Below are 72,089 nucleotides of genomic sequence, written 5' to 3'. Positions count from 1 at the left end.
GTACTTCTGTGGGAGACAGATTTATCTATTACCATAGACTTTTCTGTGTGATACAGATTTATTTATTAAAGTCTTCGACTTTGGGTCGTAACAACTCTTAGTTGTGGGTGAGATCAGCTAAGGGAATCAAGTGCGCAGTATCCTGCTGGGATCAGACACGTCAGGAGCGCAACTGTACCTTGTATTAGTGTGAGATTGGTTGGGGTTCAACTACAGTCCAGACTGAAGTTAGTTTGTAGTAGGCTAGTGTTTGTAGCGGCTTAATATAGTGTGTGTTCAATCTGGACTAGGTCCCAGGGTTTTTCTGCTTTTGCGGTTTCCTCGTTAACAAAACTTCTAGTATCTATGTTATTTCTTTTCCGCATTATATTTTTTTATATAATTGAAATATCACAGGTTGTGCGTTGAATCGATCAATTGGGAAATCCAAGCTTTGGTTGTTGACTGAAATTGATTAATCCTTGAACATTGATCTTTGGTACCGTTCAAGTGATTTCTCTTAGATTTAATTAGATTCGCAGATTTCTATTTGCTTGAGTAAGTATTGAATCGAGAAAGTGAGATATAACTCTTTGATATACTTTTATTAAGATTGAGTCTGACTGTCTAGTTGATTCTCTTAAAAGTATATTGGAGTTAGTCCATACAGATTGCTAATCGAAATATTGGGTGTGGTAGTTAGACCCCCGCTTTTTTCGGATTATTAAGGGGGATTGGTTTCCATGTGATATTGAGTATTGACTAAGAAGGAGTGATACATATCACCATAGTATTGTTGTCGAAGTTGTGATAAAATTGAACTTTGATGTTGTGTAATATTACTATGACACTGTGTAAAAATGATTGAGAATTCTTGTTTTCTCATTGTTATGGCTACGGAATTTCAACAACGATGAAGCTAAACTTATAACCTTTGGAATCATTGGAGTACTTGGAAGTGACGAATATTTCGAGTATGTTGAAGAACCAAGAAGATCAGGCATGTGCAAGATAAGCTACAAAAGTTTATTTATCTATTTTTGTATTCCATATGTATTGATAGTTTTGTCACTAAAATTGACAAAGGGGAGATTGTTAGAGCACTGCTCAGTCGAACTCATAAGCGTTGTTATTCAAGCTTGTTTGTCAAGTTTAGTTGCCAAAACTATAAGTCTTGATTTCTAGTCTACTTATAGTTAAGTCTCTGACTAGGATAATAAGTGTAGTTGAGCTTTAGACTCCATGGCGTTCATCATGCTAAAACGAAGAACTACTCAAGGAACTGGTGGATCCTCATCGAGAAAAAGGTATGTGGAGACTTGAACTTATATATCACTTAAAAGTCTATCTATTCTATCTCTTATCTTGAGACAAAAGTCTTATCACTATATAAACTTCGATTATACACATTTGCTATTTCGAGCCGAGTTTATCTCACTTATCTATTTCTCGAAATATGTGTTGGTAACCTTTCGCTTTGGCCAAGTTCATCCTTACTCGTGACGAAAGTTATGTTGATTGTTTAAATCTCTTGAAAATCGCTTTGATTAAAAATAGTGTGTGAATAACCTCTATATAACATCCTCTAAGAAATTTCCAATGATTGAAATGAGAGTTTAGAATATATAACCTTGAATGGATATAAATATTTTTGTGGGAGACAGATTTATCTATTACCGTAGACTTTTCTGTGTGATACAAATTTGTTTATTAAAGTCTTCAACTTTGGGTCATAGCAATCAAGTACGTAGTATCCTTCTGGGATCATAGACGTAAGGAGCGCAACTGTACCTTGGATCAGTGTGAGATTGATTGGGGTTCAACTACAGTCCATACCTAAGTTAGTTTTTAGTAGGCTAGTGTATGTAGCGGCTTAATATAGTGTGTGTTCAATCTGCACTAGGTCCCGGGGTTTTTCTGCTTTTGCGGTTTCCTCGTTAACAAAACTTCTAGTGTCTGTGTTATTTCTTTTCCGCATTATATTTTTTTATATAATTGAAAATATCACAGGTTGTGCGTTGAATCGATCAATTAGGAAATCCAAGCTTTGGTTGTTGATTGAAATTGATTGATTCTTGAACATTGATCTTTGGTACCGTTCAAGTGATTTCTCTTGTATTCAATTAGACTCGCATATTTCTATTTGCTTGAGTAAGTATTGAATCGAGAAAGTGAGATATAACTCTTTGATATAATTTTATCAATATTGAGTATGACTGTCTAGTTGATTCTCTTAAAAGTATATTCGAGTTAGTCCATCCAGATTGTTAATCGAAATATTGGGTGTGGTAGTTAGACTCCCGCTTTTTTCGGATTATTAAGGGGGATTGGTTTCCATGTGAGATGCAGTATTGACTAAGAAGGAGAGATACATATCACCATAGTATTGTTGTCGAAGTTGTGATACAATTGAACTTTGATGTTGTGTAATAATACTATGACACTGTGTAACAATGATTGAGAATTCTTGTTTTCTCATTGTTATGGCTACGGAATTTCAAAAACAATGACGCTAAACTTACAACCTTTGGAATCATTGGAGTACTTGGAAGTGACGAATATTTCGAGTATGTTGAAGAACCAAGAAGATCAGGCATGTGGAAGAGAAGCTACAAAAGTTTATTTATCTATTTTTCTATTCCACATGTATTGATAGTTTTGTCACTAAAATTGACAAAGGGGGAGATTGTTAGAGCACTGCTCGGTCGAACTCATAAGCGTTGCTATATCAAGCTTGTTTGTCAAGTTTAGTTGCCAAAACTATAAGTCTTGATTTCTAGTCTACTTATAGTTAAGTCTCTGACTAGGATAATAAGTGTAGTTGAGATTTAGACTCCACGGCGTTCATCATGCTAAAACGAAGAACTACTCAAGGAACTGGTGGATCCTCATCGAGAAAAAGGTATGTGAGACTTGAACTTATATATCACTTAAAAGTCTATCTACTCCATCTCATATCTTGAGACAAAAGTCGTATCGCTATATAGACTTCGATTATACACATTTGCTATTTCGAGCCGAGTTTATCTCACTTATCTATTTCTCGAAATATGTGTTGGTAACCTTTCGCTTTGGCCAAGTTCATCCTTACTCGTGACGAAAGGTATGTTGATTGTTTTAATCTCTTGAAAATCGCTTTGATGAAAAATAGTGTGTGAATAACCTCTATATAACATCCTCTAAGAAATTTCCAATGATTGGAATGAGAGTTTAGAATATATAACCTTGAATGGATATAAATATTTTTGTGGGAGAAAGATTTATCTATTACTGTAGACTTTTCTGTGTGATACAGATTTGTTTATTAAAGTCTTCAACTTTGGATAGTAGCAATCAAGTACGTAGTATCTGATGTATTTTCAAAGTTGTTGTAGTAAAAAGTTTCGTTGAGACTTGTGAAGGAAGATTATTTTAGACTTAATTTTAAATAAAAATATATAGGAAACTTAAATAAAAGTGATATGAAAAATATGGAGAAGACTGGGGCTATGGATTCCACTAATTACCAATATCAAAGTGATTTTATATTTTCTAATTATAATTATGCAAATCCTTCATTCAAATTGATTCTAAATATTGCAAAAGTTGATTTTTTTTAGAAATAACAATTGTAAATCGAAAGTATGGGACATCAAAACCCTAGGCTAGCATGCTCCATCAATTGAAATAACAATTATTTAACAAAAACCATTTTTTTCCTATTTATTTATCAAGGCAAATAATCATATAATAATTGCATAAATTAAATAAAATAGAGATTACCACATTTTATTGGCGAAATAGCTTCCTCCGTCGCCCCAGAGGATGGGTTTACCTCATTATTGTATAAACTTGCTCAAAGTATTGATTCATGCTCAAAATTTGTTTACAAAGATGAAATGGAGAGAAAATAATGAAAAATCGGGTATTTGAAACGTTTATAATTGTTGCAAAACACTGTTACAAAGAACGATAAAAGAGAACTGATGTTGTTGTCTCTCTGCGACCCTCACGTGTCTGTCGTTGTCACTATTGATAAACGACTGTCTTCGTCAGTCTGTTCTTCGTGTTCTTCATTTCTGCAGCAGCAGAAATGGTATTCTCTGCAACTCGATTTTTCGGCTCTGTGAGGCTCTCTAACTCTCCCCAAACTCTCCAGACCCCTCTATGAGTCCCCAACACCCTATATATACCCAACAGAACCTCCAAATATCGCATTAAATTCTCAAATATTCTCTCATTACTCGGGTGATACAAATTATTTTCGGGGAGATTTTCTTTCCTGTTTTGTTGTTTCCACGCGCCTAGAGATTATTACACACTCTATCTCATTCATATCATGTTCCATAACAGGATAGACTCTCTCCAACACGTGAGAAACTCTCTGCAATTCAATTAAACCCGTGAAAACTTCATGAAGCTCTGTTTTTCTCCACGCGACGATTCTGCCAAATTTTGTCCAAAATAAAACCCATACCAACGTTATATAGTCATATCGCGTCCACCCATGAAGTTTCAGCGATTCAGTCTACCTCTAACCCATCCAAAATCTGATCGAAAAAATCTGCCAGGGGTGAGATTCTTCTTCCCGCCAAAAATGAAATTTGAAATGAAGAAGAAGGGTTGCCCCCTATCCGGTCTTGGGGTGCCTTCAGCAAATGGGTGCTATAGACAAATTTGGGTGCTGAGGATGAATTTGGGCTACCCATAACCTTGGGTGTCCCTTAGCCAAATCTGGGGTCCGTATAGCAAATGTCCTCCGGGTGCTTTCCGACAACTTTTCGAGCCAATTTTTTCCAAAAATGTTTATTGGCCAAAAATACCTACAAATAAATAAAACACCATAATAAGTACAAAAATGAGCCCCGACAATATATAGAATCAAGACAATTCGGACACAAAAATGTGTCTATCAAATACCCTCAAACCTATTATTTGCTAGTCCTCGAGCAAAAATAAAATAGAAATAAAATCCTAACTCACTGTCGCAGGCATCGTCGATTGCATTTAGCATATGAAATACTTCTTTAAACCCCTAGGTGTCCCTTGTGGCGGAGTGTTGTCTCCAGAGGGCTTACCAGAGGTATACCCACAAAACCTTTGTACTCCAGACCCTAGATACCTACACAGAACCTTGGAAGGCACTAAAGAATCTCCTTGGTTGGCATACTTATTGACTACAGGAGGAAGTACCCTGATGCGAAATTCCAATTGTTGTACACGAGTTTGCACTCAAGCATACCAAAATTCATATGATGTGACAGAGCTCTACTCAGATAGTCGCACTATGGACATCAATATCCGGAGTCAAAACTAATCACATGGATAGATCAAGAAGATGGATATAGAAAAACATAGATGATTTTGATGTTTACTAGGTGAACGGTGTTTCTCATATCTGTCTGAAGGCCTCCGCCAAAATGAACCTATCCTAATGGACTGAGATACCGGTCTGACTAATATCAGCACACTGGCATATACAAGGGTACTAGTGGTCGATAATCCTAACTCTAGGTCAACACAACTGGCATATACAAGGGTTCCAGTGGTTGACTTTATTGAATTTATTCTAGTTGGTCTAATGGTCTGGTCTTTTTTTTTTCTTTTCTTTTTTTCTCTTTTTTTTTATCTCAATCACTCTAATTCACCCTAGCATTGGTAACAACTTGAATCGTGAGCCCCCCTAATCACTTAGAGAAACATAGTTTAAAAACAAAACAAAATAAAAACAAAAGTGAAAATGACTCAACGAGATATGGTGAAACTATCATGTTATTTCTAACACCTGAGATCTGTGCTTTTATGAATAGACTCTTTAGATGTTGCCATCTAGTCAGATTGGTTCCTCAACTCCTATAACCAAAATGATTCCATCCACTTCGATTGGTTAGTGCCATCCTTAATAGGCATAAATTTCTAGGCTCTGGAGTTTATTTATTGCAAATAAAAGCTAACAAAAAGTTTCTTCCCTACCCCCAAACTTAAATCTAACATTGTCCTCAATGTTTCTAATGAAAGAGCAATACCAAACAGTAAAGTAACATGAGGAATTAGTAAAGAGAGAAGTCGGAAAGATAGTACCTGGGTGGAGAGAGAAATCAAAAACTAATATACAACAACATACAATCGCCTCGATGGTCAATCAAGGGTAAACATGGTCCTCCAGAGGGACCTCCTCAATATCATCTGTAGGAAAAGGCTCTAAAAAGGGTTTCAATCTCTGACCGTTAACCTTTGAAGAACTACTACCATCCGGTGTCTCGATCTCAACAGCTCCATGAGGAAAAACAGTGCGAACAATAAAAGGACCCGTCCACAGAGAAAGTAACTTCCCAGGGAAAAGATGCAAGCGGGTATCATACAGAAGAACTTTTTGACCTGGAGAAAATGACTTTCTTAAGATATTTCTATCATGCACAAGTTTCATTTTGTTCTTATACTCCTTAGCACTATCGTATGCATCTCTACGAATCTCTTCCAACTCATTGAGCTGGAGTTTCCTATGGGCTCCTGCCTTGTCAAGTGAAAAATTTAGCTGCTTAACAGCCCAATAAGCTCTATGTTCTAACTCAACAGGTAAGTGACATGCCTTGCCATACACAAGTCGATAAGGTGACATTCCAATGGGGGTCTTAAACGCAGTTCGGTAAGCCCATAAGGCATCAGTAAGCCTAGACGACCAGTCTTTCCGATTAGGATTAACTGTTTTCTCTAATATACGTTTTATCTCCCTATTGGAAACTTCTACCTGACCACTAGTCTGTGGATGATACGGGGTAGCTACCTTATGTGTAATACCATATTTCTTCATCAAAAGCCTAAAAGGTCCATTACAAAAGTGCGACCCTCCATCACTAATTATAGCTCGCGGTGTACCAAAACGTGTAAGTATATTATTTTTCAAGAACTCAATCACAACCCTATGGTCATTGGTTTTACACGCAGCCGCCTCAATCCACTTAGAGACATAGTCTACAGCGACAAGGATGTATAAGTTACCAAAAGAATTAGGAAACGGACCCATAAAGTCAATACCCCACACATCAAAGACCTCCACAACTAAAATAGGGTTCAAGGGCATCATGTTCCTATGGAAAATGGTTCCTAATTTCTGGCAACGTTCACAAGTCACACAGTAACTGTGGGAGTCTTTAAACAACGAAGGCCAATAGAATCCACACTGTAATATCTTAGCAGCAGTTTTCCTAGCACTAAAGTGACTCCCACAAGCATGATCATGACAAAAGGAAATAATACTGGACTGGTCACTTTCAGGTATACATCTCCTAATTATATGGTCTGGACAATACTTAAACAAATAAGGATCATCCCAGAAGAAGTGCTTAACCTCAGCTAAAAACCTAGAACGATCTTGTTTACCCCAATGTTGGGGCATTCGACCAGTAACAAGATAGTTCACTATATTCGCGTACCAAGGTAATTGGGTAACAAAGAACAATTGTTCATCAGGAAAGCTATCCCTTATAGGAAGGGAATCATCAGGGGAACTAACAACTAGCCTAGAAAAGTGGTCTGCTACAACATTTTCGGCACCCTTTTTGTCTCTAATGTCTGGAGAAAACTCTTGCAACAAAAGGATCCAACTAATCAATCTAGGTTTTGTATCCTTCTTAGACAAAAGATATTTCAAAGCAGCATGATCAGTATATATGATGATCTTAGAACCTAAGAGATAGGGTCTAAACTTGTCTAAGGCAAACACAATGGCTAACAGTTCCTTCTCAGTAGTGGTATAGTTCAACTGGGCATCATTCAGAGTTTTGCTAGCATAGTAAATCACATGAAGTAATTTGTTTTCTCGCTGACCTAGCACACACCAATAGCATAATCTGAAGCATCACACATGATCTCAAAGGGTAGGTTCCAGTTGGGTGCCTGGACTATGGGGGCGGTAGTGAGTAAATTCTTAAGCTTCTCAAAAGCCTCTAAACAAGCATCATCAAAGACAAACTTAACATCTTTTGCAAGCAAATTGCAAAGAGGTCTAGAAATTAAGCTAAAATCCTTAATGAATCGACGATAAAAACCTGCATGCCCTAAGAATGACCTAATATCTCTTACGGTTTTTGGGACCTGTAAAGTCTTAATAAGGTCAACTTTGGCTTTATCTACCTCTATACCCTTAGAAGATACGATATGCCCTAAAACAATTCCTGAACGAACCATGAAGTGACATTTCTCCCAATTAAGCACTAAATTCTTTTCCTTACACCTAGTCAACACTAGTGACAAATGATGCAAGCACTCATCGAAAGACGAACCAAACACTGAAAAATCATCCATAAAGACCTCTAAGAACCGTTCTACCATGTCAGAAAATATGCTCATCATGCAACGCTGAAAAGTCGCAGGGGCATTACAAAGCCCGAAAGGCATGCGTCTATACGCAAAGGTACCAAAGGGACAGGTAAAAGTGGTTTTCTCCTGGTCTTCTGGGGAAATAACGATCTGATTATATCCAGAATAGCCATCTAAAAAGCAGTAGTGACTATGTCCAGCTAATCTCTCTAGCATCTGGTCGATGAAGGGAAGGGGAAAGTGGTCCTTCCTAGTGACCTTGTTCAATTTCCTATAGTCAATACAAACACGCCAACCCGTGGTCACTCGGGTCGGGATTAACTCATTGTTATCATTCTGGACTACAGTAATACCGGATTTCTTGGGAACAACCTGAACGGGGCTGACCCACTTACTGTCTGAAATGGGGTAGATAATGTCATCTAACAACTTAAGGACCTCGTTTCGAACTACCTCTTTCATATTAGGGTTTAGTCGACGTTGCATCTCCCTAGAAGGTTTGGTATCACTCTCTAAATAGATCTGATGCATACAAACAGTGGGACTTATACCCTTAATGTCAGCTATGGTCCACCCTAAAGCTTCCTTGTTGTTTTGAAGGACGGTTACTAGCCTACTTTCCTGGTCACTATCCAAGACGGAAGAAATAATCACAGGTAAAGTCTCAGACGGGCCTAAAAACCTATATTTCAGGGAATCTGGCAATGGTTTTAGGTCCAACTTAGGAGGCTCTTCTAACGAAGGAACTAGGGTAGACTTAAATGGTAGTGGTTCGACTTTAGGTTTCCATCCATTACTAGTATCTAACAAAGGGGTTGAATCTAACAAAGCATTCACCTCATTAATCACATTATCATCATCAAAATCAATCCCAAAGTGAGCTAGGCATTTCTCTAATGGATCTTCTAACAAAGTGTTTGGTAATGACTCCTCGACTAATGTTCCTATCATGTTCACCTCTTCTATGTTCGAGTCATCTAGTTCGAGGGTAGCTTACTAATATTAAAAATGTTCAGCTCAATAGTCATATTACCAAAAGACAATTTCATAATACCATTTCGACAGTTAATGATCGCATTGGATGTAGCTAAAAACGGGCGACCTAAAATTACCGGTATCTGGTTCTCTGGGTCAGGGACAGGTTGGGTATCTAGGATAACAAAATCCACTGGATAAATAAACTTGTCAACCTCTATGAGAACATCCTCGATCACACCACGAGGAATTTTAACGGACCTATCAACTAACTGAAGTGTCATCTGGGTAGGTTTCATCTCACCAAGTCCTAGCTTAAGGTACACATGATATGGTAGTAAGTTCACACTAGCTCCTAAGTCAAGCAACGCTTTCTCAACACGGTATTTACCTATTGTGCAAGAAATGGTAGGGGACCCTGGGTCTTTATACTTAGGAGTAGTGGTATTCTGAATAATAGAACTCACCTGACTAGCTAGAAAGGCTTTCTTCTGGACATTAAGCTTTCGCTTTCGCGTACACATATCCTTGAGAAACTTGGCATAAGAGGGAATCTGCTTAATTGCATCTAGTAGTGGAAGGTTGATAGTTACCTGCTTAAAAACCTCCAATATATCATTAAAATTGGACTCCCTCTTAGTTGGAACTAGCAGCTGTGGGAATGGGGCTCTAGGGACAAAGTCGGGCTCAATATGACCCTCATTGGTCTCTTTAGAGACTCTATCAGTCTCCTCAGTTTCTGGTTCAGAAGGGTGAACTACAACATGTTCACTATCAGGCATGGAAACCTTGTTGTCTATCTCTCTACCACTCCTAAGGGTTTTAATAGCATTCACATGATCAGATGGTCTTTCACCTATTTCATTAATTCCTAGGGTTGGGTTGAGTCTGACTAGGAAACTTACCTCTTTCTCTTAAAGACTCATTTATCTGACTAACCTGGGTTTTCAACTCGGAAATAGCCTGAGAGTTAGCCTGACCTATTCTCTTATTTTCTTCTAAACCTTGAGCAACAGATTGCTGAAACTGCACAGTGTTACGAGTTAACAAAGCAAGAGACTCTTCTAAACTCATAATCTTCTTATCCGAAGGGTTCTGAAACTGTGCCGGAGCTGAAGGATTCTTAGTATAGCCAAAACCTGGGGGAACCTGAGCATTACTAGACTGACCTTGATTCTGGCCCTTGGACCAAGAAAGGTTTGGATGGTTTCTCCAGCCAGGGTTATAGGTTTCTGAATATGGGTCAAACTTCTGTCGGTTATCAAACCTAGTGTTGTTATAAAGAGCATTGGCTTGCTCTTCAACAGCATGGCCTTCCCAAAAAGGCTCATTTCTTCCACTACTACCACTAGAATGACCTAATTCTAAGGCTTCTAACCTTTTGGCTATAGCTGCTATTTTGGCATCTGACTCATGAGATCCTTCTACCCTATTAACATTTCCTCTACTTAGAAGAATTGTTTTCTGGGTTTCCCTACTATTTTCCCATTGTTGGGTCTTATCGGCGATTTCATTCAAAATTGTCATCGCTTCATCAACAGTTTTATTCAAACCCACCTGTGCATAAGGACTCAACCATGGTTGTTGTTGAATAATCTAAACCCTCATAGAGGATCTGAACTAACCTAACCTTCTCCAAACCATGATGAGAACATTGAGATATCAAGTCATTGAACCTTTCTAAGTACCTATATAAAGATTCTCCCTCTTGTTGGGCAAAAGTACATATTTGTGTCCTAATAGACGATGTTTTATGCCTTGGGAAAAACTTATGTATAAAGGCAGAAGTAAGTTGGTCATAGGTTTCGATTGACTCAAAGTCCAAACTATACAACCAAGATTTGGCTTTATCTTTTAAGGAAAAGGGGAATAACCTAAGTTTCAACGCATCATCACTTAGGTTTTTAATTTTCAGAGTACTACAAACTTCCTCAAATTCCCTAACATGAAAATAGGGGTTCCCATTCTCCTTCCCTAAAAACATTGGGAGCATCTGTAAAGTCCCAGGTTTCAGTTCATAACTTACCTCGGTTTCAGCTAACTTGATACAAGACGGACGAGAGGTCCTAGTTGGGTTTAACAAAGCTTTCAAAGTTGCCATTTATGGCACTACCAAAGGACTAGGAGTACTAGGGGTACTTTCCTCACGAAGAGACAGATTCTCAAAAATGAAGTTTCCAAAAACGGGGCTCTCAAAAGAAGAGTCTTCGAGCTCCCTGCCTTCACAAGAAGAACTACTAGGTTTGTCACTAATCAAACGACCTAGAGTGTTTCTTTTCCAAGCCCGTTTAAAAACTTCGGGCATACACTAGAAAAACAAAATCAAAAATAAAAGTCCTAAAACGGAAGGGATGTTCTATGCAAACACAAATAAGGCTGACTCCACCACAGAAAACCTACTGATTTCTAGCAAACAAAAAGCATGATGGCTCCACTTAGATTGTTTCTAGACCAGCTTCTAATCCTTCGAACGGGAATTCGTTACAATTTAAGCAAACCCCTCTGGAATCCATCCGAGTCAAAGTAAGTTGAATAGAGGAGAGGGAAGCTCGGTGGAGATTTGATACCCAAGGCCTCACCGGTATTACAAGGCGGCGCAGTCACGCATTCAACTTACAGAAACCGTCAAGAACTTCGAAGTATGCTTAAAAGAGTAACCAATATTTTTCGAATGACTTTCCTGTTAAGCTCGTTACCCTATCGGTCTCGTTCTAGTCAAAATTTTAGGCTTAGGTTCGCGTTTGGTGTCGTTTTCCTAAGGCGGGAAAGAAGAGAACGGTGATGAAATCCGAACCCTTATCTTGTATGGTCAGTCCTTGCCCTTTACTAGGAAATTAAAGCAGCCGTTTTCAAGTCCTCAACATATATGCATACGAAGGAAGACAGTAACTCGCTGACATGGGATTCGCGAGTGTTTCGACAAACTTACCTCCCGTACCAGACGGGGGATGAACCTTTGTAGTCGACTCGGGCCACGACTCCTATGTCATGTACGAACCCGAGGGACCGAGGTGATATCGTAATCACCGTCCTTCTATGCAAACAGTTTATACATAAACCACCCTTCCGTAGGGTTTAAAAAATAATGTCCCAAAATTTAAAGTCCAAAGTCCAAAAATATAAAGTGCAAAAGAAAAAGAAAGTCTAAAAAAACAAAAATCTACAAAAATAAAAATGTCTCTCTTTTTTTATAAAAAAAAAAAAATCTTCTTCTTTCGCTCCTTTCGCTTTGCCTTTTACTCCGGTCTTTAAGTATTCACCAAAAGCTTTGGCAAAATTTTCTTTCGCTTCAAATTCCAAAATCTGAAAGAAAAAGGCAAAAACCCAAAAACGTAAAGAAGAACAAATAAAAAAAAAACCTAAAAAAAAAAATCTAAAAACTCTAGCCTAAAGACAAGTCCGCGTCGGCGGCGCCAAAAATTTGATGTATTTTCAAAGTTGTTGTAGTAAAAAGGTTCGTTGAGACTTGTGAAAGAAGATTATTTTAGACTTAATTTTAAATAAAAATATATAGGAAACTTAAATAAAAGTGATATGAAAAATATGGAGAAGACTGGGGCTATGGATTCCACTAATTACCAATATCAAAGTGATTTTATATTTTCTAATTATAATTATGCAAATCCTTCATTCAAATTGATTCTAAATATTGCAAAAGTTGTTTTTTTTTAGAAATAACAATTGTAAATCGAAAGTATGGGACATCAAAACCCTAAGCTAGCATGCTCCATCAATTGAAATAACAATTGTTTAACAAAAACCATTTTTTTTCTATTTATTTATCAAGGAAAATAATCATATAATAATTGCATAAATTAAATAAAATAGAGATTACCACATTTTATTGGCGAAGTAGCTTCCTCCGTAGCCCCAGAGGATGGGTTTAGCTCATTATTGTAGAAACTTGCTCAAAGTATTGATTCATGCTCAAAATTTGTTTACAAAGATGAAATGAAGAGAAAATAATGAAAAATCGGGTATTTGCAACGTTTATAATTGTTGCAAAACACTGTTACAAAGAACGATAAAAGAGAACTGTTGTTGTTGTCTCTCTGCGACCCTCACGTGTCTGTCGTTGTCACTGTTGATAAACGACTGTCTTCGTCAGTCTGTTCTTCGTGTTCTTCAGTTCTGCAGCAACAGAAATGGTATTCTCTGCAACTCGATTTTTCGGCTCTGTGATGCTCTTTAACTCTCCTCAAACTCTCCAGACCTCTCTATGAGTCCCCAACACCCTATATATACCCAACAGAACCTCCAAATATCGCATTAAACTCTCAAATATTCTCTCATTACTCGGGTGATACAAATTATTTTCGGGGAGATTTTCTTTCATGTTTTGTTGTTTCCACGCGCCTGGAGATGTATTACACACTCTATCTCATTCATATCATGTTCCATAACAGGATAGACTCTCTCCAACACGTGAGAAACTCTCTGCAATTCAACTAAACCCGTGAAAACTTCATGAAGCTCTGTTTTTCTCCACGCGACGATTCTACCAAATTTTGTCCAAAATAAAACCCATACCAATGTTATATAGTCATATCGCGTCCACCCATGAAGTTTCAGCGATTCAGTCTACCTCTAACCCATCCAAAATCTGATCGAAAAAATCTGCCAGGGGTGAGATTCTTCTTCCCGCCAAAAATGAAATTTGAAATGAAGAAGAAGGTTTGCCCCCTATCCGGTCTTGGGGTGCCTTCAACAACTGGGTGCTATAGAAAAATTTGGATGCTGAGGATGAATTTGGGCTACGGATAACCTTGGGTTTCCCTTAGCCAAATCTGGGGTCCGTATATAGCAAAAGTCCTCCGAGTGCTTTCCCACAACTTTTCGAGCCAATTTTTTCCAAAAATGTTTATTGGCCAAAAATACCTACAAATAAATAAAACACCATAATAAGTACAAATAAGAACCCTAACAATATATATAATCGAGACAAATCGGACACAAAAATGTGTCTATCAGTATCCTGCTGGGATCATAGACGTAAGGAGCGCAACTGTACCATGGATCAGTGTGAGATTGATTGGGGTTAAACTACAGTCCAGACCTAAGTTAGTTTGTAGTAGGCTAGTGTCTGTAGCGGCTTAATACAGTGTGTGTTCAATCTGTACTAGGTCCCGGGGTTTTTTTATTTTTGCGGTTTCCTCGTTAACAAAACTTCTGGTGTCTGTGTTATTTCTTTTCCACATTATATTTTGTTATATAATTGAAATATCATAGGTTGTGCGTTGAATCGATCAATTGGGAAATCCAAGCTTTGGTTGTTGATTGAAATTGATTGATCCTTGAACATTGGTCTTTGGTACCGTTCAAGTGATTTCTCTTGTATTCAATTAGACTAGTAGATTTCTATTTGCTTGAGTAAGTATTGAATCGAGAAAGTGAGATGTAACTCTTTGATATACTTTTATTAAGATTGAGTGTGACTGTTTAGTTGATTCTCTTAAAAGTATATTGGAGTTAGTCCATGCAGATTACTAATCGAAATATTGGGTGTGGTTGTTAGGCCCCCGCTTTTCCAGATATACCAGACTTATATTCCTGAAGAACATCTTAGAAGTATCAATCACCTCACAATAATCTTAATCGTATGGTAGCCAAACAAGATATTGTCGAATCAAAAACTATGAGATGAAGATGTTTGTGACTACTTTTTATATTTCCTATCGGAGATTAAATCTCGAACAAATCTTAGAGAAGATAGTACTCAATCACGATAGAAAATAGCAAGGTCAGAACTCGCAATTACAGAGAAAATAGTTGGGTCTGGCTTCCCAATCCCAACGAAGCCTTCAAGTCGCTAACCTACAGGGTTTTAGAAAAACCTAAGGTTAAAGGAGAATCGACTCTAGTCGCAACTAGTATCACACAAGAGGTGTGGGAATTAGGTTTCCCAGTTGCTAGAGTTCTCCCTTATATAGTCTTCAAATCAGGGTTTGCAATCAATGTTACCTTGGTAACAAAGCATTCAATATTCACCATTAGATGAAAACCTGATTAAACTCAAGTTAATATCTTTCAACCGTTAGATCGAACTTAGCTTGTTACACACAAATGAAAAGTGACTTCATTTAGATATGCGTAACCGTACCTAAACGTGTGCACCTTGTTGGCTCAATAATAGTTAACCGAAGTTAGCCATATGAACACTTTCATATCAACTATATTCATCTTAACCATAACTAGTTCAAATGACTCAAATGAAACTAGTTCTAGAATTGTTCAGTTGTTTATATTCTCATAGAAATTGAAGCAAAATCGATTTTGATTCACTGGAATCAATTCATGAACATTATAGCCACGGTTTGCAAAAGATTGCATTCCTTATTATATAAATGTATTAGTTCATGAACAAACCGATTTTAGAACATAACCCACTCAAGTATGCAAACGAGTACGCATACCTAAGTAGCCGGACTGTGTTCGCCAGTATGCAAACGGGTAGGCATACTGTCGCACACTTCCAAGTTTCAGTTGAATCCAGTATGCACACTGGTACGCATACTATAGTACCCGGACTTCAACTGACTTTGTCAGTACGTGTAATTTAGCTCCCGGACTTTACCTGACCTAGCTAGTACACATACGGGTATGCATACTACATTTCGGTCTTGGATCAACACATATGCAAGTACACATACTGTGCACATAATACAATTATGTTTAAGTGTTCTAAACTCCCATTTCAATCATTGAAATATTCTTAGAAGACGACAAAAGCTGTCTCACACAAATTATTAGCTTCAAAGCGATTTTCAAGTGATCGAATGATCAATACGAAACATTCTGAGTCTACATCAAATGATTGTCTCACACAAATCATGTAAGATGTTACCAGGTGATTTTCACATGATCATTTTTTGACTTTCGTCAAGAATATAAGATGAACTTGGTTAAGCGAAAGCTTACCAACACATATTTCGAGAAATATGTAAGCGAGTTAAACTCATCTCAAAATATCAAATGTGTATAATCGAAGTCTATATATCTATATGACTTTTATCTCAAATAGGAGATAAAGTAGATATACTTTTGAGTGATAGATGAGTTCAAGTCTCCGTATACCTTTTGTTGATGAATTTCCACAAGCTCTCCTTAGTAGTTCTTCATCTTCAATCGATGAACGCTGTGAAGTCTAATGCTCAACTATACTTTCTATCATAATCCGAGACTTAGCTATAAGTAGATTAGAAACCAAGACTTATAGTTTTGGCTACTAAACTTGACAACAAGCTTGAGATAACAACGCTTGCGAGTTTGACCGAGCAATGCTCTAACATTTTCTAAATTTGAACTATTTTAAGTTATGTTTCTTTTTTAAAATTTCAGAAAAGGGTTGCTCAGTTATACTATCTTAACCAGGAAGGAAACAATATTCCTCATGATGAATGTTATCATCTCTTGAAATAAATTTTTGAGACCTACAACCCCAATGAAATATAACTTTGTCAATGGATGTTTCTGAATCAAATGTTAATCAAGTCTACAGATCTACAATCCCGAAGAATGATTAATTTTGAATGTTTTATCTTATATTTATGTAATCTTCTGTCTTTATGTGTTCCTGCATCAGATGTAAATTAAGTCTTCGCATCTACAGTCCTGAATAATGATTATATTTGAATATTTTATCTTATATTTATGTAATCTTCTGGCTTTATGTGTTTCTGTATCAGATGTTAATCAAGTCTTCGAATCTGCAATCCTGAAGAATGATTATATCTGAATGTTTTATCTTATATTAATTTAACCTTTTATGTTAATGTGTTCTTTAAATCTTGATATGATATGATCTTCAATCTTTTATTTAATTAAAGTTTAACATAACTAAAATTGAAATTCCACAAAAAGGGTACAACAACTATTGAATAAAAATCCAAATCACTTGTCGTAGTAATCACAGATGCACTTAGCATGTGAAACAAGCCTTTAAACCCCTAAGTAATCCTAGTGGACGAGTTATTGTCTCGTGAGGGTTTACACAGCGATTTACCCACAAAATCTACATAAATATTTATTAAACTTTCAATCTCCATTGGATGAACCAGAGGAATTGTCTGGCGATCGATATTCCGGGATTTTGGATACCATGAAACTGTAGCTTTCATCAAATGTGAATGCTTCCCTCTTTTCCTCTAAATAACGCGCTTTAATGACTTTGTGCTATAATAACACAACACAGTATACTTATTGCCATAATTTAAAATCAATCAATTTAGGTTTCTTCAAAAACAACTCTAAAATACTTACAAATTGTTGAGGGGACAGGCTAATATAGCTGACATTGAACATATGTTGTTGAATAGATATAAAATCGCTTACGCCTCTTTGGATAATTTGGTACATGTCATGAATTTGTTTAAGACTTCTTGTTTTTGGATTCCCATAATCTTGTCTAAATTGGTTATATATCTTCGCACAAAAGGTTTCGGGTTCTGCCATTACAGGGGAGAGATCTACTACGCGACTTTCGGTGTACCATGCTTTGACGATAGCTAAATCTTCAACTGGATCGAATGATTTCATTCTTGTGTTCGTATGAATAGGTATGAGAGTTATAGAATGAGGTGATTAGGAGTTTTATAAAGTATATGAAAATAGGTGTTTGTTGTTTGGACAAAGATAAGACAATTTATAATATTCGTCAAAAGTAGTCATTATAAAGTAGCCGTTGGGATATAGTCGTTTGAAAGTAGCCGTTGGGATATGGTCGTTATAAACTACATTATAATTACTGAATAAGAACCTAATTTACTTTGCGTAGTAATCACAGTTGCACTTAGGAATCTTGTAATCTTAAACAACACCCGCATATACTGACCGTCAGATTTGTCTTCTGGAGGATCACCGACATTAATTTCCGGATTGTACTCAGGAATGTTAGCCTTAAATATTAAGCAACACTCATAACATGTAAATTCTGTACGAGTATCTAGTCGGAGCACAAATTTAGCCATTTCCTCCTACGTAAAAAAAACATAAAGCAATAGGTTAGTGTTTATTTGGAAACAACATTTAAAATATCATAACTATTTATTATGACCTACAGTAATAGAAATTGTCATGTGTTGTGGGGCATAACCATGAATCCTTCTTTGAATGTCTATGTACTTGCGAACCACTATTTGAATTTGAGAAATCCGTTGTTGAACTTGTCGTCTGGTTTGGTTATTAACATTTCCAAACGCTTGTACAAATCCGTCGAACACCAGCGTCCATTTTTTATGTGCGGAGAGTTCTTGAACATCTTCAATAGGCAGAATAACAAAATTTACAAACGCTATGGTGATTGCAACATCTTCTTCTATGGTATACCCAATCGTTACTATGTTATCTTCAGAAACAAAAATAATAGGAGATACACAGGATACTAAGTGTCCTACTTTAGATTGTTTGTGTTTGGGGAAGCATATGACAATTTATAATAGGCATTGAAAGTAGCCGTAAGAAATTAACGGTTAGAAAGTAGCCAATAAAGTAGTCGTTGGTAGAAGAATTTTTTTACTTCAAATTATCGTAACTAGAAATATAAAAAATAATATTACTGAGAAAAAGGCAACTACATTACCGTTACAGAAACACGACATTACTTTAGAAAAAAAAAACAATGAAACTAAGTTATTAAAAATAAAATTCTAAACTCAATAACTTAAAACTAAAACAAACTTTTAATTAAAAATGGAATAGATTATGTTGTTGTCTCTCCAACTGCTTGGCCAATATGGCATTCTGTTTTAATTCAAAGTACTTTTTTGCATTTGGAGTCAGCGATTGGAGATCCATTTGCATTATTTTCCTTTATTCTCTTTCGCGATTGTGTTCAATTTGTTGTTGTATTGTATCTAGCAACCTTTCCATAATTTGGTTTTGTTGTTGCTGATGAGGTTCGACTGTCATTCGGGATTCTTTTAGATAATCAACAAGTTTACTGCCCGCGTCGCTCATTTGGGAGTCTTGCGATGATGGTGTAGCGGGTGTGGTTGGTCCAGAACCCATTTTATTAACTGCGGCTTTTTTTGAAGCTTTGGACTTGCATTTATCTTCTGTAAATCCACCTGACGCCATTCTAGGTATTGTAATTGAGTTCGTACTAGGGGTATATCCTGCTGGAAAAGGGATACTGAAAAAGCGGGGGTCTAACAACCACACCCAATATTTCGTTTAGGAAAACTGTATGGACTAACTCCAATATATTTCCAAGAGAATCAACTAGACAGTCAGACTCAATTAAGGAAAATACATCCAAGAGTTATATCTTTATTTCTCAAATCAATCTGCAATCGAACAGATAGGAATCTGTGAGCCAGATCAATAAGAGAAATAACTTGAACGGTACCAAAGACGAATGTTCAAGTGTCAATCAATTTATATCAACAACCAAAGTTTGGATTATCTAATTGATTGAACTACGCACAACCTGTGATATTTCAATTATATAAAAAAATATGATGCGGAAAAGAAATACAAAGACACCAGAAATTTTGTTAACGAGGAAACCGCAAATGCAGAAAAACCCCGAGACCTAGTCCAGATTTGAACACCACACGATATTAAGCCGCTACAGACTCTATCCTACTAGAAATTAAATTCGGACCGAAATGTAGTTGAGCCGTAACCAATCTCACACTGATTAAGGTACAATTGTGTTCTTTACACCTCTTGAACCACGCCGGATTCTGCGCACTTGACTCCCTTAGCTTATCTCACCCACAACTAAGATTTGCTACTACCCAAAGTCGAAGACTTGACAAAAAAAATCTGTCTCACACAAAAAAGACTATTGAATAGATAAATCTATCTCCCACAGAAATACCTACGAGTTTTTGTTCCGTCTTTTGTTAAATCAAGGTGAACAGGAACCAATTGATACACTGGTCTTATATTCCCGAAGAACATCCTAGTAATATCAATCACCTCAAAATAATCTTAATCATATGGAAGCGAAACAAGATATTTTGGAATCACAAACGATGAGACGAATATGTTTGTGACTACTTTTTATCTTACCTATGGGAGATTAAATCTCGAGCAAATCTTAGAGAAGATAGTACTCAATACGATAGAACAAAGTAAGATCAGAACACGCAACTATAAAGAAAATAGTTGGGTCTGGATTCAGAATCCCAATGATGTCTTCAAGTCGTTAACCTATAATGGTTTTAGGAAAAACCTAAGTTAAAGGAGAATCGACTCTACTCGCAACTAGTATCACACAGGAGGTGTGGGAATTAGGTTTCCCAGTTGCTAGAGTTCTCCCTTATATAGTCTTCAAATCAGGGTTTGCAATCAATGTTACCTTGGTAACAAATCATTCAATATTCAATATTAGATGAAAACCTGATTAGAGTCAAGCTAATATCTTTCAACCGTTAGATCGAACTTAGCTTGTTATACACAAATGAAATGTGACTTCATTTAGGCATGAGTAATTGTACCCAAACGTATGCACATGGTTGGCTCAACAATAGTTAAATGAAGTTAGCCATATGAAAACTTTCATATCAACCTTGTTCATCTTAATCACAACTAGTTTAAATGACTGAAATGAAACTATTTATAGAGTTACTCAATTGTTTATATTCTCATAGAAGTATACAAGACACAATTGAAGCAAAATCGATTTTGATTCACTCGAATCAATTCATGAACATTATAGCCATGGTTTTCAAAAGATTGCATCATTCCTTATTATATAAATGTATTTGTTCATGAACAAACCGATTTTAGAACTTAACCCACTCAAATATGCAAACGGGTACGCATACTTAGAGTTCCGGGCTTGGTATGGGTGCGCCAGTATGCGAACATGTACGCATACTATCGTATGTGACCAAATTCAGTTGAATTCCCGGACTTGAACTTTTAAGTCGGTACGCATACGGGTATGCATACTAAGTTCTCGGACTTCAACTATCAAACCAGTACGCATACAGGTATGCATACTATGGTTTCCGGACTTTGAATAACTTGCAACAGTTAGCAAATAAGTGCACATACTGTGCTATATCCAATCAATGGTTGATTGTGCTAAAATCCATGTTAATCATTGAAACATTCTTAGAAGACGGGAATAGATGTCTCACACGAACTATTAGCTTCAAAGCAATTTTCAAGTGATCAATAGATCAATAGGAAACATTAGGAGTCTACATCAAATGACTGCCTCACACAAATCATGTAAGATGTTACCAGGCAATTTTCACATGATCATCTTTTAACTTTCGTCTAGAATAAAGATGAACTTGGTTAAAGCGAAAGCTTACCAACACATATTTCAAGAAACATGTAAGCGAGTTAAACTTAGCTCGAAATGTCAAATGTGTATAAAGTAAAGTCTATATAGCTATACGAATTTTGTCTCAATAGGAGATAGAATAGAAATAGACTTCTGAGTGATAGATGAGTTCAAGTCTCCACATACCTTTTGTTGATGAAGTTCCACAAGATCCCCTTGATAGTTCTTCGTCTTCAATCGATGAACGCCGTGAAGTCTAAAGCTGAACTACACATTTTATCATAATCTGAGACATAGCTATAAGTAGAATAGAAATCAAGACTTAAGGCAACTAAACTTGACAAACAAGCTTAAGATAACAACGCTTGCGAGTTCGACCGAGTAGTGCTCTAACAGATACCGCAAGGGACATTATAAGTGTTTGGAAATTGATTTGCAAATGGAGTTTCGACAAATTGGCTTGTAGAGGGATTCTGAGAATATGGGGTTTGAGTATTAAACATATTTGAGAAATTTCCATGATATTGAGATGACATAGGATTAAAATCTTAATCCATATCTTTAGCTACACCTACTTATACATTTGGAACATCTTTAAGCATCTCATACTCAACATCTCGAGATAAGGGTTTTTTTGTGTGTTTCAATATAATTGCTTCTCGCTATTATCATCTGTATCAATGTAAACAAACCATAAATAAGAAACGCATAAATAAAATTATTTACAAACAACATATACAACAATTATAATGAATATATTAAGAAAACGTACCAAGTTATTAGAGTCCAAGCCCGGATTAGCTGCAACGGCTCTTGCAACACATTCAGAAAATTTATCCACTTCATTCTTGATTACGCTAAACCTATTATGAACGATTTTTACAGTACGCTCGGGTGGATTCCCACCACAAGCTTCCACAAATATTTGAAAAAAATATTTATAAAACTTATTTTTATCTTCGAAACTACTTTCATCTAGAGCACAGTATGTGGTAACAATGTGAACATCTTCCAAAGCACTAAATCTCGCTTTATGTTTCCTTTTTTCCCTTTGAGTCTCGGACATGGATGAGAAAAATAAATAAATAATTAAACTCTTTAAAGAAGATAATTTAGTGAAGAAAACAATTTGTAAGAAGAGGATTTGGAGTGATTTGAATAGAGAATTAGAGTTGTATTTATAGAGGATTTAAAAAAAATGACCGTTGCGATCCAACAGTAGAGAAGATAGAGCCGTTATGAATGACGGATGGTTAGGATGGGGTGTGAGAGAGATGTATAATAAAATAGTTCAAACAAATAAATTTACGGAAAAGGAAATTGAGTTACCGTGTAAAATGTCACGGAAAATGAGTACCCGTATCAACTGCCAAACGGGTACTGAGTTTCCGTAAAGCGGTTTTTTACACGGAAACTCAGTTTCTGTGTGATTTCTCTTCCCTACAAGGAGGATCAGATCTGATCCACTTTGCCAAGTAGGGAAATGATACCCCTACTCAAGTAGGGATATGGGAGACGGGTTGGGTTTTGAGTTTTTTCCCTACATTTGAGGGATAGGGAACCGTACCTAAACGTGTGTACCTTGTTGGATCAACAATAGTTAACCGAAGTTAGCCATATGAACACTTTCATATCAACCATATTCATCTTAATCATAACTAGTTCAAATGACTCAAATGAAACTAGTTGTAGAGTTGTTCAATTGTTTATATTCTCATAGAAGTATACAAGACACCATTGAAACAAAATCAATTATGATTCATTCGAATCAAGTCATGAACATTATAACCACGGTTTCAAAAGATTGCATTCCTTATTATAAAAATATATTAGTTCATGAACAAACCGATTTTAGAACATTATCCACTTAGGTATGCATACGGGTACGCGTACCTAAATGGGTGGACTAAGTTTGGGTTTCGCCAGTACGCGAACTGGTATGCATACCTTCCAAATTCAACAGAAATTCCCGAACCTGAACCTTACGCCAGTACACGTACCGGTACGCATACCAGGTTCCCGGACTTTCTCAAAACCAACTAGTACGCATATGGGTATGCATACCATAGTTCCCGGACTTGGATTACATATATGCAAGTACGCATACTATGCTTATCCAATTATTCTAAACTCCATTTCAACCATTGAAACATTCTTGGAAGACGACACTAGCTGTCTCACACAAACTATTAGCTTCAAAGAAATTTTCAAGTGATCGAATGATCAATACAAAAAATTCCGAGTCTACATCAAATGACTGTCTCACACAAATCATGTAAGATGTTACCAGGTGAGTTTCACATGATCATCTTTTGACTTTCGTCAAGAATATAAGATGAACTTGGTTAAAGCGAAAGCTTACCAACACATATTTCGAGAAATATGTAAGCGAGTTAAACTCAGCTCGAAATATCAAATTGTATAATCGAAGTCTATATAGCTATACGACTTTTGTCTCAAATAGGAGATAGAGTAGATAGAATTTGGAGTGATAGATGAGTTCAAGTCTCCACATACCTTTTGTTGATGAAGTTCCACAAGCTCCCCTTAGTAGTTCTTCGTCTTCAATCGATGAACGTCGTGAAGTATAATGCTCAACTACACTTTCTATCCTAATCCGAGACTTAGCTATAGTAGACTAGAAATCAAGACTTATAGTTTTGGCAACTAAACTTGACAACAAGCTTGAGATGGTAACGCTTGCGAGTTCGACCGAGCAATGCTCTAATAATACTTTAGTATCAAAACTCATCTAGAGTTGCTTGATTAAATACTAGAGTCAACTTCGTTTAGGTTAGACTAGAAAGTCTAGGAATGTTAAGACATACAAGTATTACTCCGAAGACCTGAAGAATGAGAATAAATAACGACTACAATGACGACGTCATCCTTCCACTTGAGGTTAGTAATATTGACTTGATCTTGTTTCCATTCCTAACGTATCTTTCAAGTCATGCTATATTGAAAAACACAACACCCGAAGATGTATAATATTGTATATAATACTCTAGTGGTGTAACTTGGTCATAATAGTATGTTCAAAGTATAAAGGAAAACATAATACGAAGTATAAATGCTTATCTTTTGGAACTTCGTAAATACGACATCGACATAATATATTGTATATATTTATTTGTAATTTAATTTCAATCTTTGCAATGTAATTGTTTTGTTTTTATTTATGAATATTATCTTAAAATTAATGTTCGAATCCTAATTTATTTTACATTTCATCAATTTTTAATTACACTAACATTTAATCTTTTGTTTTTTTAAAATGCAATCAAATTACATAAAAATTACATAACACTTAATATGAATCCATGCACATGTCTCATAGAGTTCATAACTATCATGATGCTTAAATTTATAATCTTCGGTTCGCTTTAAAAAAATATAGATTGATCTCTAGTTTTATGAAAAGCGGATCTAGTAATATGTTAATATAATTTAAATTAAGTTAAATTAAATTAAGCTAAAAACAAAAATCAGTAAGAAACTCACTAGTTCGTCGATGGACAATCCAAGATGATCCCCTTTATCATCCACAAAATTTCATCATACTTTCTGACATGCTTATTGATAAAGGAAAATCTATGCTAAAGGTTCGTATTCGTTCTTCTTGAATTTTCATTACCATCTAACGCCATAAACCTTCTAATGTCCCGAACATTAAAAGTATTTGAATTGAAGTTTATATTGCTTGCAACTGATACCTAGGATCAAAGAAGAGAATCACCTTTATTTATAGTAAAGTGGACCGTAGCGATGTCGGTGAAGCGAGCACTAGCCATGTTGAAATGAAAATTAAGAAGTTATGAAGTTCTAGAGATTATGAAGCGAGCGCTAGCGATGTGATTAGTGTTTTTGTTTTAGATTACAGGAAATGAGTAATTCTAGATAGATTTAGAAATTATGGTGTTAGTTGAAATGAATTCGAAGTTATGTATTTATAGGGGGTGGATTTTTGACTGTTGGATGATGAACCACTGAGCGATGACCATAGCAACGAGGGATGGCCATTCTATCGTTGGCGACTTGAAGACCAACGTGCGATAGACTCTCTACGCACCTAGCTAAGTGGTAAATATACCATTTAGCTGGATATGTTTGCCACTTTATCATACCTATAGTGGTGCAAAAATGGAAAACCATGTCAAATGTAAGTGCATTGAAACCGACCTACAAAAGGGAAAGTGGAAACTACCACCAAACCTTTTTTTTTTCTTTTAGATTTTTTCATTTCAAAACCCAAAACTCCAAATTTAAAGGAGACCACGCATATTATTTGCTTTTTATTAGAAAGCTTTTTTTTTTTTTGCTGAATTGTATTACGGGTGAGATAAAAACAAATTTGATTGTCAAATAAACCTCTTTTCAAGAAAGCAAAACAAGAGAAAAGAACTTGATCGAGAGATATTTGAGAGAGAGAGTGTCGAAGAATGACGAAACACTAAAAATACATTTTACTTCTTCTACCAGTATATATCAGCTCCTAATTTTACTCCACCTCTAGAAAGCCTAATTTCTTCACCTCCTTGATTAGTTAATATTTTTCGTTTGATTTTTATTCTGTGTTGATGTTCGTTTGATTTAGACAACAGAATGAACAGAAACAACGAGAAGCAAAAGAAGCGGAAAAAAGTGAATATAAAGAAACTAAGAAGAATTATTGGTTGGTTCTCTCTGGTGGTGTTGAAGATATAAAAAGTGGGATCTAAAATTATTTACTTCTTTACCAGTCGGATTCTAACTCTAATTTCCTCTCCATAACCCAAGTAAAAGATTTTTTAGTTTTTTATTTTGGTACAATTTTTCTAACAATGAATGTTCTCCTTCTTAATATTTAGGCTTTACTAATGGTATAAAAAACATGAAACACTATCTTATCAGTGTTCCTTTGTCATAAGACAATTATGATGACTATGTTTTTTCATCCCAACGTTCACGGTTCCTTTGAATGGGTGAATATACTTTGTTAATATTGGAGACTTTCTGCTAGTTCATGCTACTTATTTACATTAGTGAAATTAGGAGTGCACTCTATTAACATGTTACATGTATTGTGAATGTAAAAGTTTGTAATAGATAACACAACTTAAAGACATTTTAGGTGTAATTTGCATGCTTTGAATCATCATAGCTAGATAGAACTAGCCATTAATGGGAGATTATTTTCCTTTAAGCCATGTACGATATGTTATGTATACACATGCCATAATTGGACGGTGTACTTACTAAGATAAACTGTACGACGTATGAGTGGTCATACCACGAATATCTTTCATCATCAAGGCTTAGATAGTATATTTTTAAAGATAAAAGATTTTTTTTTTAATTTCAAAAACTAAATAACTTTCTCTTAAAAATAATTTTCCTTTTAACTTTGAAAGGTTAAATTATTGATTTTTCAGCTTTTAAAGGATTTTCCCTAAATAAGACTCTTTTAATTAAAAAACCCATATATTTAATAAAAAAAAGTAAACGAAGAGCTCACTTAATTGGTTTCAAGTCACTTGAGTTATGAAGTGATATATGTCAAAGTACATGAATGTCGTAAGGTTGATATGTTGAGGAAATCGACCAGAGGTTAATCAATATTGATATATTTATTTATTTCTTGATGGAGAATACAATGGAAGAATTAAATAATTGATAACTAAAGCTAATGGTTTTAATCTAGATGTTTTTTATATTTTTATTTTTTTATTTATGATCTAATAATGGGGTAATCCAATCAATGCAAAGTCATAATGAAAAGAGGTTACAACTCTTACATATATCAGGTGCCTTTAAATGTGTGTTATGTACCTAGATATACAATAAGAAGATCTGGATCATAAACACTGGTAATCTCTCAATCCCGAAGGATCAAGCCTAGTGGTTCATAGGAACACAGCCTGAATCGATTAACTCGATATTTGATTATGAAAATTTATTAAGATTTTTATTACAGACTCTTACTCTTTATGGCAAGTTTTCCCTAACTAGATCTAACGATCACTAAGCTACACAGCCACACAGATGGTTACATCCCGACCGTCTAATTAACTACTAATTAACTATTAATATAGAAGACTAACTGCCACCCTGATTATGATATGGTCCATCCTCCTCTCCTATTCAAGTACATGACATTCCCTACTCCCTGGGAACATCTTTGTCCTCAAGGATGTTTACTGAGTTGCCAGGATGTCTCCTCTCCTATGCAGGTACATGTCGAGAAAAATAGCCGCAAGAACGGGTCCACTGTCTGCAAAACCAACGGAAAAGGAAAATGACCACAAGGCACAAGTTCTTTTTGTAAAATCCACCATTGACATGGACCTGGTTGTGTTGTCCATATATAGTAAACTGCAGCCCTATAATCATCATCAACACCTCCATCCGGATAAGTACTCATACCAACACCCCCATTCATATCAGGGTTGGACTTGGGTGAGATTGACTGGTGTAGTTTCTTCACTCCACCTATATCTACCCAAAACTGACAGGGAGTAAAACTCTTGGCCGGAACTGCGAGCACCGAAGAGTCATCTGTGGTAACAATGGAAAGAGCAGCAACGGAATAGTGTAGATTGCAGTGTGAAAACCACTGAAGATGTTGTGCTTGTAAAATATATTAAAGTGAACAAGACTAGTAAATTTGATAAGCAACTGACCATACAGTTCTGGTGCACTGCTAACCCCATTTTTCCTTGAAAGTTGTAGTATCGAAATTGACCAGAGAATATAATCTTACTGCGCCATTTCATTAACCAGCGAACTAGCATCACACCTTTCTCCAGTTATAACAAACTCAAGCACATTCAAGACTCCAAGGAACAGAAGCAAATGGTCCCAAAAATCCAAAATCATCTCATGAGCAGAATTGCTAGCACAAGCATCACAATTTACTGCCAAGACCCACCTCAAGAAAATCCATGTGCACTTCCAAAACCAACTTGAGTGTGAAACGTACTCCAACAAGTACCAGATAAGGTCTTTTCATGCTTCTTGTTATCACACCAGAAAAATCTAACTGGATACAACCCCTCATTGGTTGATACTAGATACACCAGGTGATAGAAGCAAAACAATTCATATGGAGCAGGACATAAAGGCATAAAACTAATCATGGAAGGAATTAGATATACCATCTCAACTTCCTCTAGCGCAGTAAGAGTTACATAAACCCCAGGTGCAGGTAATGGAGAGTGCCAAATTAAACTCATTCTAGCAAGCCTGACATAACTGCTCAAAAGATTTTTGAGATTCACCACAAGAGAAAAATCATGGAATCACGGAAAGGTAACGTCTGACTTCAAGGTATTAGAAGTTGGGGCAGTTGACTGACTTGAGGAAGTATAAGTTCTCATAAATAGTCGATCAAAATAAACGCTACAACCATTCAAGGGTTGCGACACATGATGAGAAGAAGTTCCAGGTTGCAACTGAAAGACCCAATGATAGGTACTGGTTCATAGATGTACAATAACAATATTTGGATCATAAACACTGATAATTTCTCAATCCCGAAGGATCAAGCCTACTGGTTCAGAGGAACACAACCTTAATCGATTAACTCGATATTTGACTATGAAAATCGATTAAGATTTTCATTACAAACTCTTACTCTTTATGGCCAGGTTTCCCTAACTAGATCTAACAATCACTAAGCCACACAGATGGTTACATCCCGACCGTCTAATTAACTATTAATATAGAAGACTAATTAACACCCTGATTATGATATGGGTCACCCTCCTCTCTTATGCAGGTACATGACATTGGGATGAGACTGGGGTGGTCGGGTGCAGCGTTTATCTCTCAAAATGTTGTTTTGGGATTACTTGAACACAAGGATATAGGCCTAAAGGCGAACATGGTGACAACACTTCGAGACCCATTATTCCGACCCTTGTGATCTTTTTGTATTTTTATTTTGGGTTACTGAATCCCCATACATTTTTTTTTATTTATCTTTTCTTTGGGTTATATATTCATTGGGCTGAGGTACCTTTCTTAAAGCCAAGCACTATTGTAAGCAATTTGGCTTTGCAATAGCTTAATTGTAGCGAAAACCAACTACTATGGTCTTCCATATCGCTTTAGAGTAGCGATATCCCTTAGCTATACTTTGCAGTTGATCACATCTGATGCGCTTTGTAGCCGTTGGAAATCATACGCTAACTACTTTACAGTTGATCACATCCTATGCGCCTTATGGTTAGGGGAAATCACACGGAAACTTAGTTTTCGCGTGATTTCCAACGGATACCGAGTATCCGTTAATGGTTTTCATGCTTTTATCCTAAAACTTCTTCTTCTTTTTTACAATTTTTTATTTACTTAAACTCTTTTTTTACCTATTATATCTCCCTTTTTTTCTTCTTAATGAAAAAAGGCGGAAACCGAGTCCCCATTTTGCACGGAAATTGAGTATCCGTATTATTTAGTTAAAATATGTTTTTCCTCCATGATGAGATGACTTTTGAGCACATTTCGCTACGCTTCAAATAATGGATAGCTAAGGAAATCCCTTACCATTGTGCTTGGCCTAAGCGCCTCATTTTTCAATAAATTTCTTCCTTGACCGATCCAACAAAAAAAAAAATTGAACAGTAAGGATCAAATTCAAATCTCAGGGAGCACAAAATGGTTTGCCCTGGCCTAGAAGGCAAGAACTGACATGAAGAAACGTACATCGATCAGTTCTATCACAAAGAACAAAACAGATCCAACCACATAGTAAACGCAGATTTAATGCAAGAACCACCCTTAGCTTATATTAACCGCAAACATCACCTACCTAGGCATGACAAAACTATCGAAAATAGGTGTCGGTAGCCGGTTCTCATGAACCATTTTTCTAATCGATGCTAGTTTCTCAGAGTCTGGCATAGAGTATTTGGACAAACATTATATACAAGTGTCATGCACCCACTCTCTATACTGGACGGAGTTGGATCTTTTACTCTATTGATTTTCTTCTTATTATTCAAAAGTAACAGCTAAACTCTCTTCATGTACAGATAATCGTGGAATAAAAGATCCTCTTTAGAAATCAAATGTAATGTAATGGTGGTGTCCAGGACATAGAAGTAAATGAGAAAGAGGGGAGTCCGGTTAACGTGCAAATAGTTAAGTGCGGCAACCACCTTGAGCTAGCAGTAAGCAGGCAGGGACAATCACGTGAAAGCAAACGTGCTACTCACCATAAACTTACTTGGTGCTACTAAACCGCGTTATTCTGGTGTAGAGTAATCCTAATCCGACTACCCATCGTTTCTTATGGAAACGTCTTAAAAAACCAGTATCTGCCAGGTCATGCAGGAATTTCCATGGGAATTTCTAGACTTTGTATGGAATGAATTGATTATGATTTTTCATTTTGTTGCTGTTGGTGACAACAACAATAAAATTAAAAAAACAAGAAGGATCTTTCCACCAAGAACACAGGCAGAAACAGTTATCATCAAACCTTTTTTTTTTTCTTTTTTTTTTTGATTTGGTAATCATAGATTAGAATAGAATATAATAGAATGGCTCCATCAACAAAGAAGAAAAAAGCAGCAATAAAAAGAAGAAAAAAAAGGGCTTTAGCAGCTAATATCCAGCCTTCTTCTCCAACTAACTCTCAACAGCAAGAAGAAGATGAAGAAGGTAACCCCATTTCCTTGCTGTTTATTGACCCCATCCATCATCTTTATTTTCTTATTCTTTTTCAAACCTTTCTCTTTAATAAAATTAATGGGGTATCTTTCAAAAGTCATTATCATTGATTTTATTTTAATTCATTTATACATTTTGGTAAACAGGAGATGATGATTTGAAAACCCATGATGAGAAACAAACAACAAATGGTCATATAAATATTGAAACATCTAGAAATCAATGTCATTATATTGAGACAGAAAAAGATAACAAACCCAACTTTGAAGGATCTTTTGATAGTGTAAAAATATCAAAGGAAGAAGAAATGGCTGGTGATAAAGAAATTGGAGACTCTGAAAGTGGAAAGGTCCATATTGAGTTTCCCAAGGAATCTGGGAAAGGAGGTTCCTCCTCTAGTTCCTCGTCCGATAGTAGTTCTGACGATGAATCAGATGTAGTTAAGAAAATCCGATCATCCAAGAAGAAAGTGTTAGAAGAATTCAAGGATGGGATGGCCGGGATTACCAATGCGTTTTCCGGAATTCTTCCGTCCGAGGATTCTGTAGAAAAGATTGTTTCTTCCGTCGAAGAGAAAATTGAAGGTGCCAGTTCCATATCCGTGCCTTCCAATGAAACTGAAGACAAGACTTTGCCGGCGTCCGTTGCACCCAGTGTTGACACTAGTTATGATGTTGGTGACAGCTCTAAAGTGCCCGAGACTCCTGATAGCCCAGAAAAAGAGGTTTGTTGAATAAGAATTTGAGTTAATTATACTAAGAAAAAATTCTGATATTCAATGGATTCATTGAATACTGTGGTGAAAATTGTTTGTGTTGATGTTTTATTGACTTGACACTGCAGGAACTTTTGCCAATTGTTCCAACAATTGTGCAGCCAGCTTCATGGAAGAGTTGTTGTGGATTATTTGATGTTCTAACAGGCTCTAACAGATGATAAATACAAGGTGAATTTAACATTCTCTGTCTTTTAAAATCTTCAGATATTTTGTTTAGTAATTTTGTAATGTGTCAGATTCTCTTTTGAGTTGAAGGGCGAAGTTTGTTTGTCTTTGTTGCATTATTTTGATTATATTGTTGTGTGTATGTTATTCGCCATCAATCCTCATTTATATATAGCTACTTCTAATCTTAATCGAGTGGTCACACTTTTAAAATGATCATTCGGACAAAGTAGTAAGCTAATGGTAAGATCTGTCAGTTGCAAATGACGTGCATTCTAAAATTTCTGCAAGACTCACTCGGCCGAGTTTGTACAGTTGATTGTATAAGTTTCTTTAACTCGAGTCTATGGATAAACTCCCGTTTTCCATTTGGCTTTTCCAACATTTTGTTTTAGGCTATTAGAACTGTTCGAAGCTTATTGTTCCAACTCTTGCATTGTGTTGTTGCATGATGTAAACAATATATGAATGATATCATCAATTATCAGTTAAGCCAAAGTGTACAACAAGGAAAATAGCATTGGTGTCTTTGGCGATTCCAAGACTTCAAAGTGCATGTAATAATATGTTCTTTGTCATCTATTCTGCAGAAAAATGCATCTTGACTCATACTGGAGATCTGAAACCAAACTGATTAGCAGATGAAGCTTATGTGTGAACGTGTGGGTGTTTGGCGTGTTTTTAGTTTGAGCCTACAGAGGTACCAGACTTGCAGTACTGTGAAGGAGGACATTTGAGTTTGTGATTAGGATTTTTTCCTGAAGAATATCGGGCAAAAAGGACTGACAACGCAAGGACTGTGGTTGAGTAAAATGTCTATTCTTGGTAATTGTCATGATAGTCACTGCTTCAGCATAACAGCAATTGATTTGTTTGTCTTTCTTTTTTCAGAGTAATTTGTAATCTTGTTTTGCTTGATATCCGTATATACTCCTATATCAATGTATTGCCCGTCGTGTTCTCTGGAGAGAACTTTTGATTTTCTTTTATTGACAATTTAAAAATTAATGCCAATCCCCTTCTGGATGGCATACCTACAAAGATCTCTTGCTTCAAATTTGAGAAAGTCTGCTTCTGATGTTCATAAGCTTTGCAAACTGCCTGTTATGCAGAACCTCATCCATGGATCCATGGGAGGCCTCTGCTGCAGTTGACGTGTTGGATGTTTAACTAACCATAGTGCACAAACATAGAAAAAGAAAATGAATGGAAGAATAATGTGGGTATACATTTTCTTAGTATAACTGCTTGAAATTGACAGCCAAAAGGATCAGCATTTCATTGCCATCTTATTGCAGACCTGCATCCAGAATATAAAGTATTGACGTCAATTTATCTCTAGGAAAAGAGTACAACTCAACTTGTCTCGCATGCACATATCAAACTTGCAGGAAGATTTCGAACTTTTGCTTCCAGCCAAAAGTCAAATGTTACGATCCATTTCACTGCACAATACTGGTAATCTTTAAAGGGAACTTTTAACTGTGGTCGCTGTTACCGGGTAAACCTCAAATGCGGTACTGCTCCAAAGGAATGCATTAGAGTTCATAATTTGGGTCTTTCACGATAAACATTGAATGCACGATTGCTATCCTATATCTGTTGCTTGGAAAGTACATAATTCTACACCTAGTCCAAAAAGTGAGGGCAGTTCACCATCGCTTTCAAGAACAATAAAACCTAGCAGAAATGTGATTTTCATTTTAAGACCTAGCAGAAATGTGATTTCCATTTAGATTTTTTTTTTTTTTTTTTTATATCAGAACCATTTAAATTTAACTAGCACTGTACACCTGAATTATTTAAGTCGAATGGACAGATTCAACGCTACTGCACACAGTATATCCTGATTACTTTAATACTTCCTCCTTTTCTGGAGAAGTGTTAACTTTCACAGAACTCAAGGACCTGGACATCTCAATACCACTAGATCAGAACAGTTGAATGAGAGTTTGATGCATGTGGGTCTGCAGTGCACTAACCTTGGACAACTTGGCAAAACATGCACGTAGTTTATTATTATATTCATTTGGAATTTTACTTTGTTGACGGGTTAAAAAAGATTTTATCTATTTCCCATCCACACTTTTTCTAAATCCCATTCCAACTAAATAAATCAAATTTTGTGTAACCTTTTCTAGGTTGGGTAAACAAAACTCACAAATTAAACTCATCAACTACCAACTTCATTCTTCCTCTCTCAAATTTTAACCCAACTATTTCTTGCAACTACTATGAACGTCCGTTAATACGCAGCAACCATATGTGTTTAGTTTGCGACAGTATCAAGTTTATGGATCTCCTAAATGTATTATACCGTCATCTGATATCCATTCTTAATTTCCATGATGCATATGCTTGAAGGTAAAGGATAACTCATGCCCGCCTATATCACCGGTATACATGTCCATATCACATGATCTAATTAAGGATTCGTACCATAGTTAGATTGATTATTCAATATTTTTTTATTGGATTTTTCGTTTTTGGAATTAGGGAAACATATTATTGTCCTTAGTATTCCTTTTTCAATTAGGTTTCCATTGGATTTAAATCAATGGATTTTTCTTACTTTAGATGTTCACACTAGTAAAGAAATAGAATTGTTTTTACCAGTTCGATCTCCAAACTTGATTAAAATGGTAATTTGTAAATTATTTGCAGAACCCTATTAATCAGGCACTGGTGAGATTTTAAATAAATGACGGATCTTAGAGCATCTCCAATGCTAGGGGTGAAGGTCTTAAAAAGATATGACACATATGATTTAACATTTTTTTAACCAAACATTAATCTCCAATGCTAAGGTAAAGGTTAATGAAAATCATGACAAGGATGCCATTTCATAAGAAGGGGTAAAGGAGAAAGTCATATCTTCACCTTCTTCATGACCCTGGGTTTATTGACACATCATCAAGATTTTATTCCAAAATTAATTTCTTTTAATTAGAAAATATTGTTATTGGGTGATAACTTCAAAGATGTTTTTTCCCCATAATTTTAACCCTTTTCCAAAATTGATTTTAGTGTAAGAAGACTTTAGCATTGGAGATGAAAGTTGAGATAAAATGTCAAATTTTCATTTGTTTTAGCCACATAGGAATCACCCCCAATAAAAAAAAATATTAATAAGACATCCACATAGGATGACTTCCACCCTTAGCATTGGAGATGCTCTTAGAGAATATCTTAAGGTTTTGTCTACCCAATCTAAAAATAGTTAAACAGAATTTGACAGTTTTAGTTGGGATGGGATTTAGGAAAAATGTGGATGGGAAATAGGTAAAACCTTAAAAAAAAGTACAAGATTCTAAACCCACAAATCAACATATATAAACTGTATAATTTTCACTGAGATCAATTAGTTTATTCTGCTTTTACAGTGAGAACAAACATAGAAACCCACCATCAACATGCATGGAGCTGAATCTTACCAAGGGAACGTTTACAAAACCCATCATCATCGCCACTTCTTCCTACACTGTGTCTCTCTTGTTCGTGTAAACTTAACCTTCTTCTCTGTTGTACATGGTAGAAACTCCTTCAAGTACTACTCCCGTTTTTGATTTCTTTCCTCCTATAAACAACTTCTCCTAGTACATCCTAGACATACCGTACTGAACCGTGCTTACCTTTCTTCGAGCGGCCGCAGCTGCAGCAGCAGCAACACCCATTTCACCAAACTGGGACTTTGCTTGTAGCAGATTCGTATCAATCGCAATTTGATTATTATTATCAGTCTGATCTATCTTTGATGTCACACCTGCGCGTGCTAGATAAAACTGGAAGAGTTTATGTCAATTGCTACGTCTGGGGCCAATTTGGCCATCATGTTGCATTGTGAAAGCTGCGATTGTCTGGCTAGTGATAAATCTCTCTCAATTTCACTTCCTGATTTTTCTTGATTAACCATCACGTTAGTTCTGCGGATACCGTAGGGAGAAGGGATAGGCTGAGGAGGAAGAACTGCATTCCTGATGTACGTTCTTGGATCATACGCATCTCTAATACCGCTAGTATTCTCATATGGCACAACAGGTCCCACAACTTTTCCAGGTTTAGCTGCACACACAGAAATAGTTCAGCAATCCACTAAATGCAAAAAATTGGAGCAACAATTCAACGCATTTCAAACACCTCTTTCGTACCATCCTTGAACAAAGAGGAGCACAAGTTTGCTGGACTAACTCAGAACTAGTATTACACATCAGACTGTCATTACCTAAAAACTCGTGTTTTCTTTGAACATGGGTATACTAGAAAAATCATACTCACTGACTCAAAGAGACTTCACATACCCATGGAGTTTCGTTGTTGTGCTACTGGTTGAATCCTGGACAAGCTTCCTGAAATTCCATTTGCATCTCTGGGATTCTTGTAATAACCAGTATCTTGAATTTGCCGCTCTCTGGATAGATCAGGCTGTTCCTTGGGAGGGATGGTATTTGAATGGACAACGGTAGATCTGACAAATACATGTGAAATTACATTAACATCTAGAATTAGATCAGTCAAGCAGTTACTTTGCATTGAGTTTTTACTACGTCATAAATTCACATTGTTAATGAACTTCTTTAATGTGTTCCCTAATATGTGATGAACACTACTCTTTTCCATCGTTTCAGTAATGGACGGACATTAAGAACAACATGGACACTTATATCCTACGTGATGCTGTCAGAAGCCTACCACTTAAAGAAGGGCCACCACCACGAAGCACTTGCATGCCCAAAGCCACAGCATATCTAGAAATGTATTTAAATTAGATAATTTTCGACCGGCCTAGGAACACGATTTAAAATGGGGCGCCATGGCCTCATATTGCAATTAAATGCATTCAACATTTCCATTAATGTCATGCATTCAACAAAAGGATGCATTCTCGAGCCAGGACGGGCAAATTATCGCATCAAAGGATGCCAAAATGCTGTAGCGTTCACTTTTCTTTCGAAATGCACCAAGAGACTTTCAGCGAAGTTCTCAATTTCCAAAGACATGATTAATTAACCGAACTAATTGATACTTCCTACACATTTTTCAGAGAGAAAGGAGTTGGAATAACTGTTTCTGCTAGACATATCAAACACTTCTGCTCACTACTACGAAAATTAGGTAAAAAATAAGGAAACAGGTTTCAATGTCTAAAATACACAAATAACAGCGGAAAAAGAAATGGATATATCCACTGATCCACATGTATGAAACATCTATTTCATAACTTGCAAAGACCAAAGAGGAGCCACTAACAAAAGGAAACACGACTTGAACCATACACATGTCATGAGCAACATACCTTGGCAGTGAAACATGCTTCCTCTCGAGTGGAATGACGGGGGCACTTTTACCACCATTATCCTCGAGGTGTGCAAACTGCTTCCGGAACTGATCAACAGCGCTGCATAAAACAGATAAAGCAAAAATCAGTAAACAACTAGCACCCAGAGATACGAAGGAGTAAAAACTAGATAAGTAGCAAGTAATACCTAGGGTATAGAAAGTTTGTTCTTTCAGCTCCACTTATGTAGTCTTTGAGCAGCTGTGGATGATATTCTAGTATCTCCCTAAAAATAAGCTCCTTAATGTCGTCCTTAGTAACCCGCCGCCTCTCAAACTCAAACTCTAGCTTGGTAATTGGCTGGCAAGATGGTTCCCTCTCTGCCCTTGACAAGCTTTTAAAGTATGGATCAGCCAACGCCTGACCAGAAAAGGGTATTCAGACAATATACAAGAAACAGAATAGTCAAGCTATGAGATTCTGGAGCATCACCAACAAAGTTAGACAGCAAAAGCCAGATGTCTTTAAATGTAAGCTTAAATTTAATCACTGGATAATTATTTCCATGAGATTGCCGAAACTGAAAATGCAAAAATAATCCTGTTTACCTCTTCCGCAGTTGGTCTATCCTTCGGATCAAACGCTAAGAGCCTTTCTAAAAGTTTGACAGCAAAAGGATCAGCATTTGGGAACTTCTGTGCGAACGACACTGGCTGCTTCTTCCTCATGCTGGTAAGGTATTTCCTGGCCTTCTCATTGCGGACCTGCACATAGAACACAAAGGTATTGACATCAAAATCATCATTAAAAAAAAGTACAAGTGTACAACTCGAACAGTAAACTAAGAGGAAAGAAATAAACAATATCATACCCGTGAAATGCTATCCAACGAGGGCGTACCAAGCAGGTCAGTCATCAAATCCAGCTGATGAACAACATTTTTACCAGGAAATAGAGGCTTCCCTGTTAATACTTCGGCAAATATGCAGCCGATACTCCAAATATCTATTGCTGGAGTATACTGTTGTACAGAAGTATAGAATACATCAGGCATTCAACATCGAAGTTACTGAATACACAAATTATTAACTCTAGCTTAAAGTAGCCCATATGACTAGATATCAGACCCCACACAGTTACCTGAATTGCAGGACATTTCAGCTTGGGGGGAGGTCGACATCCCATCCTGAACAAGCACTTTTTTAGTCTAGGAACTACTGGTTTACTACTTAAAAGCATTCAGAACAGACTCCCGACAAATTCAAAAACAGGTTTTCATGTAGTCAAGACTTCTAAGAACAATTTTTTTACAAGACGAACAATTACCGAAGGACTCACTCATCCATAAAGGGCACTCATTAGCAGCCATAAGGACTACTGATACATAGAATAAAAATAATCCAGGCTAAACTAAACTAACCTTAGAGAAAAACGATCCACACAATTCCGGAGCTCTATACCATCTGGTAGCAACATAATCCTGCAGCATGAAAATCCCAGAAGAAATGACATAAAATCAAGTTAACATAAAAATAAAGAAAAAAATAGTATCGAGAATAAGAGAGATGAACAGAAAGGGTAAAAATACTAAAATAGCAAATAGTATAAGTTTGAATAACATACCGTCCAAAATATCGTTGTTGGGGTATCATTGAATGCCACTCTTGCAAGGCCGAAGTCACATATTTTAAGTTTACAATTCGCATTTGCCAATATATTCTTTGGTTTTAAATCCCGATGGAATACATTTGCTGCAGCAATTAGCTTAAATATCAGAAAGAAGCACTTGGGTCAAATTTGTACAGTCGCTACAAACAAGGACGACATGTCCATTAAAACAAGGTACTCACTAATCAAACTTTCCTAGCATATAATACCCAATCCCTATATCCTATATTGCACACAGAAACTTTCCCGTTATCGTTATCACATAAGATTTTGATGGTGAAAAACTGGGCATCACAGAGAAGTTACTACCTGTGTGGATATACTTCAACGCGCGTAGTAGCTGATAAAGAAAAAACTGATAGTGGTCTTTGGTCAAGTCATCATTAGCTTTAATGACTTGGTGAAGATCTGACTCCATAAGTTCGAATACGACATAAATATCCTTAAAATCCCTTCTTGAGGGTGGCAACATGATGTGTTTTATTTCGACAATGTCAGGATGCCGAAGGAGCCTGAGAAGCTTTATTTCACGCAGTATCCTTGCAGCATCCGAGATATGCTCAAAAATATCATGTATTTTCTTTATTGCCACTTTCTCTCCTGTATGAGTGTCAATGGCTGAGCACACAACACCGTAGCTTCCTTTACCTACAACCTCTTGTATCTTGTATCTGTTGGCATCACCATAATCAGTGAAGAAATCCATCTCTGTGGTACTCTGCAAAGAAGAAAAGACTGGATTAGGATTTCTTTCGTAAATGATTGAATTCTTGTTTGTAAAGTTTGGAGTCAATCTAACAAAACTGAAGCAACAGCAGACAACAAACCAACTAAAGTAAACCGGAGAAAATCTAACAGCATTCCTTTATTTCTGTAAGGACTTATGTTTGAACAAGGATATTTGTTGCAATCAATCCATTACAGTGAGAATTATAAGTGCACCACTTCGTCTGAATGCTTTTTTTTTTTTACTTCTCTCCACATATCTTTGAACAGACACAATCCTGTAATGCTTAATGTCCTCCATTCATTCTAATGTAGTAACATCAGCCAAGTTTAGAGGACACCGACAAATCACTTCCTAAAGTGATAACACATCTACTGACGATACAAAAAGACATCTTGCTACTTCGATTGTTGCAATAGAATAACTTAGAATCAACTTGAACAAAAAGGGAAAACTTTACAGCTTTTGAGTTAAGGCCTAGACCAGATAACCCATTGAGAAACAAGTAATAGAATCAGATGGAATTTGGAATGTTTTAGATTCTGAAACAAGTAATACTCGAATGAACACAATGATATGCTAAATTAACCTAGATATTCAAACCTATCAAATTGATAATCATAATAATAACCAATCACAACTCAATTTACACAATAGACTTGGTTTGTATCAGAAAATTCAAAAAGCTTAACAATTTGTTCAATTCTAACCTTTTTTCGCTGATCTTGCTGCATCCTTTCAACGATTTCCAAATCAAACTAAAAAAAAAATAACTTTATTTTTATTTTATTTTCACTTGTGTAATTTGTGAGAGATTAAAAAGAAGTTAATCTTGGAAATTTTTTAATAAAAGAAACTCAACCACATTTCCCCCATCTACCCCTACTCCGGATCACAAGTCCAAAATCTCGTCTTATTCTCTTGGAATTCTTCTCGGAAAAACATAGAAAGTTAATCAAATCCCTCATGCACTTGTTCTTCTTCTTTGATACTACTCCTTTGTTATAAACCCTGAGAACAAAGTCGATTGAATCAACAATGATCATAGATATATAAATATATCTGTCCACATTAATTTAAGCATCGCCAAAAATCAAAGTCTTTCACTGAATCCCTTTGTTACTGATTAACACACCAGATCTAATTCGAAACCCTAATTAATGTTCAGAATGGAGGATTTTTAAGAATCAGAAAAAGGGAACCCTGATTTTCAGAGAGATCTGAAATCTATAGAAGGAAAGAAAGAGAGGTTCTTTGAACTCAATCTAGGGCATTATGTACTACTCTCTTTCTCTCTCTTCACTCCATATACGTTTTCGTATATACGACTATTTGGATAAATACGGATTAGTGGCAGTACATTGTAATTAAAACCCAAGTACGAGACTATTTCCGTATTAATAAGGCTGCGGTAGGTGTGTAAATTACGTAGATTCTGAGTTCAGATTCCTTTTGGTGGCCACCAAAAATAAAGTAGTAGAGGAGATAGCTTGTGTCAGAGGTGGATTATTTATTCTTGCCGACACTTGAAGTGACACGTGTCAGGTTCTTATTTCAGTTCGTAGTCCGATACTGACAGTGCGGGTTCATCATGGGTAGGGCTGCACATGGGCGGGTATAAGCTAAAACCAACCTCGCACCCATAGACTGCGGGTTTTTTTTCATAACCTACCCCGCACCCACAAACAGCGGGCGGGTTTTGTTACCCGCCCGCTACGGGTTGGGCGGGTATGGGTTTAAACGGGTTTAAACCCGCTTTATATTCAAGTATTTAGAGTAACTTCTATTCTCCTTGATTAAGTGAGAAAAAAAAAACCAAAACTCCCAAAATATTCATATCTAGGAAGTTCACAGATGAAGATTAAGTGTTGAATCTGTTGATTTTTCGATTGTTGTCGATTTCTGGTGAAGATTCGAAGTTGTTGTTGTCGATTTCTGGTGAAGATTTCTGGTAATTGTCGTTCGTAGGTGAAGAAGAAGAACTGAGGAGGAAGAAGAGGAGAGGCCGAACAGAGAGAAGAGTGTAGAAAGTGAATGAGGGTTATCAGTTATCCTATCTACTAGTATTAGGGTTTCATAATGGACGAATAGGATTAGTTTTATCTAATGGTATATAATCTGCGGGTTTTTTGGGCGGGTATTAGCTTAAACCAACCTCGCACCCACAGACAGCGGGTTTTTTTTTTCATAACCAACCCCGCACCCACAACGGGCGGGTATGGATTAAAAACCCACGGATTTAGCGGGTATGGGTGGGTTTGGGTATCGTGGGCGGGTCTTGTGCAGCCCTAATCATGGGCTACTTATTGTATTCAGCCTTGTTACAGGCTCATCGTGTTGCTTCAATGGAGCCGGGTTTTTTATGACTCCTTTTTTTTGTTGAATCTGGATACTAGGAATTACTAGTTAATCCACTATAGGAAGAACCGGTTACTGTGTAGTCCATCATCAAAAAACAATTACTCGCTGGTCCAAAAACATGCTTTTGGACCAGATTTTTTATTCTCTCGTCCAGTATACGTGCAAGGTGTTTTATGTGTATTTCATAAATGTCGTAATTGTCCCTCCGTCCAATCAATACCTAACATAAAAACACGTCAAGCATATTATTTTTATTTTTCAGATCTGAATCGATTAAGAAGAAGAAGACCGAGAGCAGATTCATGAAGAAGAAGATATAATTCAATTGAAGAAGAAGAACAACAAAGAAGAACAAGATATCATTCCATTAATAGATCAGCGAAGAAAAAAAATAAAGAGATATGGAGTTAATCAATATTGGGATTCTTAACTTTTTAATCTATTTCCTCGTCTGGATCTGTTATTCAACATTGAAAACGAAGGTAGTCCATTCAAAACGATATGATTTAGTTTATTAAAGTGAAGATTAATACTCCTTTCGTCTCCGGTTAGTTTTGATTTCAATTTTTTGTTAATTTTATCTTTGATCAAATTGTTTTGGGTTTTAGGTTTGTATAAAAAAGATTGGGAGATTTTGTACGATCCTACAATAATCCAATTGTTTTTCTTTTTTTGTACATATTTTCATTCAGAACATATTGAATCATCAACATTTTCCTTTTATACATATTTTCTTTCAGTACATATCAACATGTATTGTTGGATCATCTACTCTTTTTTCTTTTGTACTTTTTTTTTTCTTCTGTACATATTTTCCTTGAGTAAATATTAATATGTATTGTTGTATCAATATGTACTATTGAATCATATACTTTTCCATTGATACACGTTTTTGTTCAGTACATATCAATATGTATCATTGGATATGTATTGTTGGATCATCCACTCTTTTTCTTTGGGTACGTATTTTTCTTTAGTACATATCAATATGTAGTGTTGGATCATCTACTTTTTTTTTTCTTTTGTGCTCTTTTCCCCTCAGTACATGGTTTCCATGAGTACATATCAACATGTACTATTAGATCAATATGTACTGTTGAATCATACTTTTCCTTCAATACATATTTTCCTTCGGTACATATCAATATGTATTGTTGATCAATATGTACAATTGGATCTTCTACTCTTTATTTTTCTTTGTACTCTCTTCTTCTACTGTGGTATTTGTGTATTCTTTGTATTCTTCGATCTTGTTTTTACCAGGATTCACCAAATGTAAATTTCTCCATGGTTTTAGTAAAATAGGGTTTTCTTCAATCTTTTTTCAATATGTATTATTGATCAATATGTACAGTTTGATGAGTTTGTTTGATTTTTTTGTTTGTCTGTTTGATGATTTCCTTTTTAACATTTCAGTTTGTTTGGTTGGTTTGAAAATTTGATTTTTCATTTTGATTATTTTTGCTCTAAACCTAATCATATTTTAGTTTATTTTTGCTGTTTTGATTTTGCAGTTTTCATTACTGTTGATCGAGAAGAAAGAACGAAGAAGTTGTAGAGAAGAATAAAGAAGGAAGTGGTGGGAGGAAACGGTTAAAGCGTGAGCGAGGATAGCCTGGTAACTTTACATATGTTTAAACCTTTTGTACTAAAGGATAAATGTTTAATCCCGCTGGACTAGCCACTAACCCGGATCGGGTTTAGTGGACTAAACAGGAAATCCCTCATCTGGATAACTACATTAAACACACAGGGAAAAAAACCGAAGGATGCACACATCATGTATTTTTTTTTTTTTTCATTTGAAGGAAAAACGAAGGACTTTTCATTAAGCACGGGTAAAGTAAAGTGAAGGAATATAAGACATTTTTTCAACTTCTAACCTAGACATGATACACAGGGAGATTAGAACTCCATTTTCTAGCACAATTATTATTTCTAGCAAACTTCGCAAGTAAGTCTGTTACTTGATTACATTTCCTACTTTTAAAGCACACATGAACATTACCTAAACACTTGACTACGTGTTGACACTGTTTAACAATATTACTGTCTTCCCATCTGATGATGATATTGTGACCGCTGATGCTTCCCATAACTTCTTTGTTGTCTCCCTCCACAATGATATTCTGAAGCTGCAACTGGAGTATCCACTGAAGAGATTTTAGCACTGCCATTACTTCAGCTTGAGAAACATCTCTAGCTTTTTCTATCAAAGTCCAGGCCTCCATCCTCCTCATTGTAAAATCCCTTATGATTAGAGCAATATCAGCATGAAAATTATTAGGTAAAACAGACGCATCAATGTTAATTTTCAACTTTCCTATGGGGGTGGATTCCATTGTCTATTGTCATTCTAATTGATCCCATCACTTCATATTATGTTGGTAGCTCTCTGAACCTAGTTACCACTAAAGATAGTATGAATCTTATTCTCATTGCAAAAAGTGATGATTCTAGATTTTACGCTTGAACTTGTGCATCTGCTATTGTTAAATATCAGCTCACATCTAGACTTCCATATAAACCACATCATTATCACTATCATGTTTATCTTGGCTTTCTTGCTAAATGAGATATTGTTATCTGGATTGCACCAACTTCTCATCCATTGCTTGATATCTGTAACTATTCTTAGATCTTGATGAATGTCAGATGATATAGCATTCCACACACTTCTGACATAATTAGAATGAATTAGGAGATAGGTGATGCTTTCTGCATCATTATTGCATCTTTAACGTTGCATTTCCTGATTTGGGTTATGCCTTATATATCTTTCATTGACAGGGATAATATCATGAGCTACTTTTCACAAGAACAATTGACATTTATGAGGGATCCGAAGATGCCATATGCTGAGCCAGAATTTAGCTTCTTCTTCTTTGCTAGCTAGGTTGGGATACTTCTGGCAGAGGATAGCCTTATAAGCAGAGTTGACCTTGAAGTGTCAACTTATTGTAAGAGACCAATGAATTTTATCTTCATGTTGAAAGGATGGTCTGATATTTAGGATCTTCTTTATCTGATGTTGTGTGAAGTACCTTTGAAGCATGTTTAGGTTCCAGTTTTGAGTGTTTTCATCAAATAGCTCCATAACTTTCATGTAATATAGATACTCTTCATAGGGAGAGAAATTTTGTTGTATTTGAAGAATTGTGTAACCCTCAATCCAGTTATCTCTAAACACATAAACAAATTTATCATTTCCAATCTGCCATATATGGAATTTCTTTACCCAGCTGATTCCAGTACATATGCTTCTCCATATGGCATTACCATTGCTTGAAATATCATCTTGAAGAATGTTTTCTTTTTTAAAGTGTTTATCTTTAGAATTTCCATCTATTTTCCTTTTTTTTCTTGAACTAATCTCCAAGCCAATTTTGTAATCATAGCCTCATTGAAAACTTTAAGATTTTTGAATTCTAGGATTCCCCATCTTTTTGGGATGCTAACACATTCCCATGATTAAACATATCCTCCTCTTCCTTGTTTCTTGTTCCACCAATATCTCCTCTGAATGGCTTCAACTTTATTTATGTTTTGTTGAGGAAGTATGAAATAGCTCATTCAGAATTGAGCCATAGAGTTAGTGACTGATTGTATTTGAGTACTCCTGCCAGCTTGATTGGTCATCCCTGCTTTACATTGTAACAGTCTTTGTTGCATTTTATCCTGAATGTGGCTGAAGCATTTGGTTCTCTGTCTTCCCATGAAGAGATTAATTTCCAGATATTTCTCCTCCAGTGGCATAATTTTCGTATCCAAGATATCACAGATTTGATTTCTTCCTTCTTCACTTAATTTTTTGTTGAAGTGCAAGCTTGACTTGTTTAAGTTCACCATATGACCTGACAACTTATAGAATTTGTTGATTATGTTCTTTAGATTGTTGATGGAGTTCACATTAGCTGAGGAGAACAAGATCACATCATGTATCATAAAATAAGAATATTACAATACAATACAAATATCGAAAACACGATTATCACAACAACAACAAAAACTAATATGATATTGAGGGGATAGTATTTGAATTTTTATTATGCCATCTAAATTTTCTTTTTATCCTCTCGAACGAGACTTTTACTTTTCGTCTTTCTCATGTTTTTTTTTCTGGTTGGACAAATCCAACCGGTCATTTTTATACGTCTTTTTTAAAAGAGCAAAAAATAGAAGGAAGAAAACACAAAGTTTGAATCGGACAGAACCAACGAAGAACCATTGGAGTCGACTACAAAAAGGCGTAAAAGCAAATCTGTTTGGTTATTTCCTTGTTTTCTTAGATTACCTTTGTTGCATCCATCCATTGTCAGGTTGTTCTCTAATGTGACAAAAATGGGTCTCACAAAGAGGTATGGTAGGTTCAAATTGTTTTACGAGCGTCGGGTATAATAACTGGAGCCTTTTTGCGGCTGTTATATTCCTTCAATATTCTCTTTTTTGTTCCTGCTTTTGACTGGTTATTTACGTTATTCTTTTCTTGATTACCTTGGTTTATACCTTTCTACCTTTTTAATAATAGGAGGAATTGCAGTATGACTAACATTCTTTCTACCTTTTTAGTAGTAGGTAAAGTTGCAGTATGCCTGATGTTCAACCTAGGAAGAAAGAAGTTTTGTTCTTACTCACTGTAACACCCCGTGTTTTTAGCATGACGCATGCTAAAAGATGCGCCATTTGCTTGTGATGAGGCTTCATCCAAAGCTTCTTTGCGTAGTAAGATGCATTTGGCCAAGGGCCAATATTTGGTGCCAAGTAAGGCACATCGCGTAGGCATATTGAAAAAAGTCCAATATTGCATCATCTTGATGCCTTAGGCCAGTTGAGTAGGTGGCTTTGCGCTTGCAACGTAATCATTACGCATTATGAATGCTATTGGCTTAAAACCAATACTGCACAATCATTGTGCATCAAGCCAGAGCGGGATAGCCCAGAGAGTATTGTACAATCATTAAGAAATACACCAGAGAGAATATCGCGCAATCATTATGCGATAGATAGAACCAGATTGTGCAACAACTAGCGCGAGTATAGGTTTGGGTGTTGCGCAATCATTGCGATGAACAGTGAAGCATGCATGTCATTTTGGTCCCCTTTCCATACTTGTATAAATTCCATTTTTTTTTACTTGTAGAAATTCCATTAAGACATATATAGGGAGGGGTACTTGGTTGAAGGTGCATATGCGGACTATGTACCAAGTAAGCTTCATAGCTTACCCGGAAGAGTATAAATGATGCCTAAGGCTCATTTATAGTTGTGTAGCCTTTCCAATGGGGCATGTGATGCGAAGGCATTACTATGCCATGTCGCGGACTCGATGATGCATAATCATTGTGCATCTTGATGGAACGGCCTATACGGACCAGGCCCTTACCACTATTGCTTCGCAACAACCTTGCAAACGAGTTTGGCTTAAGTTGTTATCCCTTCGTGGATGAACTACGGTCTGTGTTTGATCCCTTTAGAGTATGGAAGGGTACGTAGGCAGACGCAATGAGTTGCAGCATTGTCGGTCCAGCACGTTGGCCCCTCATATCATCTAAGCTCGGTAGCTCGATGCAACAGATGATTGCGGCCATACTTGATGAGGTAAGTTGCATGCCAGAAAGTGGATGCTCATACTTACTATCAAGTTACAAGAGTTGGTAAGCGAGGTAAGGTAAGATTTGGTAAGCGAGGGACGGTAGAGAATAACAAATGGCTTAGAGCTGTCTATGCCTAAGTCCAAGGCGTAAGCCCTATGTCTGGACAAGATTCGTTAGTTTGACGGTTTCTTAGCTAGATAGGAAATTCAGTGATGAATTCCCTACGTTGAGGAAAATCCAGAGATGCATGCAATATGCATTGGCATTGGCTTAATGGCCTTACACCCTTTGGTGGACAAGGGTGAGTTTGGAACGTTGTGGAAGCTAAGTTAGCTGCATCATGCTCCACGAGCATGCTTGCAAGGGCAAATGGACGTGCATTTGTCTAGCCTTAAGGCCCGGACCGTAGCTTCATCAATGGCGCATCGAGGGAGTTACGTCCTGCGGAGCAACGCGTCAAAGGCGTAATTTTCTGGTCCGTCACAGTTGGTGTCAGAGCAAGTTCCGAGAAAACTCTAGGAGTTGTGCGGAGTGGACTTGTCCACGAGTATTTTCCTTAATGGAAACTTAAAGTTAGAGAGTAGGCCAAGTTTTGCGCGGAATGGAGTTTGTAACTGCTATGCCAGTTACTTTGTGAATCGAGTTGAGCTTGTTTAAATACTATGAGTTTGTAACTGCTATGCCAGTTACTTTGTGAATCGAGTTGAGATTGTTTAAATACTATGAGTTTTCCTGGCCTAAGTGGCACCCCAATCACGAGTGGATATCTGGAAGACCGTATGGGACGGTGGGTATACAATAGGACTGATCATACCCACACGTTGGCACTGCCCAAGGGTGTGCGTTGTCAGACCCACTAGCATCCCACTTACGAGTGGCAACCTGGATAACCGTCAGGGACGGCGGGCAACTGGAAAGTGTTCCGCACAGTACTGTGCTAAAATCTTGCCATTTCGATGACACCCTTCAACTTGTGTACCTTAGGGATTCCTGGGTGGTAGTATGGGATGTCATGTAGGATACCTGGTCGAGATATCCTCTTGGCACTAGACAATTGCGATTCTTGGTATTGTTGTGGGCACTTTCGAATTCCTGGGCAAGCCGTATGGGACGATTGCTCAGAAGGTCTAAATTGTTGTTCACGATAACTTGAAAAAACCCGTGATTTATGAGCATCTGGTATGGGACTTTTGCTCAGTAAATCCAAATCGAAAAGATTGTCCACAATAGCTTTGATTTTGAATTTCCAGGACGAAATTTTTGAAGGGTGTGATAATGTAACACCCCGTGTTTTTAGCATGGCGCATGCTAAAAGATGCGCTATTTTCTTGTGATAAGGCTTCATCCAAAGCTTATTTCCATAGTAAGATGTGTTTGGCCAAGGGCCAATATTTGGTGCCAAGTAAGGCACATCGCGTAGGCATATTGGAAAAAGTCCAATCTTGCATCATCTTGATGCCTTAGGCCAGTTAGATAGCTGGCCTTGAGCTTGCAGCGTAATCATTACGCACTATGAAGGCTATTGGCTTAAAGCCAATACTGCACAATCATTGTGCATTAGGCTAGATAGGGCTGGCCCAGAGAGTATTGCACAATCATTACGCAATACACCCGAGAGAATGTCGCACAATCATTATGCGATAGCTAGAACCAGTGTTACACAATTATTGTGCAACAGCTAGCGCGAGCAGAGGAACGGGTGTGTTGCGCAATCATTATGCGCAATCATTGCATGCAATCATTGCGATGAACAGTGAAGCAGGCATGTCACTTTGGTCCCCTTTCCATAATCGTAAAAATTTCATTAAGACATATATAGGGAGGGGTACTTGGTTGAAGGTGCATATGCAGACTATGTACCAAATAAGCTTCGTAGCTTAATCAGGGGTTTAGAAGCTCGTCCAAGAGTGACATCGGTAAAAATGGAAAATTATCATCGATCAATTTATCTCAGTGGAAATACTCCCCCGGAACTTAGATTTGTATGAACTATACTCTCTAAGATCGTGACTTTGAAATAAAAATCAGAGGTTTTCAAGCTCATCCAAGAATAACATCGATAAAAATGGAAAATTACCGTCGATCTATTTATCTAAGTGGAAATAGTCCCCGAAAACTTAGATTTGGATGAAAAATACTCTAAGATTGTGACATCAAAATAAAAATTAGTTTAGTTGAAGAAGCCATGTCCAAAAGTGACATGGGTAAAAAACTTGGATATCGAGTCCTGTCGACGAAGCCAGTCATCGTTGATCGTTCGTGAATTCATAATACCAACCAATCAAATTATTGGATATTCATACATCGTTAATATTTCATGTTTCTTCCAGATTAAAGGATGAAACATGATAAAATTCGATATTATCGACCGTTATAAGACTGATATATATATATGAACTATGTTTATTACGAGACCCGTGACATATTAATTAGTAGAAAGCTTGTAGAGGTCTCTCTCTATCCCGATATCATTGACGCCCTAGTTCGCAATTCGGCGAGCAACATAAATTATGTTGGTGGAAATATATGCGCATTAACCGGCCACTAGTTCAAAAAATAAATAATGATCCAGGTTCTTTTGATACAAATTTAATTGTAAGAGCTAGCTAGCTATAATTGCTTTTTTTTGGAAAATCACTTTTTAATTCATTTAAACCAAAATGATGATTACATGACTGCTTACAAGATTATAAAAAACACCAAAATACAAGATAATCAAAACCCAAATACAAATGACGACACCAATTGCAAGAACATGGCGAAGAGAAAGAGTCATGAAACGCAAAGACATCCAATTTTTGTAGATGTAGTAGTGATGAATGATGGTGTGAACAGGAATCAAATCCGACCATTTAAAATAATTATCTTCTTCAATAAGAGATGCTCCAAAAAGCATTTATGATTTTCCAAGAGCGTCCACAATGGACGACTAAACCCAAATATTTGGTCTAGTAGATAGGCGTAGTGGGACGGACCATCGATCAAAATTTGATCAAAGACTAAAACCCAGACCAAATTTGGTCGGCGACCAAGACCAAACCCAAATATAGTCGGGCGTTTATATAGTCCACGCCCCATCACTAGGCGTACGTATAGTCCACGTCCCACCTCAGGCGGACGTATAATCCACGCCCCACACCAGGCGAACGTATAATGCACGCCTGTTTTTTTTTTCTTTTGTGTGGGGCGTGGTTTATACCTCCATCCCATTCTTTACAAATTTCAAATGCATGGGGCGGGCTTAATACCTCCGCCCCACTCTTTACAATTTTTTTCTATTATTATTTTTTTTTTTTGAATTTTTATGCACCGGGCGAACGTATAGTCCCCGTCCCACACCAGGCGTTGGTATAGTCCACGCCCCACACCAGGCGAACGTATAATGTAGTCTGACCAAATTTAGTTTTTTCACCGTAGCGTCACACACCAGACTAAACCCAAAATTTGGTCATTTTTTCCATCTTTGGTCTTTAGTTATACTCGCATCACTGCAGTTGCTCCAAGGCACTAGATAATACTATATTAATCATTTACTTATTTTGCTTCTAAGAATATGAATTGGGAGTAAAATAGTGCAATATAGTTGACTCAGTTATATTAAAGAAAAGATACTACTATATCCACGCAATATAGTTTGTAGTGGTATTTTTTGATCTTTGATCATTCATTCCTACTTTAATAATTTGTGCAGGATATTCTTGTGGGACCCTGTCCTAAATACCAGCCCCAAAATGATAAAGCTACCGACCCAAATCCCGCAGTAAAATCCCGCAAGAAACAGAATTTTTGGTGGGGCCCAAAACCCACCTCCCTATTGTCTCCCTGGCCCCAGGGGCTGTGTTTGTGGCGGGATTTCTCGGGAGGGGAAGCTCGGTCAATGTAGCATTCCCCAATCACTAAATACTAGGAGTATATATATGGAACATTCATATGTTTGATCTTATCAAAAACAATAAAAAATTAAAAAACATTCCCCCCTGGTTATAGCCTTCTCACACTTTTTTTAATTTACCTTTTTTGGTAACAAGAAATAAAGTAAAGAAAGAAAACAACCTAAACTATATGCTTCTCACACTTTTGACTACCTAAGCACAAGTAGTATTCCTAAAATGTAGCAGTAATAAAGCCATTTTTTTTGAATTTATTGTTTTGTCAATCTAGTCATTTTAAAAAAAATTATTAACATTTTGTTTTTGGCAAAATTTGGGACCATATTATTTGGAAATATATATATCAGCTTAGATGAAAGTGGTTGATGGTATGGAGTAATTGCTCTAAACATGGTTATTGATAGGATTATGGGTGTTATCAGATCTTGTGGAGTATATTCTCTCCTTCAAAAGCAGTATTTTGTCAATCATCATTACGCTCATATTTCACTCCCACTGACCTACGCAATCACAAAGAGTATCTTGTTTTCTGTGCGCATGCAAAAGAAAAAGCTCTAGGTAGCCATAATGAGTATCTTGTTGCTTTTTTGAGTATCTTCAATACGTACTCCCACTCTTCTATTTTGCCAAATGGCCAAATAATATAGAGAAAATTATTTTTTGTTTCTAAAAATGTATGTCACATTGGGTTGGCTTGATCCAAATTTGGCATTGGTGCCAAGATCCATTGTGATCCAGTTAAGTTATATAAGGTATATTACGGAAAACTGAACTGTGTTGACTACACGAGTTAATTAAAATTGATTGATTAACAAACAAATATCAAGTAAAGAATTTGAACACAATAAGCATATATCAAAGAACCAATATTTTTATATTATTCATTCTAAAACTAAACAGCAAAATAATACCAACATCCTAAATAATTTTTTGAAAAAATAATCAAAATAAACAATTTCCAAAAACAAAAACCACACTATTCGAAAGTTTCTTTGATAATATGCTCAATTAAAGTCATCGCATCTGATACTCGTGTTGCAGCGTTAGCAGGATATGCTGGAACTTCAAGTACCTTTTCTTCTAGAGGTGTCTCTCTGGCATTTCTGGTGTGCCAAACACACCAAAAGGCTCATTCGAAGGAATGGGAGCATGGACACCATCCATTTTAACAGAAGCAGAAGCAGTGAGAGTAAGATTGTCAACATGAGCTTGAACTTCAGCTAACAGCGGCATGCCAGGAACCTTACACACGCCATTAATAGTTATGGTGATAATTAGCTTTCTTGGTACAACCATTTTTAATTTTCCCGGTATTGTTCTTATCGGAACTCATTTTCTTCGTCGTCTAATATATAAATCTATCTTTTATGTTGTTGTGGTTTGTACGACCTTTTTAATATATATATATATATTAGAAAAACCCTAATTTCTTTAGGTTAGGAGCATTATCTCCAATTACCTAATTCAGTTGTATTCCGCATATCACTCTCGAGTAAATAAAATATAACAGTTTCCATATCGACAAATATATGCTCATATACGCGTACAACACCACATTGAGTATATATATGATTTATCTTAATACGGAAAAATAGCACGAAAAAATTGCGTAAACACAACACCATGTTGATTGAGTATATATATTCTTTATCTAATTACAGTAGATCATAATCATGTACTCTTGGATAATGTGCAAGCTGATGAGTGCCAAATATTGTATATATTTATCCCTTTTTGTTGGCATTTTAACTCACCTTTTGTGCATTAATTCTACATTTTATCCCATATTCTGTATTTTCATTGTTTTCAAGAATAAATATTTTTATTAATTAATTTTGCATTTTTAGGTAATAAATAAAGTTCGGATGAGTCGCGGAGCGAAAAGAGCAGAAAAGTAGTGAAAAGCCGGGAGAAATTACGCAAGGAAGCCGCGAAGAATGGTGCGCACAACCTCATTTTCTACACACAAAAGCGCCTCCGTTCTCAGCCGTCAGATCAGTTCCCAGAAGCATCCGATGGTCGCTCCTTCATAGAGCATCAAAATCTGAAGTCTCTGCCAAGCACCACAGCGCTGAAATTCCAAGCCTTCAGATTAGATGGTAGTTGAATCCAACGGTCGATCCCTTGCTGTTCATCAACGTTTGATATCTCCGCCTTACACTACAACACCTAACCCCATCTAGAGCCGTTAACTTCGTTGTATAAAAAAATCCAGCGGTCGCTACAAGCTTCACTTCATCTCACCGTCCGATTGGTCTTTCATCTCCCTATCCCACGGCTCAGCGTCGCAGATCATCAAACTCGATACACTCGACTCACACCCTAGCGACCGAGCACCTACACCTCAAACAAACGCACCCTTCCCTTTCTCCTTCGAACCATCTCCTCCATCACCCCCTCTGCAGAACCGCCATGCCCCGTACCACCACCATGTCCGTCTCCATCACCACCACCTCACCCCAAATCACTCCACTAATTTCTCCCCAACTCTATTCTACCTAAACCCATCACGTACCATCTCTTTAGCATCATTAATAACCTCAATTTCTCATCTCTCTGCCTGAAACCCTAGGTGAGAAATTGGGGATATAAATGATGATTAAAGCATCAATTGGAGCTCGAGAAGAACGAGAAGAAGCAGGAGAAGATTGGGTCGACGAGATGGAGCGAATATCTCATCAACAGTAGGTAAATCAATTTCACCAAACCCTAGTTCTACTGATTTTGGGGGAAAATTGGGGGAAAACCTAATTATGTGTAATGGGTATAAATTGATGTCATATGAAGTATGTAGAGGACACTGTATACCTCTCTGGACTAGCCAGTAGAGAATTTGCTACAATTTTTATGAACTTCAAATTTTAGTTGCTTATCAGTGACAGTTGAAAATTGCTTCTGTTTGTAGTTGTCTGATATGTTGCAATTTGTGTTTAATTTATATCATATGATGAATGTGAATGTTTTACTCATGGTTAGCATGAGCTAATCAGCTTCAGGCCAAGGCTCAGTGAAGCCTTGTGCACTGTCAAGTGTGAATGAGCTAGGATAGTTACTTCCTGTTGCTGTGTTTTGATTGTGCAAATGAGAGATGCCAATGTTCATAGAGCCTGTGATTGGCTGTACTGTCAAAAGACAGCCAATGCTAGGGGTAGACTAGTGAGCAATTTGGTGTTCTTCCATTTCTAGTTGTATGCTTAGGAATGAACATAACCTAGAAACATGTCACTTGATTAGGACACAAGGTGGATCATAAGCCTTGGCTTACCCACCACTTCTCTTTCAGTCAATTATAATTTCAAGTCCTGTGTGTTTGCAATTTCAGTTATTTTCTTGCTTTTTATTTTCTTGCACCTTGTAGTACTGTGCACTGAAGTCAGTGCACAATCCTGCCTCTTGCCCTTGGCTGCCAAGCCTTGGTTATTTGCTGCTTTTCTTGGCTGTTTCTTTGCTGCTTTACCTTCCAAGCCTTGGTTATTGTCTGTTATCTTTCCCTGCTGTGGTTCTTAGCCTGTTTCTCCATTGCTTTACCTTGCATTTTTGTTTGTATGCCTGAAACCTTGTTTGCCCTTAGCTCACTGCCATAGTGCATTGCCACTCTTATTAGCCTAGGAAAACTTCTTATATGCTCCTCTCCCTGTGGACAAACCCCTACTCACCCTTTTATTATAAATTTTGACCTTGTATACTTGCAAGTGTTTCTGTGTGCTTTCTAATCATCACACCAAGTTTTTGGCGCCGCTGCCGGGGAGCTGGCTGCCATATTTTTGAAGTTTTCATAGCTGTTGTGGCCTTGTTGTGCTTGCATAGTTGTGTGTGTTCATTGCTATCTTGTTCACTTGCTAACTGCTGCTGGAGCTGTGCATTATTTGTTGTTGCTGCCAAGCCTGCTGCAAAGCCTGCTGCTGCTGTTGCTGTTGCTGCTGTTGCTGCTGGTGCTGGTGCCTTCTCTGCCAAGCTGTGCTGTGCTGTTGCTGCCAAGCCAAAGTCTGCTGCTGCTGTTGCTGCTGGTGAACCAAAGCAACTGCTGCTGCCAAGTGAAGCTGCTGGGATGCCAACTGAAGTGAAGCTGCTGGGCTCTTCCTTTTTCTAGTGGGCTTGTACTTTTCTGAATTGGGCTTCACCAAGTGCTGCTGGGCTCTGCCTCCTTTTGTTGCTGGGCTCGTGGTCTTCTGTGAGCTGGGCTTCGTTGTTGCTGCTGCTGGGCTCTGCTCCACCTGTTGCTGCTGGGCTTGACTTGGAGTGAGCTTAGGACGATCCTAAAGCCCAACTGGGCTGTGCAACTAAAAGGGGACTAAAAGCCTATTTTTGGGCTTCCCTCCAAAAACAAGTAAGCCTAACCCATGAGTTAACCCACTTGGGCCTCATTTAAATTCAAATTTGGGCTTGTAATAATTTATTTAATTATTTATTTGGGATTGTAATAATTTTTATTTTCTTTTTCTTTTTTTTATTTGGGATTGTAATAATTTTTTATTTTTTTTTGTTTTTCTTTATTTTTCTTTTATTTTTCTTTTTTCTTTTATGGGTTTTTTAATTATTATTATTGTTTTTATTTTTTTTATGAGTTGTGATAATTTATGCTAGGTTTAGTTCAAAAATTTTCAAAAACCCAAAATTTTTAAACCAAAAACAAAACCCCTTCTTTAAACCAAAACCCATTCAAAACCAAATCTTCATAACCCTTGGGCCAAATTGTTTCCGATTGCTCTGTCTGACCAACATGTTAGTTAAGGTACCTACTAGGACATGATTGTGACCTACAGAGACCAGACAAACAGACTTGTTAGAATTAACCCAGACGAACCTATCGAAATTCTAAGTTCTGAGGGAGACAGTCCAGATCAACCAGAAACAATGGGAGAACCACGTACCCTCAAGGATTATATGTACCCAACTAGAGCCAGTCAACCTTCTTGTATTTTGCTGCCCGAGGCTAATGGCCATTATGAGCTGAAATCTAGCACAATACAGATGCTTCCTATTTTTAGAGGTGTTGAGAATGAAAACCCGTACCACCACGTGAGAGAATTCGAGGAAATTTGTGGAACTCTGCGTTTCACTCAAATGACCGACGAAACCCTGAAGTTAAGGCTTTTTCCTTTTCCCTGAAAGATAAGGCAAAGGCCTGGCTCTATGCTTTACAGCCTCAATCCATCATGACATGGGATGACCTCACAAAGGAGTTTTTCAAAAAGTTTTTCCCGAACCACAAGACTGCGACAATTCGTCAAAGTCTGAATAGCTTTGTGCAATTAGAAGGTGAGACCTTAGCTAGATACCTGGAGAGATTCAATGAATTATTGCTCCAATGTCCCCATCATGGTTTTGAAAAATGGAGACTTGTGCAAATTTTGTATGAAGGTCTAGATGTGTCCACCCGAACAACGGTTGAGTCGATGTGTAATGGTCTATTCGTAGATAAAACTGCTGACGCGTCTTGGGACTTCTTGATTGAAGTAGCTGAAAAGACGCAACAGTGGGAATCCATCCGTGAAACCAGAAAGACTACATCCGAAGCAAAGGCTTTTAGGATTGAAGCGGATTTTGAGGGTAGAGCAAACATGGCATCAATAGTTAGGAGATTAGAAGAGTTAGAACTACATAAAAATTCAAAACCTTCCACCACTACTCTCCGAGAACATGTCGCTTCATCTGTTTGTGCTGCTTGTAACGACCCCAACCATCAATTCCAAAATTGTCCAGATTTGCTTGCAGTCCAGGAGTCTAGGCTTGAACAGGCACATGCCATGTTTCAAAACCAGAGCATAACCCTTATTCACAGACCTACAATCCAGGATGGAGAAACCACCCTAACTTTTCATGGTCAAAAGGACCCACTCAAGGAGGACCATCTCAACCCAATCAGAGCTATCAAAACAATCAGGGATATCAGAACAATCAAGGTTATCAACACCCGAGAAACCCTCAACAACAATCAAACTCTCAACAACAATCATATCCTCAACACAATACCGACAAGAGATTGTCCACCTTAGAGGAAATGTTCCAGAGTTTGATGCAAAGTCAGAAAAATCTAGATCAAAAGATGGATCAAATATGTGAGAGAGAAAAGGGTAAACTTCCGAGCCAACCCCAACAAAATCCAAAGAGGATATTTCAAACAGGCACAACATCCTGCACTGAAACCTCACCTGATCAAATCCATGCCATTACCACCCTCCGAAGTGGTAAAGTCATCGAGAACAACGGCGAACCTAATGAGTCTGATACAAATTCCACGTTGTCTCCACAACCCCAGAAAACCAAAGAATCTGAGCAAGTTGGAAAATCTGACAATTCTACTGCTGTGAATGTCCCTTTGCCAACTCATCTTCCTGTTGCTCCATTTCCTCAAAGATTGATCTATCAACAGAAAAGTACCCATTACAATGAGATGTTAGATCTGTTCAAGAGAGTCAACATCAACATTCCTTTTCTTGAAGCAATCAAGCAAATCCCTGCTTATGCCAAATTCCTCAAAGACTTGTACTCAAAAGCGCAAGCTCAATGTGCAAAAACGTGCTTTCTTAGCTGAGCAGGTGAGTTCCATCATTCTGAACAAAACTCCACCCAAGTTTAGGGATCCAGGATGTCCAACAATTTCTTGCACTATAGGAGAACACACGGTCAATAAAGCGTTATTAGACCTAGGTGCAAGTGTTAACCTACTGCCATATTCTGTTTATGAGCAGTTAGGTCTTGGGGAGTTGAAACCAACATCTATCACTCTACAACTGGCAGACCGATCTGTCAAGATTCCTCGTGGAGTGGTCGAAGATGTTTTGATCAAGGTTGACAAATTCTATTTTCCCGTAGACTTCATTGTCTTAGACACTCAACCTGTACAAAACCCAGACTGTCACATTCCTGTCATCTTAGGACGTCCTTTCTTGGCTACGTCCAACGCGATCATCAACTGTCGGAATGGAGTGTTAAAACTGTCTTTTGGTAACATGACGGTAGAATGAATGAATGTGTTCGATATTAGTCAACAACCTGTGAATCTTGATGATGATGATGTGCATGAAGTTAATATGATTGAAGGATTAATGCAAGATTCGTTGACTAACATTCTATCCGTGACCCCTTTCAAGCATGTATGGAGAACTTTAACCCTGATTTCTATGATGATGCATACTGTAGTGACGTCCTATCTCTGCTCGAATCTGTACCTCAAATGGACGTCACTGAAAGGAAATATGAAGTGGAACAACCCCTATTCTCTGATTCCAAGCTTATTCCATCCATTGTTGAGCCACCCAAGCTTGAATTGAAACATGCCTAGTACGTTGAAGTACGCATTCCTAGGTTCTTCTGATACTTTACCTGTCATTATTTCATCATGTTTAGACACGGAACAGGAAAGTAAGCTTTTAGAAGTACTTAAGGAACACAAAGAGGCCTTAGGATGGACCATCTCAGATCTCAAAGGAATTAGTCCCACCATTTGCATGCACCACATTAACCTTGAAGAGAATGCCAAACCATCGAGGGAAATGCAAAGGAGACTTAATCCTAACATGAGAGATGTAGTCAAAGGAGAGATCCTGAAACTACTTGATGCGGGTATCATATACCCAATTCCCGATAGCAAATGGGTTAGTCCCATTCAAGTTGTGCCTAAGAAGTCAGGCATTACTGTTGTTCAGAACGACAAGAATGAATTAGTCCCTACTCGTACAACCACAGGATGGCGAGTATGCATCGACTACAGGAAGTTGAACACAGTAACAAGGAAGGATCACTTCCCGCTCCCTTTCATTGACCAAATGCTAGAACGTGTGTCTGGACACAGTCACTACTGTTTTCTAGATGGCTTTTCCGGTTATAACCAAATTCACATTGCTCCGGAAGATCAGGAAAAAACTACATTCACGTGTCCATTTGGGACGTTTGCTTATAGACGTATGCCCTTCGGGTTGTGTAATGCACCTGCTACTTTCAGCGTTGCATGATGAGCATTTTTTCTGACATGATAGATAGTTTTCTCGAGATTTATGGATGATTTCTCTGTTTTGGTTCCTCGTTTGACGAATGTTTGAAGCATCTTGCCCTCGTGATATCCAGATGTAAAAAAAGAACCTTGTTCTAAATTGGGAAAAATGCCATTTTATGGTGAATTCAGGAATAGTTCTAGGACACATCATCTCAGAAAAAGGAATTGAAGTGGATAAAGCTAAAGTTGACCTCATTCAACATCTACCACAACCTTGCTCTGTGAAGGAGATCAGATCATTTCTAGGTCATGCTGGTTTTTACCGGCGATTCATCAAAGATTTCAGCAAAATCTCCAGACCTCTGTGCAGTCTTCTCTCCAAAGATGTTGCCTTCAATTTCGATGCTGCTGTGTGAAGGCATGGGAGGAATTAAAAACCCTTCTCACCACCGCTCCTATAGTCCGACCACCCGATTGGAAGCTTCCGTTCGAACTTATGTGTGATGCCTCTGATTATGCTGTTGGTGCTGTTTTAGGACAGCGAGTTGATAGACTACCATATGTGATATACTATGCTAGCAAAACCCTTAATGATGCCCAACTCAATTATTCAACTACCGAGAAGGAATTGCTTGCCGTCGTTTTCGCATTAGACAAGTTTAGATCTTATCTGATAGGGTCTAAGATCATCATATACAGACCATGCGGCTTTGAAGTATCTTCTTTCCAAGAAGGATGCTAAAGCTCGCCTTATTCGATGGATACTCTTATTACAGGAATTCGATCTCGAAATCCGTGATAAGAAAGGTTGTGAGAATGTGGTTGCTGATCATTTGTCTAGATTAACTTTAGAGTCTATTGATGAATCTGAGCTGATTAGAGAATCATTCCCAGATGAACAGCTGATGTCTATCTCAGACCTTCCTTGGTTTGCTGATATTGTTAACTACCTCGCTACAGGTAGGATGCCCTCACGTTGGTCAAGACAAGACCGCTCTAAATTCCTGGCTGAAGTCAAACATTTCCTTTGGGATGACCCATATTTGTTTAAGTACTGTCCAGACCAAATCATTAGGAGATGTGTCCCCAACACTGAACAGAAAGATGTGATATCTTTCTGTCATGACCAAGCATGTGGAGGCCATTTCAGTGCCAAGAAAACCGCTGCAAAGATCTTGCAGTGTGGATTCTATTGGCCATCATTGTTCAAGGATTGCCATGATTATTGTGTTGCTTGTGAACGCTGTCAAAAGCTAGGAAGCATTTCGAGGAGAAACATGATGCCATTGAACCCCATTTTGATTGTGGAGATTTTTGATGTTTGGGGGATAGACTTCATGGGTCCATTTCCCATGTCTGACAGCAAGTTGTACATCCTAGTCGCAGTTGATTACGTTTCTAAGTGGGTAGAAGCCATAGCAACCAGAACAAATGACCACAAGGTGGTACTTTCATTTCTAAAGGAGAACATATTTCACGTTTTGGTACCCCTAGAGCTATCATCAGTGACGGCGGTTCACATTTTCGTAACAAGTACTTTGAGTCTTTAGTACGCAAGTATGGCATAACTCACAAGGTTGCTACTCCGTACCACCCTCAGACTAGTGGACAAGTGGAAGTGTCTAATAGGGAAATTAAGCACATTCTGGAGAAGACGGTCAACCCGTCCAGGAAAGATTGGTCATTGAGATTGAATGATGCTTTGTGGGCCTATAGAACAGCTTATAAGACACCAATTGGCATGTCCCCCTATCGTCTAGTGTATGGAAAGCCGTGCCATCTACCTGTGGAATTAGAACATCGTGCCTACTGGGCAATCAAAGAGCTGAACTTTTCTCTGGACGAAGCTGGAATTCAACGGAAACTTCAACTCAACGAGTTGGAAGAATTGAGAAATGAGGCTTATGACAGTGCCAAGCTGTACAAGCAGAAGATGAGAGATTTCATGACAAGCGTATTCTGCGCAAATCCTTCACTCCTGGTCAGAAAGTCTTGCTGTATGACTCCCGATTACATCTTTTTCCAGGAAAACTGCGTTCCAGATGGAAGGGTCCGTACCTAGTACGCACAGTTTTTCCTCATGGAGCTGTAGAGAGGATGTCTCCAACAAGAACGTTTTCAAAGTCAACGGGCAGAGATTAAAGCCATTCCTTGAGCCATTTCCACCCGACATTGAAACAACCAACCTGGAGGACCCAGTCTATGTGGACTAAACTGGTCCACTCTTTCCCTAAATAACCAAAAAAGTTTTCCAAATCTTTCCCTAAAAACCAAAATTTTTCGTTTTCCCATCAAAACCAAATGTTTTTCCCAACAAAACCAAATTTTTTCCAAAAAGTCCAATCCCATTAAAAACCAAATTTTCTTGTAGATAATGTGTTAGTTAAATTTCCTTTGTGTATATTTTGTGCTCATCCATTGTGACTGCTAATATGATGGATTTTTGCCTTGAATAACGGAGTTTTAATCGAGCTACCGTACAATCGGGTATTCTCTCTCCTTTTACTCTACTCAGCATGTTCCTCTTCATATATTGTTTATAATTCTTTCCATTTTGAAACATTGAGGACAATGTTTAGTTTAGGTTTGGGGGTATAGAGTAGATACCATGATAATTTGCCATAATTGAAAACGAACTCCTTCTTTTTTGAAAAAAATTGAAAAATTCCAAAAAAAATTAAAAATCAAAATTCAAAAAAAATTAAAAAATGAAAAAATCATAAAAATGGAGCTCATTTACCTTGAAATGTTGACTCTTGTGCAAATATGTATTTTTATTAGGAGTCTTAGTCTAGATATTTAGGCACCCTGATTCTAGCACAATTCACATAGTGATAAGAAATTTGCACGCGCACGATCTACCAATACATGTATGGCCTCGATCTTCAAGGTGTTGATAGGAAGTTACGATTGCCAATCACTTTAGAATACTGAACGAAACTTGACTAGCTTGTTCTTTGGTTGGTTGGGATAGAAGGTGGAGGTTACATTAAGAAAGACAACCATCGAATTTAACTGGGTGCATCAAAAGGGCTACCTCTTGCAAAGTGTCATGTAATCTTTTGTTTCTTTTGTATGTATCAAAAGTGTTCCTATGTTAAAAAAAAAAAAAAAAAAAAAAAAAAAAAAAAAAAAACGATGTAATATCAAAAAAAAAAAAAAAAAAAAAAAAAAAAAAATATCAAGAAAAATACAAAAAAAAAAAAAAAATCAAGTATTCTCAATTCCATCTCTTGTTCCAAAAATAAAAGAGAGTAGTCAATGTAAATAAGAGTCATGTAAAGAGTCATCTTTTGTTGTTTCGTGTAATAAGCAAGGAGGGTGTATGCCATTGATGTACAACGCGAGTAATTGTGAAATACCTCCAACTCATTCACAATTCTCGTAAAGTCCGGACAGCTAGCTAGATTTCGACCTAGTTCTTAGCCTGAGAAACTCTCTTGGTGATTAGTAGTCATGACTTCAGATCTTTCTACACATGTGTAGATACACTTACACTCTTATCACATGTCTTATTTGTTATCAGTGCTAGGATTGTGCCTTCGATAGCTAGATTGACATCTCCATTTGCTGTGAGCTTAACTGTTTTGCACATGTCACGTTTGATGGAATCTGAGCTCAATTTTGTCCTTAGGTTTGTAGGCACACCTCTGTAAACCTCACGAGACTTCAACTCGTCCACTAGGGACACTTAGTGGTTTTAATAAAAGGCTTAGTGCATACGCTAAATGCATTCGAGAGACCAGCGACAGTGGTATAGTTAGGATTTCCTTAGTTTGTTTACTTGAGGACAAGTAAAATTCAGGTTTGGGGGTATGATGAGTGCCAAATATTGTATATATTTATCCCTTTTTGTTGGCATTTTAACTCATTTTGTGCATTAATTCTACATTTTATCCCATATTCTGTATTTTCATTGTTTTCAAGAATAATATTTTTATTAATTAATTTTGCATTTTTAGGTAATAAATAAAGTTCGGATGAGTCGCGGAGCGAAAGAGCAGAAAAGTAGTGAAAAGCCGGGAGAAATTACGCAAGGAAGCCGCGAAGAATGGTGCGCACAACCTCATTTCTACACACAAAAGCGCCTCCGTTCTCAGCCGTCAGATCAGTTCCAGAAGCATCCGATGGTCGCTCCTTCATAGAGCATCAAAATCTGAAGTCTCTGCCAAGCACCACAGCGCTGAAATTCCAAGCCTTCAGATTAGATGGTAGTTGAATCCAACGGTCGATCCCTTGCTGTCATCAAGTTTGATATCTCCGCCTAACTACAACACCTAACCCCTGGCCGTTTTCGTTGTATAAAAAAATCCAGCGGTCGCTACAAGCTTCACTTCATCTCACCGTCCGATTGGTCTTTCATCTCCCTATCCCACGGCTCAGCGTCGCAGATCATCAAACTCGATACACTCGACTCACACCTAGCGACCGAGCACCTACACCTCAAACAAACGCACCCTTCCCTTTCTCCTTCGAACCATCTCCTCCATCACCCCCCTCTGCAGAACCCCATGCCCCGTACCACCACCATGTCCGTCTCCATCACCACCACCTCACCCCAAATCACTCCACTAATTTCTCCCCAACTCTATTCTACCTAAACCCATCACGTACCATCTCTTTAGCATCATTAATAACCTCAATTTCTCATCTCTCTGCCTGAAACCCTAGGTGAGAAATTGGGGATATAATGATGATTAAAGCATCAATTGGAGCTCGAGAGAACGAGAAGAAGCAGGAGAAGATGGGTCGACGAGATGGAGCGAATATCTCATCAACAGTAGGTAAATCAATTTCACCAAACCCTAGTTCTACTGATTTTGGGGGAAAATTGGGGGAAAACCTAATTATGTGTAATGGGTATAAATTGATGTCATATGAAGTATGTAGAGGACACTGTATACCTCTCTGGACTAGCCAGTAGAGAATTTGCTACAATTTTTATGAACTTCAAATTTTAGTTGCTTATCAGTGACAGTTGAAAATTGCTTCTGTTGTAGTTGTCTGATATGTTGCAATTTGTGTTTAATTTATATCATATGATGAATGTGAATGTTTTACTCATGGTTAGCATGAGCTAATCAGCTTCAGGCCAAGGCTCAGTGAAGCCTTGTGCACTGTCAAGTGTGAATGAGCTAGGATAGTTACTTCCTGTTGCTGTGTTTTGATTGTGCAAATGAGAGATGCCAATGTTCATAGAGCCTGTGATTGGCTGTACTGTCAAAAGACAGCCAATGCTAGGGGTAGACTAGTGAGCAATTTGGTGTTCTTCCATTTCTAGTTGTATGCTTAGGAATGAACATAACCTAGAAACATGTCACTTGATTAGGACACAAGGTGGATCATAAGCCTTGGCTTACCCACCACTTCTCTTTCAGTCAATTATAATTTCAAGTCCTGTGTGTTTGCAATTTCAGTTATATTTTCTTGCTTTTTATTTTCTTGCACCTTGTAGCTACTGTGCACTGAAGTCAGTGCACAATCCTGCCTCTTGCCCTTGGCTGCCAAGCCTTGGTTATTTGCTGCTTTTCTTGGCTGTTTCTTTGCTGCTTTACCTTCCAAGCCTTGGTTATTGTCTGTTATCTTTCCCTGCTGTGGTTCTTAGCCTGTTTCTCCATTGCTTTACCTTGCATTTTTGTTGTATGCCTGAAACCTTGTTTGCCCTTAGCTCACTGCCATAGTGCATTGCCACTCTTATTAGCCTAGGAAAACTTCTTATATGCTCCTCTCCCTGTGGACAAACCCCTACTCACCCTTTTATTATAAATTTGACCTTGTATACTTGCAAGTGTTTTGTGTCTTCTAATCATCACACCAAGTTTTTGGCGCCGCTGCCGGGGAGCTGGCTGCCATATTTTTGAAGTTTTCATAGCTGTTGTGGCCTTGTTGTGCTTGCATAGTTGTGTGTGTTCATTGCTATCTTGTTCACTTGCTAACTGCTGCTGGAGCTGTGCATTATTTGTTGTTGCTGCCAAGCCTGCTGCAAAGCCTGCTGCTGCTGTTGCTGTTGCTGTGCTGCTGTGCCTGGTGCTGTGCCTTCTGCCAAGCTGTGCTGTGCTGTTGCTGCCAAGCCAAAGTCTGCTGCTGCTGTTGCTGCTGCTGTGAACCAAAGCAACTGCTGCTGCCAAGTGAAGCTGCTGGGCTGCCAACTGAAGTGAAGCTGCTGGGCTCTGCCCTTTCTAGTGGGCTTGTACTTTTCTGAATTGGGCTTCACCAAGTGCTGCTGGGCTCTGCCTCCTTTTGTTGCTGGGCTCGTGGTCTTCTGTGAGCTGGGCTTCGTTGTTGCTGCTGCTGGGCTCTGCTCCACCTGTTGCTGCTGACTTGACGTGAGCTTAGGACGATCCTAAAGCCCAACTGGGCTGTGCAACTAAAAGGGGACTAAAAGCCTATTTTTGGGCTTCCCTCCAAAAACAAGTAAGCCTAACCCATGAGTTAACCCACTTGGGCCTCATTTAAATTCAAATTTGGCTTGTAATAATTAATTTAATTATTTATTTGGGATTGTAATAATTTTTATTTTCTTTTTCTTTTTTTTATTTGGGATGTAATATTTTTTTTTTTTTTTTTTTTTTTTTTATTTTTCTTTTATTTTTCTTTTTTCTTTTATGGGCTTGTTTAATTATTATTATTGTTTTTATTTTCTTTTATGAGTTGTGCTAATTTATGCTAGGTTTAGTTCAAAATTTTCCAAAGCCCAATTTTAAACCAAAAACAAAACCCTTCTTAAACCAAAACCCATTCAAAACCAAATCTTCATAACCCTTGTGGGCCAAATTGTTTCCGATTGCTCTGTCTGACCAACATGTTAGTTAAGGTACCTACTAGGACATGATTGTGACCTACAGAGACCAACAAACAGACTTGTTAGAATTAACCCAGACGAACCTATCGAAATTCTAAGTTCTGAGGGAGACAGTCCAGATCAACCAGAAACAATGGGAGAACCCCGTACCCTCAAGGATTATATGTACCCAACTAGAGCCAGTCAACCTTCTTGTATTGTGCTACCCGAGGCTAATGGCCATTATGAGCTGAAATCAAGCACAATACAGATGCTTCCTATTTTTAGAGGTGTTGAGAATGAAAACCCGTACCACCACGTGAGAGAATTCGAGGAAATTTGTGGAACTCTGCGTTTCACTCAAATGACCGACGAAACCCTGAAGTTAAGGCTTTTTCCTTTCTCCCTGAAAGATAAGGCAAAGGCCTGGCTCTATGCTTTACAGCCTCAATCCATCATGACATGGGATGACCTCATAAAGGAGTTTTTCAAAAAGTTTTTCCCGAACCACAAGACTGCGACAATTCGTCAAAGTCTGAATAGCTTTGTGCAATTAGAAGGTGAGACCTTAGCTAGATACCTGGAGAGATTCAATGAATTATTGCTCCAATGTCCCCATCATGGTTTTGAAAAATGGAGACTTGTGCAAATTTTGTATGAAGGTCTAGATGTGTCCACCCGAACAACGGTTGAGTCGATGTGTAATGGTCTATTCGTAGATAAAACTGCTGACGCGTCTTGGGACTTCTTGATTGAAGTAGCTGAAAAGACGCAACAGTGGGAATCCATCCGTGAAACCAGAAAGACTACATCCGAAGCAAAGGCTTTTAGGATTGAAGCGGATTTTGAGGGAGAGCAAACATGGCATCAATAGTTAGGAGATTAGAAGAGTTAGAACTCATAAAAATTCAAAACCTTCCACCACTACTCTCCGAGAACATGTCGCTTCGTCTGTTTGTGCTGCTTGTAACGACCCCAACCATCAATTCCAAAATTGTCCAGATTTGCTTGCAGTCCAGGAGTCTAGGCTTGAACAGGCACATGCCATGTTTCAGAAACCAGAGCATAACCCTTATTCACAGACCTACAATCCAGGATGGAGAAACCACCCTAACTTTTCATGGTCAAAAGGACCCACTCAAGGAGGACCATCTCAACCCAATCAGAGCTATCAAAACAATCAGGGATATCAGAACAATCAAGGTTATCAACACCCGAGAAACCCTCAACAACAATCAAACTCTCAACAACAATCATATCCTCAACACAATACCGACAAGAGATTGTCCACCTAGAGGAAATGTTCCAGAGTTTGATGCAAAGTCAGAAAAATCTAGATCAAAAGATGGATCAAAGATGTGAGAGAGAAAAGGGTAAACTTCCGAGCCAACCCCAACAAAATCCAAAGAGGATATTTCAAACAGGCACAACATCCTGCACTGAAACCTCACCTGATCAAATCCATGCCATTACCACCCTCCGAAGTGGTAAAGTCATCGAGAACAACGTGGCGAACCTAATGAGTCTGATACAAATTCCACGTTGTCTCCACAACCCCAGAAAACCAAAGAATCTGAGCAAGTTGGAAAATCTGACAATTCTACTGCTGTGAATGTCCCTTTGCCAACTCATCTTCCTGTTGCCATTTCCTCAAAGATTGATCTATCAACAGAAAAGTACCCATTACAATGAGATGTTAGATCTGTTCAAGAGAGTCAACATCAACATTCCTTTTCTTGAAGCAATCAAGCAAATCCCTGCTTATGCCAAATTCCTCAAAGACTTGTGTACTCAAAAGCGCAAGCTCAATGTGCAAAAACGTGCTTTCTTAGCTGAGCAGGTGAGTTCCATCATTCTGAACAAAACTCCACCCAAGTTTAGGGATCCAGGATGTCCAACAATTTCTTGCACTATAGGAGAACACACGGTCAATAAAGCGTTATTAGACCTAGGTGCAAGTGTTAACCTACTGCCATATTCTGTTTATGAGCAGTTAGGTCTTGGGGAGTTGAAACCAACATCTATCACTCTACAACTGGCAGACCGATCTGTCAAGATTCCTCGTGGAGTGGTCGAAGATGTTTTGATCAAGGTTGACAAATTCTATTTTCCCGTAGACTTCATTGTCTTAGACACTCAACCTGTACAAAACCCAGACTGTCACATTCCTGTCATCTTAGGACGTCCTTTCTTGGCTACGTCCAACGCGATCATCAACTGTCGGAATGGAGTGTTAAAACTGTCTTTTGGTAACATGACGGTAGAATTGAATGTGTTCGATATTAGTCAACAACCTGTGAATCTTGATGATGATGATGTGCATGAAGTTAATATGATTGAAGGATTAATGCAAGATTCGTTGACTAACATTCTATCCGTTGACCCCTTTCAAGCATGTATGGAGAACTTTAACCCTGATTTCTATGATGATGCATACTGTAGTGACGTCCTATCTCTGCTCGAATCTGTACCTCAAATGGACGTCACTGAAAGGAAATATGAAGTGGAACAACCCCTATTCTCTGATTCCAAGCTTATTCCATCCATTGTTGAGCCACCCAAGCTTGAATTGAAACCATTGCCTAGTACGTTGAAGTACGCATTCCTAGGTTCTTCTGATACTTTACCTGTCATTATTTCATCATGTTTAGACACGGAACAGGAAAGTAAGCTTTTAGAAGTACTTAAGGAACACAAAGAGGCCTTAGGATGGACCATCTCAGATCTCAAAGGAATTAGTCCCACCATTTGCATGCACCACATTAACCTTGAAGAGAATGCCAAACCATCGAGGGAAATGCAAAGGAGACTTAATCCTAACATGAGAGATGTAGTCAAAGGAGAGATCCTGAAACTACTTGATGCGGGTATCATATACCCAATTCCCGATAGCAAATGGGTTAGTCCCATTCAAGTTGTGCCTAAGAAGTCAGGCATTACTGTTGTTCAGAACGACAAGAATGAATTAGTCCCTACTCGTACAACCACAGGATGGCGAGTATGCATCGACTACAGGAAGTTGAACACAGTAACAAGGAAGGATCACTTCCCGCTCCCTTTCATTGACCAAATGCTAGAACGTGTGTCTGGACACAGTCACTACTGTTTTCTAGATGGCTTTTCCGGTTATAACCAAATTCACATTGCTCCGGAAGATCAGGAAAAAACTACATTCACGTGTCCATTTGGGACGTTTGCTTATAGACGTATGCCCTTCGGGTTGTGTAATGCACCTGCTACTTTTCAGCGTTGCATGATGAGCATTTTTTCTGACATGATAGATAGTTTTCTCGAGATCTTTATGGATGATTTCTCTGTTTTTGGTTCCTCGTTTGACGAATGTTTGAAGCATCTTGCCCTCGTGATATCCAGATGTAAAGAAAAGAACCTTGTTCTAAATTGGGAAAAATGCCATTTTATGGTGAATTCAGGAATAGTTCTAGGACACATCATCTCAGAAAAAGGAATTGAAGTGGATAAAGCTAAAGTTGACCTCATTCAACATCTACCACAACCTTGCTCTGTGAAGGAGATCAGATCATTTCTAGGTCATGCTGGTTTTTACCGGCGATTCATCAAAGATTTCAGCAAAATCTCCAGACCTCTGTGCAGTCTTCTCTCCAAAGATGTTGCCTTCAATTTCGATGCCTGTGTGAAGGCATGGGAGGAATTAAAAACCCTTCTCACCACCGCTCCTATAGTCCGACCACCCGATTGGAAGCTTCCGTTCGAACTTATGTGTGATGCCTCTGATTATGCTGTTGGTGCTGTTTTAGGACAGCGAGTTGATAGACTACCATATGTGATATACTATGCTAGCAAAACCCTTAATGATGCCCAACTCAATTATTCAACTACCGAGAAGGAATTGCTTGCCGTCGTTTTCGCATTAGACAAGTTTAGATCTTATCTGATAGGGTCTAAGATCATCATATACACAGACCATGCGGCTTTGAAGTATCTTCTTTCCAAGAAGGATGCTAAAGCTCGCCTTATTCGATGGATACTCTTATTACAGGAATTCGATCTCGAAATCCGTGATAAGAAAGGTTGTGAGAATGTGGTTGCTGATCATTTGTCTAGATTAACTTTAGAGTCTATTGATGAATCTGAGCTGATTAGAGAATCATTCCCAGATGAACAGCTGATGTCTATCTCAGACCTTCCTTGGTTTGCTGATATTGTTAACTACCTCGCTACAGGTAGGATGCCCTCACGTTGGTCAAGACAAGACCGCTCTAAATTCCTGGCTGAAGTCAAACATTTCCTTTGGGATGACCCATATTTGTTTAAGTACTGTCCAGACCAAATCATTAGGAGATGTGTCCCCAACACTGAACAGAAAGATGTGATATCTTTCTGTCATGACCAAGCATGTGGAGGCCATTTCAGTGCCAAGAAAACGCTGCAAAGATCTTGCAGTGTGGATTCTATTGGCCATCATTGTTCAAGGATTGCCATGATTATGTGTTGCTTGTGAACGCTGTCAAAAGCTAGGAAGCATTTCGAGGAGAAACATGATGCCATTGAACCCCATTTTGATTGTGGAGATTTTTGATGTTTGGGGGATAGACTTCATGGGTCCATTTCCCATGTCTGACAGCAAGTTGTACATCCTAGTCGCAGTTGATTACGTTTCTAAGTGGGTAGAAGCCATAGCAACCAGAACAAATGACCACAAGGTGGTACTTTCATTTCTAAAGGAGAACATATTTTCACGTTTTGGTACCCCTAGAGCTATCATCAGTGACGGCGGTTCACATTTTCGTAACAAGTACTTTGAGTCTTTAGTACGCAAGTATGGCATAACTCACAAGGTTGCTACTCCGTACCACCCTCAGACTAGTGGACAAGTGGAAGTGTCTAATAGGGAAATTAAGCACATTCTGGAGAAGACGGTCAACCCGTCCAGGAAAGATTGGTCATTGAGATTGAATGATGCTTTGGGCCTATAGAACAGCTTATAAGACACCAATTGGCATGTCCCCCTATCGTCTAGTGTATGGAAAGCCGTGCCATCTACCTGTGGAATTAGAACATCGTGCCTACTGGGCAATCAAAGAGCTGAACTTTTCTCTGGACGAAGCTGGAATTCAACGGAAACTTCAACTCAACGAGTTGGAAGAATTGAGAAATGAGGCTTATGACAGTGCCAAGCTGTACAAGCAGAAGATGAAGATGTTTCATGACAAGCGTATTCTACGCAAATCCTTCACTCCTGGTCAGAAAGTCTTGCTGTATGACTCCCGATTACATCTTTTTCCAGGAAAACTGCGTTCCAGATGGAAGGGTCCGTACCTAGTACGCACAGTTTTTCCTCATGGAGCTGTAGAGTTGGAGGATGTCTCCAACAAGAACGTTTTCAAAGTCAACGGGCAGAGATTAAAGCCATTCCTTGAGCCATTTCCACCCGACATTGAAACAACCAACCTGGAGGACCCAGTCTATGTGGACTAAACTGGTCCACTCTTTCCCTAAATAACCAAAAGTTTTCCAAATTTCCCTAAAAACCAAAATTTTTCGTTTTCCCATCAAAACCAAATTTGTCTTTTTCCCAACAAAACCAAATTTTTCCAAAAAGTCCAATCCCATTAAAAACCAAATTTTCTTGTAGATAATGTGTTAGTTAAATTTCCTTTGTGTATATTTTGTGCTCATCCATTGTGACTGCTAATATGATGGATTTTTGCCTTGAAATAACGGAGTTTTAATCGAGCTACCACCGTACAATCGGGTATTCTCTCTCCTTTTACTCTACTCAGCA

At 37.7% G+C, this 72,089-nt stretch overlaps 1 protein-coding gene and 1 pseudogene across 1 annotated transcript; one reads left to right on the top strand and one right to left on the bottom strand.

Moving 5' to 3' along the window:
- The first annotated feature begins 30,587 nt into the window (after positions 1 to 30,587).
- Positions 30,588 to 33,134, top strand: LOC113289936 (suppressor protein SRP40-like). The gene is made up of 4 exons (XM_026539367.1): positions 30,588 to 31,141; positions 31,297 to 31,874; positions 31,994 to 32,096; positions 32,684 to 33,134. The coding sequence occupies exons 1-3, from the start codon at positions 31,021 to 31,023 to the stop codon at positions 32,084 to 32,086; spliced, it is 792 nt and encodes a 263-aa protein (XP_026395152.1). The 5' UTR covers positions 30,588 to 31,020; the 3' UTR covers positions 32,087 to 32,096; positions 32,684 to 33,134.
- Positions 33,135 to 35,401: 2,267 nt separating this feature from the next.
- On the bottom strand, positions 35,402 to 41,052 carry LOC113289935 (annotated as a pseudogene).
- Between the last annotated feature and the right edge of the window lie 31,037 nt (positions 41,053 to 72,089).

This window comes from Papaver somniferum, chromosome 6 (genome assembly GCF_003573695.1).
Source record: "Papaver somniferum cultivar HN1 chromosome 6, ASM357369v1, whole genome shotgun sequence".
Lineage (NCBI taxonomy): Eukaryota > Viridiplantae > Streptophyta > Magnoliopsida > Ranunculales > Papaveraceae > Papaver > Papaver somniferum.
Note: the sequence above shows the minus strand (reverse complement) of the source record. Positions and strands in the feature narration are given on the sequence as shown.

What these genes read in the sequence shown, in the direction of transcription:
- LOC113289936 (XM_026539367.1), top strand. Translation starts at nt 31,021, where the DNA reads ATGGCTCCATCAACAAAGAAGAAAAAAGCAGCAATAAAAAGAAGAAAA. An exon ending in GCAAGAAGAAGATGAAGAAG is followed by an intron (nt 31,142 to 31,296) that starts GTAACCCCATTT and finishes TTTGGTAAACAG; the next exon opens with GAGATGATGATTTGAAAACC. An exon ending in CTGATAGCCCAGAAAAAGAG is followed by an intron (nt 31,875 to 31,993) that starts GTTTGTTGAATA and finishes TTGACACTGCAG; the next exon opens with GAACTTTTGCCAATTGTTCC.